We start from the raw sequence: 72,089 nt of genomic DNA, 5'->3' as shown, positions 1-72,089 counted from the left end.
TCTCAGTCTTATCTTCCCTGATTCTGTTGTTTTGCTCTTTGGCTTGTTTTTGTAGGCAGGCTGTCATGGTGTAGCTCTCTTGGCCTGAGAGTCTGTCTGTAGACTGTGGCTTTAAACGTGTGTCAACCTGCTTCCCTCTCCCTCCCATTTGCTGGGATGTCAGAGTGCACCCACCTGAACCAACAAACACATGTCTTTAAATTTTCAATTCCGAATCCTCCCCATGTTAATAAAGCAACAAGGCCCCTTACCCAGCCCCCATGGTGTCTGAGCACTGCCTGAGCTGAGCAGTTTACAGAGACCTGGGCCTGACCTTCCCTGAGCAGGACCTGCCAGCGCTCCCTAATGGCTGAAAATGGTCGAAACAGTTGCAGCTTCTTCATCTCATTCCACACAGCTATGAGCTGTTGCTTGTTCCTGCAGGAGAAACCCTATAAACAAAACAACTGCTTTGCCGTGGGATCCCACAAGAGGTGCAGTGCTTTTCTGACGGGACAAACTCTCCCTCTAGGAGCATGGATCTTTTCCCTAGCACACAGCTCTGCAGAGAGCAGCCTGCCTGCCGCCAAAGCAACCAGGACTACAGACTGCAGCCTCCCAGGCGCATTGTTTATAGCACACAATTGGAAATTCCTCCTTTCCTTTTGTGTGTGATGATAAAACAATTCTATAACTAATAGATTCTGTATTTATAAAACAGTGTTTGCATTTCAATGAACATTATTTTTGAAAATAAGTATAAAAAGCTCTTAGCAGGCCTGGGGCAGTGGAGCCTGGAGAGGCGTGGACAGGAGGAACAGTGGTGCATATCTAAATCAGAACTGAGACTCACTGTAGTGTGGGGGAGTGTTGTCAAGTTTTTGACTTAGTGGACGTGCGTCCAGGTACACTTCATTCTCCAGGTGAGTAATAAATCTCCAAGGACTCAAAAGTCAAAGGCTTCCTCTCTAAATGGTGGCACAGTTCACAGATGATTGGACCTGAGGGCACTGATATCAGTGGAATGATCTTTGGAAACTTGTAGCTGAAAGGGGCTGTGGATGCCTTGTTGAAGGAAGGTGGTTATTGGGCATAGAGGAGGGGCATGTGATGGGTACAGTCTCACTTGGCAAAAAATCTGCAATAAAATGAAAGAAACAACTTTCCTCCCTGGCCTGATCTTCAGCCCACTTCAGCCTTGGATTATCCATCCTCCTGGCTGAGAATCTGGAGTTCCTGAGAATGCCTGGGGCAAAGGTTGTTAACCTTCCCTCTGGAGCTGAGAGGACTGGGAGGGTGGGGAGATGCACCAGAGTCAGCAGGCAGCCACATCTGCAGATCTTCACTGTAAGGGAGTCCTTGCCTGCAGGCAGTTTGTCCAGGCTACACTCACCTGTAGCCCAGGTACTAACTAGGCAAGAGCACAGGCAGCAGGTAGAATCCATGTCCTGGTTTGTACCTCGTGAACACGCTGATCTCCTCCTGGGGTGGATGTGGGGGAGTCCAGGAGGAAACTGATGTCTGCAGAAGAGCTTATCTTGTGTTAAAATAACCACTGCTGATAGCCTAAGGGAGCAGGCTATGCCAGTGAGGGGTGTGGCTGCCTGAGAAACCTGCTCTAGGAGGCAGAGGCTAATGGAATGTTTAGCAGGACAGATCCCCTAGAGGGCACTTTGCAGATCTCTGCAGGCTAAGGGCCACCTGCAATGTAGTGTTAAGTAGCTTTTAGAGATAGAAGAGTTGGGACTGGCAGGGAAGCTGGGCACCGGGTCCTCGGTCCCAAGGCTGCCACCCTTATCACGGTTCCTCATGCCATGGAGACCCAATCCACAACCATAAAATCATTGCTGCTACTCCTTCATACATGAAATTTTGCTAATATTATGAATTGTAATGTCAATGTCTGATGTGCAGGGTTGTTGATATTCCACCTGTGTGAATGGTTCATTTGAGATCATCTGTCCCCAGGGGTCACTACCCACCAGGTTGAGAACTGCTGGTCTAGAGACCAGCCAGCTTGACTCTGTGTGGCATTTACCTTGCAGCTGGCGACTTGAGTAGTTGGCCCCCTGTAGATGCCTAGGACACAGGTTTATGCTGCAAGGGCAAATTCCTAGTTGGGCTTACAGGGGCTTCAAAAAAAAAATCTGTCCCAATTCTGCCTCTCTCTCCATATGTGCAACAACCCCATTGTGTGTCCCCCCTCACAAGGAAATGCTGCTTTGTCTGACTGAGCCCCTCACACATTTTTTGAACCCACTGAGTTTAATTTTGGTGATCCTGATCGTGAATGGCGTCCTTTACTAGAACTTCCCTTTCTTACCAGTTGCTACACTGATTTCCCCAGACTTCTCTAATTACTCCCTGTGGTCTCTCTTGTAAGGACTCCAGTATAGACAGTCCAGTATAGACACTCCAGTATACACAAGTACAGAGGCCAAATTTAATTTCAGTTGACCCTTTTATCTTCTGCTTTGTCTTTTCATTTTGAGAAGCTTGCCACACCATTGGCTATGAATATTTTTCCTGTGATCCTCTAGAATGGAGTGGAATTTTTTTGTTTGTTTTAATCTGTGACTCACCAATATTTTTCTCAATGTGGAATTCATAGATCATGGTGCCAGGTCAGTTGAACAACTGTTAATCTAGTCAAAGGGAGATCATTCAGTGCTTGCTCGGTGGCTTGTTAATGACCTAAGAGCCACAGCCCACAAGTAATCATGATAATATACATCAAAAGACTAAAATACCAGCAGAGATGAAGTTCAGAGAGCAGACTGTGTGCCATGGGTTTTATCCTGATCACAGGGCTGGGTGTGTGTGAGGCTTAACATTTCAGCACTTAGTATGGAAGGCAAAAGGATCAGAAACATCCTTTGCTACAAAAGAAGTTAGAGGTTGCCCTGAGCTACATGAAGCCATGTCTCAGAGAGAGATAGAGATATGGGGGGGATGGAGATGGAGAGAGAAGGAGGGAGAGAGGCAGAGAGTGGGAGAGAGGAAATACAACCAGTTGTCTACAGGAACAAATAAGAAAATCCAGCCTTGCCCATCCCAGCATGACTGCATCTTGGGACCGTTATCATACTTGCAATGCAGTCACATTTTCTTGAGACAGTTCTTTACTGTGTTTGGTGGCAGTGTCTGAACAAATGGCAAATTAAATGCATTTTAACTTCAGTTTTGTGTGGATTATTGGGGAGAAATGAGTTAAGTACCAAATCCTAGTACTCAACTTCAGCAGGAAGATCGAAGGTGGCTGCCTGTCCCTTGAGTGTTTCTGTTGAACAGGAAGGTCACTATCACCACCACCACCCACCACCACCTGCACTTTCTGAAACTAGATCCTTCCCATGTAAATTCCTGGGGAAACTATTCAATAGGGAAGATTCAGACAGAGGAGAGTGAGCCAACATCCCACAGAGACAATATTGTGTCAGTCACTGGGCTGACTGACACTCACATTAGTTCCTATCCTTGTTTAGTAATTGGGTCCGGTGTCTAAGCATAATCAGTCAACCTGGCAGATTCCTGCCCGGAAAGATGAACTCTTATTTCCAGAGACCCTTCATGAGAAGTAGAGTCTGATGCCCCAGGTTTCCTGTTTTCCAAAACCCAGAATCGTTCTGAAGGAATTTTTCAGGAAGCCTCAGTATTACAACCCTAATTTTTGCAGTGGGAATCCCCCTGTTCCAGGCAACAGGGGTCCCTGCAACTGGACTTGCATAAAATTGTAAATGACATATTTATATGTCATGGTAAATGTTTTTATTTCTCCAGGACACCCAGACACTTGAAACATCTAGACTAGTAGAACTCTAGATGAATGTGGGTTGCTAGTCTGTATTCACAGGAGCTAACATGTTCCTCAGTTTCGAAGTCCAGGCCTAAGGGTGGTGGGTGTTAGACCATACTCAACCCCATAGGAAAAAGCACAAGACTCAGGAGGAGGTACAGGGACAGGCAGTAGAAGGCCCAGCACACAATGAAACCTTACTTCCCACAGGCCTGCAATCTGGGAGATAGTCCTTTGGGAGGCAGCATTTGTAGAATTCCACTTTCAGGCCTGGGGGTGGTGGATCCAGGGCAAAGGTCAGCTACCTTCACTGCCATCAGAGTGGAGAGAGTCACCGGACAGTCCTTTCTAGGTTGTCCTTGTCCCCCTCAGACCATCCTTTTGACCCAGATGATATCTTTGGGTTCCAAGAAAGTGAAATGTGGCAGAACTGGAGGTCCCCTGGGTCTCCTGGAAAGCCTGGTGAGAAGCCTTTATGGAGGACTGGAGGGCCTGGAGGGACTTGAGGAAGGAATGGTTAGAGTTCTGCCTACTGCTGCTCTCTGATCCTGGGGAGCAATGAGAGAAGTCTTCCTAACACAATCTCATGGGGTAAATCCCTCCCTAAGTGGGGCTGAGTACACCCCAAGCAAGGCAAGGAAGGTGGTCTATCCAGGCTCTTTGCTGGCCTCTTTGACAGCTTTGTTAGAGTTTTGTTTTTCTACCTTCGCAGAACTTTTTACACACAAGGAAGTTTTCAATTTATATCTAAATGTTTAGCTACTAATTGAGAGGATTTGCTTCTGAAACCTAGGCCATTGCTGGACTCCATTGCTAGGGGGAGCTAAATCAGGAGGAGCTTTGAAATTACAATTTGAGCAGTTTCAGTCTAGGTGCAGAAATCTGCTACCCACCTGGAGAACACATCTCTAAAAAACCAGCAAGTCCATTCAGCCTTCCCAGGTAGGCTGATCTCGATGAGGACAGTTTTCCCCTGGGTTTGCCAGTGTCTTGGGCTGTCATTTGGACCCTGTCCTGGGTACGGGCTCTCTGTTTTGGATTTGTTGGAGCAGTAACCTGGGGTATGGCTGAGCCATCTCACACTGGGCATCCACTCTAAGAATACATACTTAGTCTGAGCCACTGAGAAAGTTTGATGGATACGTAGCCTTCCTCTTCTTCTTCTTCCTCGAGACAGGGTTTCTCTGTGTAATCCTGGCTGTTGTGGAACTCACTCTGTAGACCAGGCTGGCCTTGAACTAGAAATCTGCCTGCCTCTGCCTCCCAATTGCTGGGATTAAAGGAGTGTACCACCGTTGCCCAGAGCATTTCTTCTTTACCGTGGAGTCTTATGTATCAGCAGATAGGAGTATGTCATTAGTTATCACTCAGCCCCACCAGTCTTAGAGTCAATAGCATACTGCCAGCCAGGTCAGTGGTCCAGGAATGGAGGACAGCAATTTGGAGGGGAAGGCAAAAAGCCTCTTGGAGTGACGAGATTGGGGTTTTTTGTTGTTGTTGTTGTTTTGTTTTTTGTTTTTTGTCATGTCCTTTCCCCTAGTAGTTGAGAAACTGTCTTTTTCTAAGCCTCATACCATGGACACGTGTGGTAGTAAATATATAAAATCTGTTCCTGAATACAGTGATAGCCTTTCCTTTCCTCATCTGAGAACCTGGGTCAGATTGATCAATGCTGTCCTTCTTGCTGAAGTACCTGGCATGAAGCCAAATCAAACTTCTACAAACTGGGTTTCACCTTTTTTTTCTTCCTTTTTTACTTTTTTGTCTGCATTTCTTTTTTCTTGTGACACTGTCAGATGAACACCTGAGATTGTTCCTCTGGCAAGGGTTTAGCAGAATTGGTGACTGGGATTTTCAAACCAGTTTCTTGGGTGGCCCAGGAAGGGGGCCTGCTCTTGGGTCACATAGGCAGTGAACAGGCAGGTTCTGGTGGTCTAGGAGAGAGACTCAACCATGCCATAGGGTATTGTGAGCATAAGTTCCTGACTCAGAGTTGCCTGGTTTTTTGTCTTTTTGTCCAGTAGACTAACAGAAGCAGTCACTGCTCTTAGACAGGTGGACATGTCTGTGGCTACATGGTCTAAGCATTTGGACAGGTCTATCACTGGTATTTTCCATGGCCCCAAAGTTTGGGATATATCTCTTTCCTGTCTTGTTTCATGGACATGCAGTTGAAAAGATTTTGAAACATCTGGAACTGATGGGGCTAGAGCCCAAGTCAGAGCTGTTTTGAAAGCTTCAAATGTCTTTTCTTTAAGTCTCAGTCCAGATTAGCAGCTCAGTGTCCCTCTTTGTGCTGGTACAGAGGCTTTGCTATTTCCACAAGCTCTGTTGTGCAGAAGCAGCAGTGCCTAGCTGTGCTGGCCGGTTTTGTGTCCACTTGACACAAGCTGGAGTTATCCAAGAAAAAGGAACCTCTCTTGAGGAAATACCTCCATAAGATCAAGCTGTAAGACATTTTCTCAATTAATGATTAAAGAGGAGGGTCCATTGTGGGTGGTGCCATCCCTGGGCTGGTAGTCCTGGGTTTTATCAGAAAGCAAGCTGAGATAGGCAGGGGAAGTAAGCCAGAAAGTAACATCCATCCATGGCCTCCTCATCAGCTTCTGTCTCCTGATCTGCTTGAGTTCCAGTCCTGACTTGCTTTGTTGAAGAACAGCAATGTGAATATGTAAGCTGAATAAACCCTTTCCTCCCCAGCTTGCCTTTTGGACAGGATGTTTGTGTGGGAATGGAAGCCCTGACTAAGATACTAGCCATCACTTGGTCCTCTCAGTCCTGTCTGTCTCTTAGTGTTAGGAGTTGGACCTGTAGAGGGGCAGCAGTCCTCCTCTGAGAGAGGCTCCTCTTGCTTTCCATGGCTGCTCTCCAGGACAGGGAGCTTCTGAGGTAGAAGGGTGGCCTTTCTAGGTTGAGCTCAGATGCCAAGGTCTGTAAGTCTGGCAGCAGCCCAGCAGTGGCCCCATTACAATCTGTTTTCCCAGGAAATCTCTGAGGCAAGGACAGGAATTCAGCCCTCAGTGTTTCATCCAACAGGGCTGCAGAGTATGTTTAAATCTTTGGGGCAACCTGGCCCACATATGTTGCCCACTTGAACTTCCATTTGTATCTGTCCACTTAAAAGCAAAGACAGGCTGACTCACTTTCCCAGCATGAGCCTGAGGAATTCATTCTTCAGGTTCAAGACCATGCCCTCTGTCTTGAAGAGCAGGAGTCCTGAGTATCAGTGGCCAGGTTCCTTCCTAGGCAGAAAGGCATATTGCTGCATGACTGACAAGGATGCCTGCCTCTTCATCCAGGCACTAGAGACTACAGTCTCTCTTTTTGTTTCTAGGGTCACTGGGTATGTTTAATACGGATGGCTTTAGCTGAACTGGTTAGTTCAACCATTATGAGAGCTTGGTGTTGGGCTATTCCTTACAGGTTGGTTTGTGCTCACCCCTGGGAATCTTTGTTGTCTGTCTGAGACACTGACCAACTGTCTCTTGTGATTGAACGCAGAACACTCAGCTAGGAGGTGCATATTCTTTTCACAGAGGGCAAGGCAACTGAATGTTGCTGGGTATCTGCAATTGGCCATGTGTCTCATAATGAGAAGGTGGGTGTGGTTTTCAGTTTATGGACAAGTTCTTGTCTCCCAAGCAGCTCTGTGTTGTTAAACATCCTTTAAGCAACCTGCAGTATCTAGGACCTACTAGACCCTTAATTTTTTTTAATTTTTATGACTTTTTCCTAATACCTAGGACTGACTGGGTGATAAAGTAAATCCTTTTAGTGGATGACTTCAATATTTCTCTAAAGGAGAAAAGTTGTCTCAAGTGCCCTTTGGACAGAAGGACAAATCTGTTCTATCTCGGCTGTATTGACTGGCATCAATTCCCTCTCCTGCCCAGCCTAGGTTCTCTTCTGTCACTTCTTTCTCATGGGCCTTTGGCCCTCTCTCCTGTCTCTCCCCACCTGACCCTCCTCTTTCACTCCCCACCCAACCAAGTTTCCTCCATCCCTCTGCCTCACATGACTCTTATATTCCCCACATATGTTGTGCCCGACCTCGTCCCGCACGGAAAGACGGGACAGGACCAGGTTCTTCTCTGCTGTGTTTTATTCAGGACCTTGCTTTTCTTCTCCAACACAGGGCCCCGAGCCTGTCTTTTGCTGCCCTTATATAGCCCAGCAGCCCGTGCTTAGGGGCGTGTTGCATTGTGATAGGAGAACTAAGGTGCACCTCATTACCATACCAGTGCTGAGTCACTGTGTTGTTGTGGTGCACATGCACCAGAGTTGTTTACCAGGACTAAAATTTTCCTGAAAGTGCTGTCTTGCAACGGCGCTGGATAAAGTGGCTTCCCACATCTCCCCCTGTTTTATTTTATTGATGCTGTCCCTTGCAGGGGCTAATCCAGTTACCTGGAAGGTGGTAACCAACGACCCCTATCTTAGGTCATCTCAGTCCCCACTTGGTCTTACCCGTCAAAGGGTTACCCTCTCGCCCAGCAGGCCCCATGTCCTAGGTTGGTCCAAGTGTTGAGAAGTTGCCTGTCTTGGGGTGTCGTTGGAAGTTAGTTGGTTTGAGGCATACCCTGGGGCGAAGGCTATCAATTTTTTAGGGAGGCAAGCCAGATAGAAACATCCTCATTAGAGTCCATGGCTACGGGTGCTTGGTAGACCATGGCTTTATGTGCAATTTGTTCTCGTCTGACATGACAGAAGCACCATAAACAAATAAAGGCTGCTAAGCACATAAGGGCGGCCATGGCTAACATCCCTGCCCACTCCTTGACCCAGGAAAAGGCTTTGGACAGGGAGTGGTATGGGCCAGGTTTTTGCTATGGCCCAAAGTGTGAGCTTCTCTGTCATCCCTAGGGGGAGACGAAGTATCAGGATCAATATCCATGAGTACTAAAGTCTCAGCATCTTCTCCACTCTCTTGGAGGTTCACTTTCCTCGTCAGTGGCTCCAGCACCCAAATGGGATCGTTCCTGTCCTGCGGGAAAACACAAACAGCTCCCCTCGATCTCGTTATGATGGGATCTTGGACAAGCCATTGATTGGACAATATATCTTTCCATTTTACCATTTCGGTTGATTGAGGGCACTGAAGCGAATGTTGCTCAGCTGCTGACCGATTTTGTGAGTTTGCCAGCTGTTGCCAATCTGTAGGCGTGAGAGCGGTACGTGCCAGGCTCTCCAATTGGGTAACTGTGTAACCTGCGGTGATACCGTAGGTACGTACCAATTCAGCCATGTCTTTAATATGTTTAAACTCAAGAGCCTGGTGATAACGCATCCCGTCCTCGTGCTCCATGACCGGGAGGGCCAAACTTAATTCTAGGACAGCCAGGACTTCAAAAGTGTCATCAGTGTAATTGTGGTGATTCTGTATTGAGAGAGAGTTGGCCAAGATCCTCAAATGTTTCTCGGGACAACTGTAGTCCCAGGCATCTATGGTCTGCCCCTCTCTTTAGGGTCCTGAGTGGAAAATACTTTCAAAGTACCTCAAATAAATGAGTAAAAGAGACCACACACTGGACTGCACATAGACCTTTAAAGAGAGAAAAATAATTTGTGCTACTCGTAAACTAACTGGAGAGAGCATAGCAAGCCTCAGTGGCCAAGCCGGGGAAAAGACACTGAGATCTCCCCATCCCAAGGATTCCTGTCACACTCTGTAAGACTGGGAATAACCCTCATTCCATTTGTTGGGGACCCCGTGAAATCTATGCTACACAGGTGCCACATCTGTGCTGGCGGTGCAACAGGTCCAGCCCATGTCCTGCTGGAAAAACAAACTAAATTGTTGTCTCAAGTTATTTCTATTTTGGTGATGTAGAGAATGAGATTGTTTGGCTAATTGTTCCTGTGTATGGCCTATAATCTGCCTCATACAGAAATCTGCAGTGGCATTGCCCAAAGGGCACCCAGCAATACAGTTTGAGCTCTTAAATGACCTATAATGTTAAGAAATAGTACCTTCTCTTAGAGTGAGTTGTATTTGCATAATTACAAAATTTGAGAATTAGAAGTATCTAAAATAGGATGTTTCAAGCAATCATAAACCATGAGATATATATTGGATATCAGTATATAAATTAAAAACTTGATTTTTGAACATTTCCAAAACAGTGTCTCTGGCAGATAGTTCACTTATTTGTCCTGAAGTTTGGGGAAACTCCAAGAGAGTGAATATGTGATCCAATCTCACATGCTCCCTTCCCATTAGATGAGGCGTCAATAAATACAGTAAGAAGATTTTCTATGGGGTGCATACATAAATTTACAGAAAACATAAAATCATGCATAGAGGAAAACTGTAACAACTTGTCTTTTGGATAATGATTATCAATTTTGCCTATGAAATTTGTACATGCGATAGGCCAAATATCAGTATTGTGCAATAAACAATTTAATTGCTGTTTGGAGTAAGGAATAAAATATTTCAGCAGTTTCTTTCCCAGTATACGTCTGGGATTCTTTCTTACAATTCTCTATTAACCCAGCAACATCTTCATAATAGGGTAGTAAATATTTACTCGGATACTGAGAAAGATGATTCCACGCTAATGGTCTCTTTTGCCAAAGAACTGCTATGGGCACATGAGAAATTAGCAATGAGGTGAACAGCCAACAGTTGATCACAGTCTATATAATAGATCTGTTGTTGGCTGACAGCTTCCTCTTCTTTCTTCAAAGCTATTCATCCCTCATTAGTTAATTGTCAAGGGGAATTAGGATTTGCATCCCCTTGAGAATATCAGAGGTTTAAGTTCTCCTCTGGTAAGCTTAAGGTAAGGTCTTAGCCAATAAACATCTCCTAAAACTTTTGAAAATCATTTAAAGTAGTCAATTAATATTATTATTATTATCATTATTATTTTATTCAATATATCCTTTATTTACACTTCAAGTGAGTTTCCCTCTCCTGGAATTTTTGTTTGTTTGTTTGTTTGTTTTTTGTTTTTCAAGACAGGGTTTCTCTGTGTAGCCCTGGCTGTTCTGGAACTCACTCTGTAGACCAGGCTGGCCTCCAACTCCGAAATCCACCTCCCAAGTGCTATGATTAAAGGCATGTGCTACCACCACCCGGCTGGTGGCATCGTTTTAGATGCGACTTTAGGTTGTCCTTTCGTGTGTAGGCGTTGGGGCAGAATTCACACTCAAAGGTCAATTGTCTAGTGTGCTTCCTCATGTGGCGGGAGAGCTCATCTGAGCGCTTGAATGCCCATGTGCATTTCGGGAATTTGCAGTTGTAGGGCCTTTTCCCTGTATCGGAGACAAAGAGATGCTCATTACAGTCAGGTGAAGATGGGCCCAGAGTCCAGAGTGTCAGAGCACAAGTTAAACAAGATGGACAGGGAGGACCAGAAGTAAAAGGACAAGCTGGGTAGGAAGAAGAGTTGGAGGGTAAAGGAGAACTTCAAGGATAGGAAGAAAGAGAAAAACAGGAAAAGAGGAGGCAAGGAAGGGATGAAAAAGAAAGCCAATGAAGGAGTGAGTGACAAGGAAGATGGTCCTAGAAGAGAGTCCCCAAAGAGGGAAAGCAGAGTCTGAAATAAACATGGTCAATAGTCCTCTGTCCCTGGAGACTCAGGTGGTAGGATTTCTTGGACCTGGCTGTTCATGACCAGTGAGATGGCATGACAAGCACTCATCTCTGGAAAGGAGGCAGAAACCTCCACAAGGGAACAAATTGATACGCCACTTATCCCATCATGCAAGTGCAAAGGTCACCACAGAGGGCTGGAGCACAGGAGACATTACCCCTACAGCCAGGATTATCAATAAAACCTCTCAATCCACCTTCAAACTTGCCACCCTTCCCAAAAGATTTCTGGAGCGGCAGAGCTCCAGGAAGTAGCAATAATCTCAAATGAGTGTCAAACTTTATAAAGGCAGATGTGTAGCCACTTTCCTCCCAACCACCACGAAAAGACAGATCCCCACTCACCAGTGTGACTGAGTTCATGGCATTTGAGGTAGGTTGAATTTTTAAAAGACTTTCCACATTTAGGGCAGATGTGGGCCTTCCTTTTCTTTTGGTTCTGGGTCCTGAGGTCCTTCTTCCTCTCTGGGAGATTTCCTGGTAGCACAGGAAAGCTTGAAGAGCTTGCTGAGGGCTGTCCTGGGTCCAAGTGTGAGTTTGAATAGTATAAGCTTCTGTCATCATAGGGCATCTGGCTACTGTCAAGGGACATCATCAATCCTGGATTACTGGTATGGTCCCCACTGGGGGTTGTCATCTGCATGTCGTGGAAGGTCTGCTCACCATTGGGGGTTGTTGTCTGGCCCCCACAGAGGGTTAGGTTACCATCCAGGGTTGTCCTATGGTATCCGTAGAAGGTCTGATTATCTCTGGGGGTTGTCCTCGGACTTCCACAGAGATTCTGGACATCAGTTCTCTGAGCCCTGTAGTAAGATACATTGCTGCTGGGAATCATTGGTTGACTCTCATAGAAGGCCTGGTCTCCATTGTGGATTGTCCTTTGACCTCCATAGAGACTTTGGTTACCATCACAGGGTGTCATCGAGTTTCCATCAAAGGTTGGCTCATCACTGGGAGTGGTCTTCTGACTTCTATGGAGAGCCTGGTTACCACTGAGGGACATTTTCTGAAACCCATAGACTGTCTGCTCAACATTGGCAGTTGTCATCTGACTGCCATAGAAAGTTTGGTTACCCTTAGGGAGTGTCATCAGAGTCCCATAGGTGAAGTCATCAGTGGAGATTGTCATTTGATTTCTATAGAGAGACTGGTTAGTATCAAGAGGTATTGTCTGACCCCCATAGAGAGTCTGGTTAGAATCATGTGGCATTTTTTCACCCTCATAGACAGTCTGGGTAGTATCAAAAGGCATTTTCTGACCCCCATAGAGAATCTGGTTAGAATCATGGGGCATTTGTTGACCCCCATAGACAGTGTGGTTAGAATTAAGGGGCATTGGCTGACTCCCATAGAGAGTCTGGTTCGTATCAAAAGGCATTGTCTGACCCCCATAGAGAGTCTGGTTAGAATCATGGGGCACTGGTTGACCCCCATGGAGAGTCTGGATTCCATTGGGAACTGTCATTTGATCATTATAGTAGATCTGATCACCACTCATCTTATCTCTGTAGACATTCTGGTCAGTGTAGGTTGTCATCTGATCCCTAAAGTTTGTCTGGTGACCACTAGCAGTGGTCACCAGACGTCTATAGACATTCTGCTCCCTATTGAAGGCCATATTCTGATGCCCATGGTAAATCTGATCAGCACTGGAAGTCACCATCTGACCCCCGTAGGAGGCTTGGTCATCCCAGGAAATGAATGGACAGTCTTCAAATGAGGTTTGGTCAGCATTGAAGTTCACCATGGAGCCCTCAGCAACAGTTGCTAACTGATTATCATGAAGGGAGTTGTTCTGGCTCTCTTCAATAAAAATGGTCCCCTTGTTTTCCATGGCTGCCGTCATCTGGTATCCAGGGAGTAGGGACTTGGAGCTATCATTGACATCTGTCAGGTGTGAGCTGTCCATGGAGATCATCTGGACAACAGGCATAGCTTCTTGTCCAACAGGACCAGCCTTAGCTGGCTCTGCAAGGGGTATATTAAGGGCTCTTGCAGGCTGTGCTGTTGAGACTGACTGGGGGTTAGTAGAATAGTCAGAGCTCATCACTGTGGAACTGCAGGAAGTCATGACTCTGGACTGACTTGCACTGTGTGTCCTTCACAGGGGCTGTGAGAGGCTCCAATACCTGGAGCTAAGCTGGAGCTTGTAACCTTTCCTTGTGTGTCAGGAAGACTTGGGACAAACTGAAGCACCTCAGATGTTTGGAGGATGGAGTTAAGCTGTTTGTGTGACTGGATTTTCAGTTGTAAATACCTAGGAAGAAAAACCAGAAGGTCAATCGACACCACCTTCAGTCCTGTTCCTTACACTGCTCTCACAGATGGCAAGCTAACCCATCCCACCATCTTTTCTTACTCAAAAGAGGCTCTCTAGACATTTTAGAAGAGTCCCAGTTAAATGAGTAAATTAGCTTTTGAAGGAAGTATGTAACAATTCTACCAGTCACTAGGGACACAGCAGTTATGGCTATTGCTGCTTTAAGGAGAAACTGCTCCTTGTAGGGCACACTCTACTGTATGGCTACAAATGCATTAAAAGCCGGGAAACATGAAACAGCAAGCTCCCGTTATTGACAATTAGGGTCATAGGAATGAAATAAACTCCAAAGTGTTTGGAGGAAGGAAATAAGATTAGAGCAGAGCCAATAGAGAAAAGTCAGCGGAAATAAAAATGGGTAGTTTTTTTTTTTTAAGATCAGCAGATTTGGTGAACGTATTTGTAAATGGAAAGGGAGGAAGGAGGCTGGCAGGATGGCAAGTGGGTAAAGCACTGTCATCCACACCTGAAACCCACAGAGAGACAGAAGGAAACCAGTTCTTGTACGTTGTCCTGTGCCCTACACAGATGCACTGTGGCACACAGTGAAGAAACCACCTCGGGTGACAGTCCTACAGTTCCAGCGACTTGGAAGGTTGAAGCAAGAAGATTGTAGTTTCAAAGTCTACTTGGGATATTTAGAGCAAATGATTGGTTGGAGAGACTGGAGAGATTGTCATGTATTTTTAAAAAAAAAATCCTGGGGAAATATATATGTGTGTCTATACAATCCATATGGGATTTATGGTAGCTGGCAAAAAGATTGTTTTAAAAAAATTGCAAGTGCTACAAGAGAAAGACCAGGTCGTCCACTTGTGAGCTTGCTCATTAACTTTCTAGATTCTCTAAGAAATGGAGGAAAAGTGTAAGGTGACTCAAAGGATGGAAAACACAGGCGGCATTCCTACTTTTGTTACTACGCGTTAGGTATCTCCAAAATGACCCTTCCCACAATGGCAGTTCAGGAAAGCCATCACAGCTTGTTGGTAGAAGCCCTAGGTTCAAACTGCAACAGCTCACACACAGTGGCCAAGGACCCCAAAACATCACTCAAGTTACATGAATTAGTAACAGGGCGGTGAAAAGGGGGCCCAATATCAGCATAGGAAAGGGAAAGGAGAGAGAGCAGATAATTATTGGATGAGTGATTTTTATTTTTTATTAAAAAATGTATTACATGTGAGTATAATATACCTGTCTTCAGATACTAGAATAGGGATTCATATCTCATTATAGATGGTTGTGAGCCACTCTGTGCTGCTGGGATTTGAACTCGGGACATTCAGAAGAACCATCAGTGCTGTTAACCACTGAGCCATCTCTCCAGCCCCAGCTGGGTAGTATTTTCAAAGAGGGGCCCCCAACTAGTAACTAGTGTTGTTGAGCTGTAGAGAGGCAGAATTCTTGCATACCACTAGAGCTGTAAATGAGGGCCAGAATGGTGATGGTGGTTAGTGCTGTTAATCCCAGCATTCAGGAGGCAGAGGGTTGACCTATGAGTTCTAGGCCAGCCTAGTTTACAGAGTTTCAGGAAAGCTGGGCTACAGTGAAACAGTCTTGAAAAACCAAAAGAAACATAGAAATTTAAAATGTCACAACGGCCTTAGAAAACAGGGAATGACACACAGGGGCTTGCTTTACTGTACCAAACTGTGAGATGTATCTAGGAGTCGGTCTATCATCAAATGAATGGGTAATTCAGATTCAGGATTGACAGTGGAAAGAAACACCTGGGTGTGCTGCAGACATGATTCCTGAAGGACTGCAGGGGAAGAGACCATCCTGAGATCTGTCCTCTACAGAGCCACACAGGAGAATGCTGGTCTCCTGAGGTGCTGTGGGAGAGGGGAAGGAGGAAAAGTGATTCCCTAGGATAGTCCTAGCAGAGCCAAACAGGGAGGTCTTGTCTCAAAGGTCAAGAGCAAGCTGAGAGTTGGAGGCGAATGCACTTGGGAGGCAGTGGCCAAAACATTGCTGTGAGTTCCAGGCCATCCTGGTCTATGTGGAGCAAGGAGTTCCAGAGAAGTCAGGACTAAATAGAGAGATCCTATCTCAAAACAAACGAACTAACAAACAGAAAGGCCCAGCAACAGCGGGAGAAAAATTGTCATTACAGCTTATTATTATTTATTATTATAAGTACAATAATAAGAATTATTATTATTGTTCTTATTATTATTACTGGGTTGTTTTGAGACAGGGCTTCACTGTAGAGCCCTAGCTTTCCTGAAACTCATTCTGTCCAAGAGGCTTAACTCAAACTCATAGATCTGTGTGTCTCTGCCTTCGTATGGCTAAGTGAAAGAGTGGACCACCACCCCTGCTATTCATATTCTAAACCACCTTTGTAGTTGTTTTTTTTTTGATGTTGTTGTTTTACTACTTTTAAGTTAATTTATTATTATTATTTATTTCATCTGTTTTGTTTTTCAAGGCAGGGTTTCTCTAGCCCTGGCCATCCTGGAACTGACCTTGTTGATCATGCTGGCCTTGAACTCAGGGATCTGCCTCGCTTGCCTCTGCCTCCCTAGTGCTGGGATTAAAGGAAAACAGCACCACTGTCAACCAAAATTGTTTGAATACATTAAAAAAAATTATGAAAAGCATGAGGGAGGGGCGGCAGTTTGGGGTGGGGCAGGCTGTGTGGCGGATTAAGGTAAAGTGAAGGGTGGTGGCTCAAGCCTTTAACCCCAGCACTCCAGAGGCAGAGCCTGGAGGATCTCTGAGTTCCAGCTAGCCTGGTCTACACAGTGAGTTCCAGGACAGCCAGAGCTACACAAAGAAACCTAGTTCCAAAATAAACAAACAAACAAGCAAACAAACATAAAACCAAACCTGACAACCAAAAAATACAGCATAAATATTCCAAACCAACAGACCTCTATGGCGCAAGGGGCAAATGGCTCAGTGGTTAAGAGCTATTTTGAGGATGTTTTTGTATGTGTGGCTCATAAAAGCCTCCACGCCAAGGGGACCTAACTCTCTTTTGGCAAGAAATGCGGACAAGTATATAATATATAAAATACATATATATTATAAATACATATTACACGCAAAGATAAATATTTTAAAACACATATCAGAAGAGAATCTTTTTTTCGAGACAGGGTTTCTCTCTATAACCCTGGCTGTCCTGGAACTCACTCTGTAGACCAGGCTGGCCTTGAACTCAGAAATCTGCCTGCCTCAGCCTTCCAAGTGCTGGGATTACAGGCGTGTGCCACTGCTGCTTGGCTCCAGAAGTGCATCTTAAACTTCCTGTCCCATGACTCCACAATCATTCCCAGACAGCCATGCTGGAAGCCACTCTAGGGCAATGCCTCTAATTTGTCCAAAGAGAACCTGCCAGAACCGGATCAGTATCTGAGGACACTGGGAAGCCGGGGAGGAATCCTGGTGCATATAAAAGTACTGGCTCTGGTCTCTAACCTACAGGCCCTCAGCAATGCAAATGGGTCTGAACACCTGGACAGGACCATTAAAACTATGACTTTTAGAGGCCAGGCCTGGTGGCACAGATCTCAGCACTGGAAAGGCAGAAGTAGGTGTATTTCTGTGAGTTCTAGGCCAAGGTGGTTTACAGAGTGAATTCTTATAAAAAGAGACCTTATAACCAAAAACAAACAAGCAAAGCAAAAAACAAAACCAATCAACCAAACTCAATCAAACAAAATCCACAAACAAAACCACCTCAACAACCACAACCAACAACAAAAAATCCTGCCAGTTATGTAATTTTGAACTGTTTTTTGAGACAGTGTCTGTCTAGGAGCCCTGGCTGCCCTGAAGTCTACTAGGTGGATCAGGCTGCTCTTGATGCACTTCGCCTCTGACTCCCCTCTGTAGTACAGGGATTAGGGCAAGTGCCACCATGCCTGGCTTCATTTCATTGTTTTAAAATTCTTATTTTGAGAGAGACCTTAACTGGCTGGAAACTCCTTCTATAGACAAGGCTGGGCTTAAAAAATCACAGTTGTCAGGACTGGAGAGAAGGCTCAGGGGTTAGGAGCACTGACTGCTCTTTCAGAAGTCCTGAGTCCAATTCCCAGCAACCACATGGTGGATCACAACCATCTGTAATGGAATCTGATGGCCTCTTCTGGTGTGTCTGAAAACAGCCACAACTCATACATTATATAAATCTTTTTAAAATTAAAGATTTATTTACTCTTTATTAAATTAAAAACGTTTAATTTAAAATTTTACAATAAAATTTAATTTAAATTAAATTTTAATTTAAAAATTTAATTTTTAATTATGGGACTTGAGTTGTAGTCACCATATATACTCTCCTACTGGTGTCCATCTGGCACCTGAGTCCTGGCATTCAGGACACCTTCAAGGCCTGCTTCAGGGCTGAGCTGGAACTGCATCTCATATTGAAACACAGCTGTGATGGTTACAATTGTTTTTATTACAATTCCACCCCACTGGCTCCAGCACAGGCTGTGTTTGTCTCTAAACATAAATACATGCCCCTTATAGAATGTCTTCAGATACTTCTCTCTGACTTAGTACAGCATTTCTGACCTCCCCATCTTGAGAACTTCCAGCCCAGACTGGTAACCTTTCCTACTGAGATTGGAGACTTACCCAAGCAGATGCAGGGGGTGGACTCCGATGGTAACCACTAGCTAATGTGATCTCGGCAGACTGCGAGAAACCCTTTCTGAAGAACAGAAGTACTGGCTTGGACTTTTATGGGGGTCTTTTGTTGACCACACCCCTCCGGGGGAGGAGCCTAGTGAAGTGAATATCTACCTACCAACCCCTTGGGACCGCGGGAATTTTGAATTTGCATGCAAGAAGCCTTGGGGATCTGGCTTTTAATGCGTGTACTGAGACTCTTCCTGAGGATTGAACCGCCCTTTCACAAGGGTCGCATATCAGATTCCTGTATATCTGCTACATTACGATTCATTACAGTAGCAAAAATTATTGTTATGAAGTAGCAACAGAAATAATGTTCTGGTTGGGGGTCACCACTGAGGAACTGTATTAAAGTGTTGAAGCTTTGGGGAGGCAGAGAACTGCCTTGGGGTCTCTTTGCTGGATTTCACCGGATATGTGTAAGGGATAAGTGCACTGGCCCGTTCCCCCCTTACCTTGAGGGTGTTTCCGTGGTCATCTTGAGATGTGAAAGTTGAGAAGGAAGGTCATAAAGAAATACCTAGAGAGCCACGCCTTGTGGTGCACGCCTTTAATTGGAGCACCCCAGAGGCAGAGAGGCAGACAGAAGTCTGTGAGTTCAAGGCCAGCCTGCTGTGCAAGCCGATTTTGGGACATCCAGGGATACTCAGAAAAGCCGTGGCCCAAAAAACAAAAACAGGGCTGGAGAGATGGTTCAGTGGTGAAGAACACTGCCTGTTCTTCCTGCAGGTCCTCATTTAAATTCCCTGCAAACTCATGGTGGATGTAATGGGACCCTATGCCCTCTTCTGGCTTGTCTGAAGAGAAAGACAATGTACTCACATAAAATAAATAAATCTTAAAAAATATTGTACAAATCCTCAATGGTCATGTAAAAAATATTTTTATAAAGTTAAGAAAAAGCCGGGCGGTGGTGGCGGATGCCTGTAATCCCAGCACTCTGGGAGTCAGAGGCAGGCAGATTTCTGAGCTCGAGGCCAGCCTGGTCTACAGAGTGAGTTTCAGGATAGCCAGAGCTATACAGAAAAACCCTCTCTGGAAAAAAAACAAATCCAAAAAACCAAAAACCAAACAAAAAAAGAAAGAAAGAAAAAAAAAGAAAAGAAAAGGAAAGAAAAAAGAAAGAAAGAAAGAAAGAAAGAAAAAGTTAAGTGTCTTAATAAAAACATATTCTTTATAAAAACAGAATAACAAAATCAAACACAAACACAAGTAACCTATAGCTTCTAGATTAGATCCAAGTGACTGTTCTCATGGGTTGAGTTCTGAATGAAACAAATGACCTGAATTTCTAGCTCTCCTTCAGCTGCCTACATTGGATTCCATCTCCTGGAGTGTTGGGATTGTAATCAAAACAATTCCTGCTCAGAAACACTGAAAATCTGGTCAGTCCCTTCATTAACATTGCAGGTTCTTGGTTGTTTGTTAATTGATTTTCTTTTGTTTTTATTTGTTCCTTTGGTTGTTTGATTGGCTGGTTTTTCTAGACAGGGTTTCTTTGGGTAGCTCCTGGCTAGCCTGGAATTCCCTCTTAGAACAGAGTGGAATTGAACTCAAGAGATCCCTTTGCCTCTCCTCTGCCCTGCCCCCCACACTGCCCTGGGATAAAATCCCTACACTTCTGTCACATTGGGTTCCTCTGTTGTTCAAACCCTCTCTTTCCTTGCCTATATGGTTATTTAGAGACAGAATTGAAGGAAAATATTCGTCTCTAACTGCTGTTCCAGACTTGTCTGTTTTTCCCTTCAGTTTTCCCGGGTTTTCTTGAAATGTTTTTCATATATTTTGTCATTTGCTAGATGCACAAATATTTAGAACTGTTGTAGCTTCTGTGGAGAACCTTTCCTATAATCTGTGGGACTCAGGGGTGGTGGCTCCTGGGGTTAAAAGCACTCTTGCTTGCTGAAGACACAGGTGGGATTCCCAGCATCCACGTGCTGGTTCATCCATTCGTCCTTAGTAAGACCTACCCCAGGGTATAGAGCATACTCTGTCCTTTGTCATATACAGACACACTGCCACACATCCACAAACATAAACTAAAAACAAACAAACAAAAAAGAGAACCCATTCAGCTGACTTCTGATTTTGATTTATAGAGTTTAATTCATTTGCATCTTAAAGTCTGTACTGAAAAGAAGAAATGTAATTTTACAATTTGCTACATTTCCTGTGTGCCTATGGCTTCTCTTTCCACATTCCTACTTTCTTTTGTGCTTAGCTGTCTTTTTGTGATGAATAATTTCTTAAGTAGTATGCATTTCATATATATATATATATATAATATGATTTATATCAGATTTCATTACAGATGGTTGTGAGTCAACCTGTGGTTTGTTGGGAATTGAACTCAGGACCTGTAGAAGACCAGTCAGTGCTCTTGACCACTGAGCCATCTCTCCAGCACGTGGTGAAAGATTTTAATCCCATATATGGATAGGTGACATGATCACTCACACTCACACGCGCATGCACTCACAAACTCGCACACAAACTCATACACACAGACACACAAACACACAGAGACACACACAGACATACACACACACTCTATACTCTCTGTGTGTATTCTATAGACGTATTCCTTGGGGAATCCCACTGCCATCCAGGTGTAGTACCAGCTGATTTGAATTCCTGGCATCCTAACAGCACTCGCATAGAGAATCAGCTGCTCTAGGCCCCTCCCAGCAGGTTTTACTTTAAAGTGCTACAAAACTGCAGTTTTATGGGTAGCGTGTCCAACATCGTGGGTTTCTCATTTTCATGAACGACTGCATTCACTGCATGCCTGTTGGATCCAGATCAGGACTTCACTGTTCTAGCTCGCTCCCATCCCCCTCCCTCTCTCCTCATGTTTTGAGGATCAAATACAAAGTTCCATTCCTTTTTTCCCCCTTTTTTTGTTTCTTTCTTTCTTTTTTTTTATTTTTTGGTTTTTTGAGACAGGGTTTCTCTGTATAGCCCTGGCTGTCCTGGAACTCACTGTATAGACCAGGCAGGCCTCGAACTCAGAAATCTAACTGCCTCTGCCTCCCAAGTGCTGGGATTAAAGGCGTGCGACACTGCCGCACCGCCCAGCCAGAATTCCAATCCTAAGCAACTACTCCACCACTGCTATACAGCCACAGACCAAAGAGTTGCTCAGGTTTAATCATTGTTTTTTGTTGTTATTGTTGTTGTTGTTTGTTTGTTTTTTCAAGACAGTGTAGCCTTGGTTGTCCTAGAACTCACTCTGTAGACCAAGCCGGCCTCAATCGCTGAAATCTGCCTGCCTCTGCCTCCCAAGTGCTGGGATCAAAGGCGTTTACCTTCGACTTCGCCGCCGCTGTCCCCTCCACCACCACCACCCAGCTGGTTGATCTTATTTATTCATTTGGAGAATCCAACGTCACCTTTTGTTCTCTTGTGATTGCAGGTACTGAATTGTCCACAGTGCCAACTTGGGATCTCAGACTCCCTCTTAGCCCAGGGAAGACTCCTATTTACAACCTTTGCACTTCTGTGCAGATCAACTCCTGCTTTGTAATTCCTCATTTGGTTGTGTTATATGATGGTCTTTCTCTATTTTCATTATTTTATTTCTACTCTTAAAATCATCAGTTCAAACCAGTTCTGGTGACACACACCTTCATCACAGCACTTGGGAGGCTGAGACAGGCCGAACTGTGTGAGGTTGAGGACAGCCTGGGCTAAGAAGTCGATCCAGAATAGCCAAGGAAGCCATGGAAGTGATGCAGAGGGTCCTGCAATTCCTCTTCCATATGTCAGGTCAAGGGCTCTGAGAATATCACCATCTCTAGGTTAAAAAAATAGTCTGTGACTAGATCTACTGAAATCCAGAACAGAGGCATCTTAAGAGAGAAGCCAATGCTGTCCACACAGCCCCCGTGGGAAACTGCATATCTGCAGGCAAAAAATGATTTGGAAGGGGAGAAAAGGCCTCAGCATCTTGGCTTCTCTCATCCATGAATCCAGAATCAAACTGTCTCTAACTCCCCACCCCTCGGGACCCACGTCCTTGTGTTTGTTTGGTTTTGAGGTAGTCTTAAACCTCAGCCCATGTTCCTCCCCATTCCTAACCCTCCTATCCCATCCTCCTGAATTATATGAATGTGTCACCATATCCACGGCTCACTCTGGTGTTTTGTTTTGTGAGACAGGGTCTCAGCATGCAGTCCAGGCTGGCCTTGAACTTCACAAGGCCTCAGCCTCCATCTTCACCTAGCTCTCAAGATTTTACATTTGTTTATGTGTGTGCGCGTGTGCTATGTACATATAGGTGTCCTTGGAAGTGAGAGGAGGGCATTGGATCTTCTGGAGCAGGGGTTACAGGAGGTTTGAAGCTGTCCTTTCTGGGTGTGCAGGAGTGGGCTCAGGTCCTCTGCAAGGGCAGCAAGTGGACTTAACCACTGAGCACTGCCCCAGCCCTGACACAAGCTTTCTACAAAATGACCCAAGCAAGTGTCACTTAGTCTGCATTTTGTTAAAGAAAGGCTCCCAGGAGACGCAGAACAGAAGCAGAAGTCCAGTTTCGGTGTGAGTGCGGGAGTTCTGGATTCTCCCCGGTCCTGCTGAGGGGCTTGAGGTAAGAAGAGGGGCTGCAGGTGTGAGCAGAAGCTGAGAGTTAGGCACACACCACAGAAAGGAACAGGGCTGCCTCTGACACTGACGCCTGCCTTTGGATCTCTTTCCCCTAACAGGGCTGCCTTGTCTAGCCTCCATAGAAGATGTGCCTCATCTTAACTGCAACTTGATTTGCCAAGGAGGGTTGGTGTCCCTGGGAGGTTTCCCCTCATCTGAGGAACAAGGGAGGACAGGTGGGGATGGATGGAAGGAAGGGACTGCCAAGAGGGAAGGGGGAGCTGTGACTGGGATATAAAGTCCATGAGGTACTTAACATAATAAATGTTGTATGCCATCAAAACACTAAACAAACTGAAACCACACAGAATTTAGAGTGTGTGATCTGACCACTACGTTGCAACTAAATCTCTTCTGAAAACTGTCTCTATGTGCTCTGTTGTAACCATTCTCCAAGTCTCATTCCAAGAGCCTAGTGCCCAGCATTTAAGCACGTAACTGTTCTGAGAGGAAGTGTTCAATACAGTTAACTGAAGTTACCACTGAGAAAATGCCTAGTGCTGGACATGGTAGCCACTCTGGAGACAGAGGCAGGCAGATCTCTGTGAGTATAAGGCCAGCCAGGCCTACACAGTGAGTTCCTGGACAGCCATGGCTACTTAGTGAGACCCTTTCATGACCCCTAACCCCTAAAAAAAAAGAAACAAAGAAAATATGACAATAAGACTGATGTTGTAGGAAGATGAATTTGTGTGTGTCTGTGTGTAGGGCAGGGAGGTTGTGAACACACAGGGAGGAGGTCGGCGTTGATACAGAGCCCCCTGGGAGAGGACAAGGCTGACTTCAGCACCTTGTCCATGAACCTGCCAGCACAACTCTCAGAAATCCAAATCCAGATGTTTAAGCCACCAGCCATCTTACTTTGTTCCGGTGCCTGGGAGGACACTTGGGTTCTTTGGATTTTCATGACGGCCTGTTTTGTATAAGAGCCTCTCCTCTAAAATGAGGTCTCAGTCTTATCTTCCCTGATTCTGTTGTTTTGCTCTTTGGCTTGTTTTTTGTAGGCAGACTGTCATGGTGTAGGTCTCTTGGCCTGAGAGTCTGTCTGTAGACTGGCTTCAAACGTGTGTCAACCTGCTTCCCTCTCCCTCCCATTTGCTGGGATGTCAGAGTGCACCCACCTGAACCAACAAACACATGTCTTTAAATTTTCAATTCCGAATCCTCCCCATGTTAATAAAGCAACAAGGCCCCTTACCCAGCCCCCATGGTGTCTGACCACTGCCTGAGCTGAGCAGTTTACAGAGACCTGGGCCTGACCTTTCCTGAGCAGGACCTGTCAGCGCTCCCTAATGGCTGAAAATGGTCGAAACAGTTGCAGCTTCTTCATCTCATTCCACACAGCTATGAGCTGTTGCTTGTTCCTGCAGGAGAAACCCTATAAACAAAACAACTGCTTTGCCTTGGGGTCCCACAAGAGGTGCAGTGCTTTTCTGAGGGGACAAACTCTCCCTCTAGGAGCATGGATCTTTTCCCTAGCACACAGGTCTGCAGAGAGCAGCCTGCCTGCCGCCAAAGCAACCAGGACTACAGACTGCAGCCTCCCAGGCACATTGTTTATAGCACATGATTGGAAATTCCTCCTTTCCTTTTGTGTGTGATGATAAAACAATCCTATAACTAATAGATTCTGTATTTATATAACAGTGTTTGCATTTCAATGAACATTATTCTTGAGCATTAGTATAAAAAGCTCTTAGCAGGCCTTGGGTAGAGGAGCCTGGAGAGGCGTGGACAGGAGGAACAGAGCGGCGCATATCTAAATCAGAACCCATACTCACTGTAGTGTGGAGGAGTGTTGTCAAGTTTTTGACTTAGTGGACGTGTGTCCAGGTACACTTCATTCTCCCGTTGAGTAATAAATCTCCAAGGACTCAAAAGTCAAAGGCTTCCTCTCTAAATGGTGGCACAGTTCACAGATGATTGGACCTGAGGGCACTGATATCAGTGGAATGATGTTTGGAAACTTGTAGCTGAAAGGGGCTGTGGATGCCTTGTTGAAGGAAGGTGGTGATTGGGCATAGAGGAGGGGCATGTGATGGGTACAGTCTCACTTGGCAAAAAATCTGCAATAAAATGAAAGAAACAACTTTCCTCCCTGGCCTGATCTTCAGCCCATTTCAGCCTTGGATTATCCATCCTCCTGGCTGAGAATCTGGAGTTCCTGAGAATGCCTGGGGCAAAGGTTGTTAACCTTCCCTCTGGAGCTGAGAGGACTGGGAGGGTGGGGAGATGCACCAGACTCAGCAGGCAGCCACATCTGCAGATCTTCACTGTAAGGGAGTCCTTGCCTGCAGGCAGTTTGTCCTGGCTACACTCATCTGTAGCCCAGGTACTAACTAGGCAAGAGCACAGGCAGCAGGTAGACTCCATGTCCTGGTTTGTACCTCGTGAACCCAATGATCTCTTCCTGGGGTGGATGTGGGGGAGTCCAGAAGAAGACTGATGTCTGCAGAAGAGCTTATCTTGTGTTAAGATAACCACTGCTGATAGTCTAAGGTAGCAGGCTGTGCCCGTGAGGGGTGTGGCTGCCTGAGAAACCTGCTCTAGGAGGCAGAGGCTAATGGAATGTTTAGCAGGACAGATCCCCTAGAGGGCACATTGCAGATCTCTTCAGGCTAAGGGCCACCTGCAATGTGGTGTTAAGTAGCTTTAAGAGATATAAGAGATGGGACAGGCAGGGAAGCTGGGCACCAGGTCCTCTGTCCCAAGGCTGCCACCCTTATCACGGTTCCTCATGCCATGGAGACCATACCCACAACCATAAAATCATTGTTGTTACTTCTTCATACATGAAATTTTGCTAACCTTATGAATTGTAATGTCAATGTCTGATGTGCAGGGTTGTTGATATTCCACCTGTGTGAATGGGTCATTTGAGATCATCTGTCCCCAAGGGTCACAACCCACCAGGTTGAGAACTGCTGGACTAGAGACCATCCAGCTTGACTCTGTGTGGCATTTGCCTTGCAGCAGGCGACTTGAGTAGCTGGCCCCCTGTAGATGCCTAGGACACAGGTTTATGCTGCAAGGGCAAACTCCTAGTTGGGTTTACAGGGGCTTCAAAAAAATCTGTCCCAATTCTGCCTCTCTCTCCATATGTGCAACAACACCATTGTGTGTCCTCCCTCACAAGGAAATGCTGCTTTGTCTGACTGAGCCTCTCACACATTTTTTTGAACCCACTGAGTTTAATTTTGGTGATCCTGATGGTGAATGGCGTCCTTTACTAGAACTTCCCTTTCTTACCAGTTGCTACACTGATTTCCCCAGACTTCTCTAATTACTCCCTATGGTCTCTCTTTGTAAGGACTCCAGTATAGACAGTCCAGTATAGACAGTCCAGTATACACAAGTACAGAGGCCAAATTTAATTTCAGTTGACCCGTTTATCTTCTGCTTTGCCTTTTCATTTTGAGAAGCTTGCCACACCATTGGCTATGAATATTTTTCCTGTGATCCTTAGAATGGAGTGGAATTTTTTTTGTTTGTTTTAATCTGTGACTCACCAATATTTTTCTAGTGTGGAATTCATAGATCATGGTGCCAGTTCAGTTGAATAACTGTTAATCTAGTCAAAGGGAGATCATTCAGTGCTTTCCCAGTGGCTTGTTAATGACCTAAGAGCCACAGCCCACAAATAATCATGATAATATACATCTAAAGACTAAAATACAAACTGAGATGAAGTTCAGAGAGCAGACTGCTTGCCATGGGTTTTATCCTGATCGCAGGGCTGGGTGTGTGTGGTGCTTAACCTTTCAGCACTTAGTATGGAATTCAAAAGGATCAGAAACTCATCCTTTGCTACAAAAGAAGTTAGAGGTTGCCCTGAGATACATGAAGCCATGTCTCAGAGAGAGAGAGAGAGAGAGAGAGAGAGAGAGAGAGAGAGAGAGAGAGAGATGGCGGGATGGAGAGGGAGCGAGAAGGAGGGAGAGAGGCAAAGAGTGGGAGAGAAGAAATACAACCAGTTGTCTACAGCAACAAATAAGAAAATCCAGCCTTGCCATCCCAGGATGACTGCACTGGGAGGGCCATCTTGGGACTGTTATCATACTTGCAATGCAATCACATTGTCTTGAGACATTTCTTTAATGTGTTTGGTGGCAGTGACCGAAAAAATGGCAAATTAACTGCATTTTAACTTCAGTTTTCTGTGGATTACTGGGGAGAAATGAGTTCAGTACCAAAACCTAGTACTCAACTTCAGCAGGAAGATCGCAGGTGGCTGCCTGTCCCTTGAGTGTTTCTGTTGAACACGAAGGTCACTATCACCACCACCACCCACCACCACCTGCACTTTCTGAGACTAGGCCCTTCCTATGTGAATTCCTGGGGAAACTATTCAATAGGGAAGATTCAGACAGAGGAGAGTGAGCCAACAACCCACAGAGACAATATTGTGTCAGTCACTGGGCTGACTGACACTCACATTAGTTCCTATCCCTGTTTAGTAGTCGGGTCCGGTGTCTAAGCATAAAGAGTCAACCTGGCAGATTCCTGTCTGGAAATATGAACTCTATTTTCAGAGACCCTTCATGAGAAGTAGAGTCTGATGCCCCAGTTTTCCAGTTTTCCCAAAGCCAGAATCGTTCTGAAGGAATTTTTCAGGAAGCCTCAGTATTACAACCCTAATTTTTGCAGTGGGAATCCCCCTGTTCCAGGCAACAGGGGTCCCTGCAACTGGATATGCATAAAATTGTAAATGACATATTTATATGTCATGGTAAATGTTTATATTTCTCCAGGACACCCAGACACTTGAAACATCTAGACTAGTAGAACTCTAGATGAATGTGGGTTGCTAGTCTGTATTCACAGGAGCTAACATGTTCCTCAGTTTCGAAGTCCAGGCCTAAGGGTGGTGGGTGTTAGACCATACTCAACCCCATAGGAAAAAGCACAAGACTCAGGAGGAGGTACAGGGACAGGCAGTAGAAGGCCCAGCACACAATGAAACCTTACTTCCCACAGGCCTGCAATCTGGGAGATAGTCCATTGGGAGGCAGCATTTGTGGAATTCCACTTTCAGGCCTGGGGGTGGTGGATCCAGGGCAAAGGTCAGTTCCCTTCACTGCCATCAGAGTGGAGAGAGTCACCGGAAGATCCTTTCTAGGTTGTCCTTGTCCCCCTCAGACCATCCTTTTGACCCAGATGATATCTTTGGGTTCCAAGAAAGTGAAATGTGGCAGAACTGGAGGTCCCCTGGGTCTCCTGGAAAGCCTGGTGAGAAGCCTTTATGGAGGACTGGAGGGCCTGGAGGGACTTGAGGAAGGAATGGTTAGAGTTCTGCCTACTGCTGCTCTCTGATCCTGGGGAGCAATGAGAGAAGTCTTCCTAACACAATCTCATGGGGTAAATCCCTCCCTAAGTGGGGCTGAGCACACCCCAAGCAAGGCAAGGAAGGTGGTCTATCCAGGCTCTTTGCTGGCCTCTTTGACAGCTTTGTTAGAGTTTTGTTTTTCTACCTTCGCAGAACTTTTTACACATAAGGAAGTTTTCAATTTATATCTAAATGTTTAGCTACTAATTGAGAGGTTTTGCCTCTGAAACCTAGGCCATTGCTGGACTCCATTGCTAGGGGGAGCTAAATCAGGAGGAGCTTTGAAATTACAATTTGAGCAGTTTCAGTCTAGGTGCAGAAATCTGCTACCCACCTGGAGAACACATCTCTAAAAAACCAGCAAGTCCATTCAGCCTTCCCAGGTAGGCTGATCTCGATGAGGACAGTTTTCCCCTGGGTTTGCCAGTGTCTTGGGCTGTCATTTGGACCCTGTCCTGGGTACGGGCTCTCTGTTTTGGATTTGTTGGAGCAGTAACCTGGGGTATGGCTGAGCCATCTCACACTGGGCATCCACTCTAAGAATACATACTTAGTCTGAGCCACTGAGAAAGTTTGATGGATACGTAGCCTTCCTCTTCTTCTTCTTCCTCGAGACAGGGTTTCTCTGTATAATCCTGGCTGTTGTGGAACTCACTCTGTAGACCAGGCTGGCCTTGAACTAGAAATCTGCCTGCCTCTGCCTCCCAATTGCTGGGATTAAAGGAGTGTACCACCGTTGCCCAGAGCATTTCTTCTTTACCGTGGAGTCTTATGTATCAGCAGATAGGAGTATGTCATTAGTTATCACTCAGCCCCACCAGTCTTAGAGTCAATAGCATACTGCCAGCCAGGTCAGTGGTCCAGGAATGGAGGACAGCAATTTGGAGGGGAAGGCAAAAAGCCTCTTGGAGTGACGAGATTGGGGTTTGTTGTTGTTGTTGTTGTTTTGTTTTTTGTTTTTTGTCATGTCCTTTCCCCTAGTAGTTGAGAAACTGTCTTTTTCTAAGCCTCATACCATGGACACGTGTGGTAGTAAATATATAAAATCTGTTCCTGAATACAGTGATAGCCTTTCCTTTCCTCATCTGAGAACCTGGGTCAGATTGATCAATGCTGTCCTTCTTGCTGAAGTACCTGGCATGAAGCCAAATCAAACTTCTACAAACTGGGTTTCACCTTTTTTTTTCTTCCTTTTTTACTTTTTTGTCTGCGTTTCTTTTTTCTTGTGACACTGTCAGATGAACACCTGAGATTGTTCCTCTGGCAAGGGTTTAGCAGAATTGGTGACTGGGATTTTCAAACCAGTTTCTTGGGTGGCCCAGGAAGGGGGCCTGCTCTTGGGTCACATAGGCAGTGAACAGGCAGTTTCTGGTGGTCTAGGAGAGAGACTCAACCATGCCATAGGGTATTGTGAGCATAAGTTCCTGACTCAGAGTTGCCTGGTTTTTTGTCTTTTTGTCCAGTAGACTAACAGAAGCAGTCACTGCTCTTAGACAGGTGGACATGTCTGTGGCTACATGGTCTAAGCATTTGGACAGGTCTATCACTGGTATTTTCCATGGCCCCAAAGTTTGGGATATATCTCTTCCCTGTCTTGTTTCATGGACATGCAGTTGAAAAGATTTTGAAACATCTGGAACTGATGGGGCTAGAGCCCAAGTCAGAGCTGTTTTGAAAGCTTCAAATGTCTTTTCTTTAAGTCTCAGTCCAGATCAGCAGCTCAGTGTCCCCCTTTGTGCTGGTACAGAGGCTTTGCTATTTCTACAAGCTCTGTTGTGCAGAAGCAGCAGTGCCTAGCTGTGCTGGCTGGTTTTGTGTCCACTTGACACAAGCTGGAGTTATCCAAGAAAAAGGAACCTCTCTTGAGGAAATACCTCCATAAGATCAAGCTGTAAGACATTTTCTCAATTAATGATTAAAGAGGAGGGTCCATTGTGGGTGGTGCCATCCCTGGGCTGGTAGTCCTGGGTTTTATCAGAAAGCAAGCTGAGATAGGCAGGGGAAGTAAGCCAGAAAGTAACATCCATCCATGGTCTCCTCATCAGCTCCTGTCTCCTGATCTGCTTGAGTTCCAGTCCTGACTTGCTTTGTTGAAGAACAGCAATGTGAATATGTAAGCTGAATAAACCCTTTCCTCCCCAGCTTGCCTTTTGGACAGGATGTTTGTGTGGGAATGGAAGCCCTGACTAAGATACTAGCCATCACTTGGTCCTCTCAATCCTGTCTGTCTCTTAGTGTTAGGAATTGGACCTGAAGAGGGGCAGCAGTCCTCCTCTGAGAGAGGCTCCTCTTGCTTTCCTCGGCTGCTCTCCAGGACAGGGAGCTTCTGAGGTACAAGGGTGGCCTTTCTAGGTTGAGCTCAGATGCCAAGGTCTGTAAGTCTGGCAGCAGCCCAGCAGTGGCCCCATTACAATCTGTTTTCCCAGGAAATCTCTGAGGCAAGGACAGGAATTCAGCCCTCAGTGTTTCATCCAACAGGGCTGCAGAGTATGTTTAAATCTTTGGGGCAACCTGGCCCACATATGTTGCCCACTTGAACTTCCGTTTGTATCTGTCCACTTAAAAGCAAAGACAGGCTGACTCACTTTCCCAGCATGAGCCTGAGGAATTCATTCTTCAGGTTCAAGACCATGCCCTCTGTTTGTCTTGAAGAGCAGGAGTCCTGAGTATCAGTGGCCAGGTTCCTTCCTAGGCAGGAAGGCATATTCCTGCATGACTGACAAGGACACCTGCCTCTTCATCCAGGCACTAGAGACTACAGTCTCTCTTTGTTTCCAGGGTCACTGGGTATGTTTAATATGGATGGCTTTAGCTGAACTGGTTAGTTCAACCATTATGAGAGCTTGGTGTTGGGCTATTCCTTACAGGTTGGTTTGTGCTCACCCCTGGGAATCTTTGTTGTCTGTCTGAGACACAGACCAACTGTCTCTTGTGATTGAAGGCAGAACTCTCAGCTAGGAGGTGCATATTCTTTTCACAGAGGGCAAGGCAACTGAATGTTGCTGGGTATCTGCAATTGGCCATGTGTCTCATAATGAGAAGGTGGGTGTGGTTTTCAGTTTATGGACAAGTTCTTGTCTCCCAAGCTGCTCTGTGTTGTTAAACATCCTTTAAGCAACCTGCAGTAGCTAGGACCTACTAGACCCTTAATTTTTTTTAATTTTTATGACTTTTTCCTAATACCTAGGACTGACTGGGTGATAAAGTAAATCCTTTTAGTGGATGACTTTAATATTTCTCTAAAGGAGAAAAGTTGTCTCAAGTGCCCTTTGGACAGAAGGACAAATCTGTTCTATCTCGGCTGTATTGACTGACATCAATTCCCTCTCCTGCCCAGCCCAGGGTCTCTTCTGTCACTTCTTTCTCATGGGCCTTTGGCCCTCTCTCCTCTCCCCACCTGACCCTCCCCTTTCACTCCCCACCCAACCAAGTTTCCTCCATCCCTCTGCCTCCCATGACTCTTATATTCCCCACATATGTTGTGCCCGACCTCGTCCCGCAAGGAAAGACGGGACAGGACCAGGTTCTTCTCTGCTGTGTTTTATTCAGGACCTTGCTTTTCTTCTCCAACACAGGGCCCTGAGCCTGTCTTTTGCTGCCCTTATATAGCCCAGCAGCCCTTGCTTAGGGGCGTGTTGCATTGTGATAGGAGAACTAAGGTGCACCTCATTACCATACCAGTACTGAGTCACTGTGTTGTTGTAGCGCACATGCACCAGAGTTGTTTACCAGGACTAAAATTTTCCTGAAAGCGCCGTCTTGCAATGGTGCTGGATAAAGTGGCTTCCCACATCTCCCCCCATTTTATTTTATTGATGCTGTCCCTTGCCGGGGCTAATCAGGTTGCCTGGAAGGTGGTAACCCACGACCCGTGTCTTAGGTCATCTCAGTCCCCACGTGGTCTTACCCATGGAAGGGTTACCCTCTCGCCCACTAGGCCCCATGTCCTAGGTTGGTCCAAGTGTTGAGAAGTTGCCTGTCTTGGGGTGCCGTTGGAAGTTAGTTGGTTTGAGGCATACCCTGGGGCGAAGGCTATCAATTTTTTAGGGAGGCAAGCCAGATAGAAACATCCTCATTAGAGTCCATGGCTACGAGTGCTTGGTAGACCATGGCTTTATGTGCAATTTGTTCTCGTCTGACATGACAGAAGCACCATAAACAAATAAAGGCTGCTAAGCACATAAGGGCGGCCATGGCTAACATCCCTGCCCACTCCTTGACCCAGGAAAAGGCTTTGGACAGGGAGTGGTATGGGCCAGGTTTTTGCTATGGCCCAAAGTGTGAGCTTCTCTGTCATCCCTAGGGGGAGACGAAGTATCAGGATCAATATCCATGAGTACTGAAGTCTCAGCATCTTCTCCACTCTCTTGGAGGTTCACTTTCCTCGTCAGTGGCTCCAGCACCCAAATGGGATCGTTCCTGTCCTGCGGGAAAACACAAACAGCTCCCCTCGATCTCGTTATGATGGGATCTTGGACAAGCCATTGATTGGACAATATATCTTTCCATTTTACCATTTCTGTCGATTGAGGGCACTGAAGCGAATGTTGCTCAGCTGCTGACCGATTTTGTGAGTTTGCCAGCTGTTGCCAATCTGTAGGCGTGAGAGCGGTACGTGCCAGGCTCTCCAATTGGGTAACTGTGTAAGCTGCGGTGATACCGTAGGTACGTACCAATTCAGCCATGTCTTTAATATGTTTAAACTCAAGAGCCTGGTGATAACGCGTCCCATCCTCGCGCTCCATGACCGGGAGGGCCAAACTTAATTCTCTGCATGTGGTCCTCCATGTATCAGGACAGAATGAGCGTTTAACAGAAGGCTTTTCCTCTCTATATGGAGGTGGAGCGAAGGGTATCAGTTTGCTGCTGCCCTTCCCTTTTTGTGTAGCTAAATTAACTTGTGGGTGGTGGTGCCTGTCATATTCAAAAGCCTCCTCCTCTAATTCTTGTTCTTCCTCCTCATCTAGACTGTCTTGTTCTGACCTATCATCAGAGCTAAAAATTTCCAGGGAGGGATATAAGCGAAACGGGGAGGTTTCCCTTTCCTTGTGCTTCCCTTTCCTTTTAGATCTGTTAGTTTCACTTTCTCTTTCTGACTGGCTTTCCCGATGTTCCTGCAGGGCCTTATTCCCTAGTTTCTTTGCCTCCTCACAGTTTTTGTCTTCTAGACAAGCTCTAACCAGCCTCCAAATGGGCGGCATGTCTGGTTTAAGGTTCTTTTTCTCCCATGCCCTGTCAAGATCTTTACCAAGTTTATCCCATGAGGCAACAGATAGGTTACCAGAAACAGCTGAACCATGGGGCCACCGCTTCACAGGATTCTATGAAACACTGCAGATTCTTTTGGCCAAGCTTAATCCCCCTGGTGTTTAACAACTCTTTTAGCGACACAAATATCGGTGGCTGGTAGAATTTCCCATCCTGTGGCCATGTTTACCTACACACGCGTTAGCACAGGTGTCTCGCACCGCTCTTTTATATGTGCATTCTTCTGGGGTCTCGTGACACTCACAGAGCAGGAACAATATCAGTGCTGCAACTGCCACAGTGGGTGCCAGTATTGCGAGCAACAGATAGTGTTTCATATGCTCTAACTTGTTGCCGGGCCGGCAAACTTTATCACCGCCCCTCTGGCGAACTTTATCATCCCTACTTCCCCAGGGAACATACTGGTACCGCTCCTGAAGCTGAGAGTTCTGAACCTTCCCCGGAAGGGCCACCAAATGTCGCACCCAACATCGTCCCACAAGGAAAGACGTGACAGGACCAGGTTCTTCTCTGCAGTGCTTTATTCAGGACCTTGCTTTTCTTCTCCAACATGGGGCCCCCTGAGCCTGTCTTTTGACTCCCTTATATAGCTCAGCAGCCCTCGCTTAGGGGCGTGTTGCATTGTGATAGGAGAACTAAGGTGCACCTCATTAGCATACCAGTGCTGAGTCACTGTGTGGTCCTACTGTGCTCTGGTCTGGGGCCCTGTTGCCAAAACAAGCCTCGAGTGTTTGGACCCATACCCGGTTATCCAGATGCTGCACTGAGGGCATTCTAGTTATGATCCTGAGCAAGGGGGACAAACAGGATCTGTCCAAGTCCATCAGAGAACTGTCCTGAACTAGCTACCAGCTAGTCCTTTTCATAGATGCTGCTCCCAGGCTGTGTGTTTGTCCACCTGCCTCCTCACCATGCATGGTCAAGCTCTCTTTTCCACATGTCCTAGCTGTCTTCCTTCTCTCCACTCCAGTCTGCTTCTCTTTTTCTCTTCTCATTCCTGGGCAATGAGAGGCTTCCTCCTCTCTGCCTCATTTGGCCTCTGTGGGGGAAAACCCTGGAGGTTGTACTGTGTTTTGGCCTCCTCTCACTGTGTGGAAGGAATCCCAGGATGTTGTTCTGGGTGGCCATCTCCACTCCTGATTGCATGGTCCTGGGCACTGGGATTGTATAGATGTTCATTTTTTAAAAAATATTCACAACATGGTATTAAAAATGCCATTGTGTTTGGGTGTTAGGAAGCAGATGCAGGCAGGTCTCTTGAGTTCAATGCAGACCTGGTTTACGAAGTGAGTTCTAGGACAGCCAGGACTTCAAAAGTGTCATTGGTGTAATTGTGGTGGTTCTGTATTGAGAGTGAGTTGGCCAAGATCCTCAAATGTTTCTCAGGACAACTGTAGTCCCAGGCATCTATGGTCTGCCCCTCTCTTAAGGGTCCTGAGTGGAAAATACTTTCAAAGTACCTCAAATAAATGAGTAAAAGAGACCACACACTGGACTGCACACAGACCTTTAAAGAGAGAAAAATAATTTGTGCTGCTCATGAACTAACTGGAGACAGCATAGCAAGCCTCAGTGGCCAAGCCAGGGAAAAGACACTGAGATCTCCCCATCCCAAGGATTCCTGTCACACTCTGTAAGACTGGGAATAACCCTCACTCCATTTGTTGGGGACCCCGTGAAATCTATGCTACACAGGTGCCACATCTGTGCTGGGGGTGCAACAGGTCCAGCCCATGTCCTGCTGGAAAAACAAACTAAATTGTTGTCTCAAGTTATTTCTATTTTGGTGATGTAGAGAATGAGATTGTTTGGCTAATTGTTCCTGTGTATGGCCTATAATCTGCCTCATACAGAAATCTGCAGTGGCATTGCCCCAAGGGCACCCAGCAATACAGTTTGAGCTCTTAAATGACCTATAATGTTAAGAAATAGTACCTTCTCTTAGAGTGAGTTGTATTTGCATAATTACAAAATTTGAGAATTAGAAGTATCTAAAATAGGAAGTTTCAAGCAATCATAAACCATGAGATATATATTGGCTATCAGTATATAAATTAAAAACTTGATTTTTGAACATTTCCAAAACAGTGTCTCTGGCAGATAGTTCACTTATTTGTCCTGAAGTTGGGGGAAACTCCAAGAGAGTGAATATGTGATCCAATCTCACATGCTCCCTTCCCATTAGATGAGGCGTCAATAAATACAGTAAGAAGATTTTCTATGGAGTGCATACATAAATTTACAGAAAACATAAAATCATGCATAGAGGAAAACTGTAACAACTTGTCTTTTGGATAATGATTATCAATTTTGCCTATGAAATTTGTACATGCGATAGGCCAAATATCAGTACTGTGCAATAAACAATTTAATTGCTGTTTGGAGTAAGGAATAAAATATTTCAGCAGTTTCTTTCCCAATATACGTCTGGGATTCTTTCTTACAATTCTCTATTAACCCAGCAACATCTTCATAATAGGGTAGTAAATATTTACTCGGATACTGACAAAGATGATTCCACGCTAATGGTCTCTTTTGCCAAAGAACTGCTATGGGCACATGAGAAATTAGCAATGAAGTGATCAGACAACAGTTGATCACAGTCTATATAACAGATCTGTTGTTGGCTAACAGCTTCCTCTTCTTTCTTCAAAGCTATTCATCCCTCATCAGTTAATTGTCAAGGGGAATTAGGATTTGCATCCCCCTTGAGAATATCAGAGGTTTAAGTTCTCCTCTGGTAAGCTTAAGGTAAGGTCTTAGCCAATAAACATCTCCTAAAACTTTTGAAAATCATTTAAAGTAGTCAATTAATATTATTATTATTATCATTATTATTTTATTCAATATATTCTTTATTTACACTTCAAGTGAGTTTCCCTCTCCTGGAATTTTTGTTTGTTTGTTTGTTTTTTGGTTTTTCAAGACAGGGTTTCTCTGTGTAGCCCTGGCTGTTCTGGAACTCACTCTGTAGACCAGGCTGGCCTCCAACTCCGAAATCCACCTCCCAAGTGCTATGATTAAAGGCATGTGCTACCACCACCCGGCTGGTGGCATCGTTTTTGATGCGACTTTAAGTTGTCCTTTCGTGTGTAGGCGTTGGGGCAGAATTCACACTCAAAGGTCGATTGTCTAGTGTGCTTCCTCATGTGGCGGGAGAGCTCATCTGAGCGCTTGAATGCCCATGTGCATTTCGGGAATTTGCATTTGTAGGGCTTTTTCCCTGTATCGGAGACAAAGAGATGCTCATTACAGTCAGGTGAAGATGGGCCCAGAGTCCAGAGTGTCAGAGCACAAGTTAAACAACATGGACAGGGAGGACCAGAAGTAAAAGGACAAGCTGGGTAGGAAGAAGAGTTGGAGGGTAAAGGAGAACTTCAAGGATAGGAAGAAAGAGAAAAACAGGAAAAGAGGAGGCAAGGAAGGGATGAACAAGAAAGCCAATGAAGGAGTGAGTGACAAGGAAGATGGTCCTAGAAGAGAGTCCCCAAAGAGGGAAAGCAGAGTCTGAAATAAACATGGTCAATAGTCCTCTGTCCCTGGAGACTCAGGTGGTAGGATTTCTTGGACCTGGCTGTTCATGACCAGTGAGACGGCATGACAAGCACTCATCTCTGGAAAGGAGGCAGAAACCTCCACAAGGGAACAAATTGATATGCCACTTATCCCATCATGCAGTGCAAAGGTCACCACAGAGGGCTGGAGCACAGGAGACACTACCCCTACAGCCAGGATTATCAATAAAACCTCTCAATCCACCTTCAAACTTGCTACCCTTCCCAAAAGATTTCTGGAGCGGCAGAGCTCCAGGAAGTGGCAATAATCTCAAATGAGTGTCAAACTTTATAAAGGCAGATGTGTAGCCACTTTCCTCCCAACCACCACGAAAAGACAGATCCCCACTCACCAGTGTGACTGAGTTCATGGCATTTGAGGTAGGTTGAATTTTTAAAAGACTTTTCACATTTAGGGCAGATGTGGGCCTTCCTTTTCTTTTGGTTCTGGGTCCTGAGGTCCTTCTTCCTCTCTGGGAGATTTCCTGGTAGCACAGGAAAGCTTGAAGAGCTTGCTGAGGGCTGTCCTGGGTCCAAGTGTGAGTTTGAATGGTATAAGCTTCTGTCATCATAGGGCATCTGGCTACTGTCAAGGGACATCATCAATCCTGGATTACTGGTCTGGTCCCCACTGGGGGTTGTCATCTGCATGTCGTGGAAGGTCTGCTCACCATTGGGGGTTGTTGTCTGGCCCCCACAGAGGGTTAGGTTACCATCCAGGGTTGTCCTATGGTATCCGTAGAAGGTCTGATTATCTCTGGGGGTTGTCCTCTGACTTCCACAGAGATTCTGGACATCAGTTCTCTGAGCCCTGTAGTAAGATACATTAGTGCTGGGAATCATTGGTTGACTCTCATAGAAGGCCTGGTCTCCATTGTGGATTGTCCTTTGACCTCCATAGAGACTTTGGTTACCATCACAGGGTGTCATCGAGTTTCCATCAAAGGTTGGCTCATCACTGGGAGTGGTCTTCTGACTTCTATGGAGAGCCTGGTTACCACTGAGGGACATTTTCTGAAACCCATAGACTGTCTGCTCAACATTGGCAGTTGTCATCTGACTGCCATAGAAAGTTTGGTTAACCTTAGGGAGTGTCATCAGAGTCCCATAGGTGAAGTCATCAGTGGAGATTGTCATTTGATTTCTATAGAGAGACTGGTTAGTATCAAGAGGTATTATCTGACCCCCATAGAGAGTCTGGTTAGAATCATGTGGCATTTTTTCACCCTCATAGACAGTCTGGGTAGTATCAAAAGGCATTTTCTGACCCCCATAGAGAATCTGGTTAGAATCATGGGGCATTTGTTGACCCCCATAGACAGTGTGGTTAGAATCAAGGGGCATTGGCTGACTCCCATAGAGAGTCTGGTTCGTATCAAAAGGCATTGTCTGACCCCCATAGAGAGTCTGGTTAGAATCATGGGGCACTGGTTGACCCCCATGGAGAGTCTGGATTCCATTGGGAACTGTCATTTGATCATTATAGTAGATCTGATCACCACTCATCTTATCTCTGTAGACATTCTGGTCAGTGTAGGTTGTCATCTGATCCCTAAAGTTTGTCTGGTGACCACTAGCAGTGGTCACCAGACGTCTATAGACATTCTGCTCCCTATTGAAGGCCATATTCTGATGCCCATGGTAAATCTGATCAGCACTGGAAGTCACCATCTGACCCCCGTAGGAGGCTTGGTCATCCCAGGAAATGAATGGACAGTCTTCAAATGAGGTTTGGTCAGCATTGAAGTTCACCATGGAGCCCTCAGCAACAGTTGCTAGCTGATTATCATGAAGGGAGTTGTTCTGGCTCTCTTCAATAAAAATGGTCCCCTTGTTTTCCATGGCTGCTGTCATCTGGTATCCAGGGAGTAGGGACTTGGAGCTATCATTGACATCTGTCAGGTGTGAGCTGTCCGTGGAGATCATCTGGACAACAGGCATAGCTTCTTGTCCAACAGGACCAGCCTTAGCTGGCTCTGCAAGGGGTATATTAAGGGCTTTTGCAGGCTGTGCTGTTGAGACTGACTGGGGGATAGTAGAATAGTCAGAGGTCATCACTGTGGAACTGCAGGAAGTCATGACTCTGGACTGACTTGCACTGTGTGTCCTTCACAGGGGCTGTGAGAGGCTCCAATACCTGGAGCTAAGCTGGAGCTTGTAACCTTTCCTTGTGTGTCAGGAAGACTTGGGACAAACTGAAGCACCTCAGATGTTTGGAGGATGGAGTTAAGCTGTTTGTGTGACTGGATTTTCAGTTGTTAATACCTAGGAAGAAAAACCAGAAGGTCAATGACCCCACCTTCAGTCCTGTTCCTTACACTGCTCTCACAGATGGCAAGCTAACCCATCCCACCATCTTTTCTTACTCAAAAGAGGCTCTCTAGACATTTTAGAAGAGTCCCAGTTAAATGAGTAAATTAGCTTTTGAAGGAAGTATGTAACAATTCTACCAGTCACTAGGGACACAGCAGTCATGGCTATTGCTGCTTTAAGGAGAAACTGCTCCTTGTAGGGCACACTCTACTGTATGGCTACAAATGCATTAAAAGCCGGGAAACATGAAACAGCAAGCTCCCGTTATTGACAATTAGGGTCATAGGAATGAAATAAACTCCAAAGTGTTTGGAGGAAGGAAATAAGATTAGAGCAGAGCCAATAGAGAAAAGTCAGCGGAAATAAAAATGGGTAGTTTTTTTTTTTTTAAGATCAGCAGATTTGGTGAACGTATTTGTAAATGGAAAGGGAGGAAGGAGGCTGGCAGGATGGCAAGTGGGTAAAGCACTGTCATCCACACCTGAAACCCACAGAGAGACAGAAGGAAACCAGTTCTTGTACGTTGTCCTGTGCCCTACACAGATGCACTGTGGCACACAGTGAAGAAACCACCTCGGGTGACAGTCCTACAGTTCCAGCGACTTGGAAGGTTGAAGCAAGAAGATTGTAGTTTCAAAGTCTACTTGGGATATTTAGAGCAAATGATTGGTTGGAGAGACTGGAGAGATTGTCATGTATTTTTAAAAAAAAAAATCCTGGGGAAATATATATGTGTGTCTATACAATCCATATGGGATTTATGGTAGCTGGCAAAAAGATTGTTTTAAAAAAATTGCAAGTGCTACAAGAGAAAGACCAGGTCGTCCACTTGTGAGCTTGCTCATTAACTTTCTAGATTCTCTAAGAAATGGAGGAAAAGTGTAAGGTGACTCAAAGGATGGAAAACACAGGCGGCATTCCTACTTTTGTTACTACGCGTTAGGTATCTCCAAAATGACCCTTCCCACAATGGCAGTTCAGGAAAGCCATCACAGCTTGTTGGTAGAAGCCCTAGGTTCAAACTGCAACAGCTCACACACAGTGGCCAAGGACCCCAAAACATCACTCAAGTTACATGAATTAGTAACAGGGCGGTGAAAAGGGGGCCCAATATCAGCATAGGAAAGGGAAAGGAGAGAGAGCAGATAATTATTGGATGAGTGATTTTTATTTTTTATTAAAAAATGTATTACATGTGAGTATAATATACCTGTCTTCAGATACTAGAATAGGGATTCATATCTCATTATAGATGGTTGTGAGCCACTCTGTGCTGCTGGGATTTGAACTCGGGACATTCAGAAGAACCATCAGTGCTGTTAACCACTGAGCCATCTCTCCAGCCCCAGCTGGGTAGTATTTTCAAAGAGGGGCCCCCAACTAGTAACTAGTGTTGTTGAGCTGTAGAGAGGCAGAATTCTTGCATACCACTAGAGCTGTAAATGAGGGCCAGAATGGTGATGGTGGTTAGTGCTGTTAATCCCAGCATTCAGGAGGCAGAGGGTTGACCTATGAGTTCTAGGCCAGCCTAGTTTACAGAGTTTCAGGAAAGCTGGGCTACAGTGAAACAGTCTTGAAAAACCAAAAGAAACATAGAAATTTAAAATGTCACAACGGCCTTAGAAAACAGGGAATGACACACAGGGGCTTGCTTTACTGTACCAAACTGTGAGATGTATCTAGGAGTCGGTCTATCATCAAATGAATGGGTAATTCAGATTCAGGATTGACAGTGGAAAGAAACACCTGGGTGTGCTGCAGACATGATTCCTGAAGGACTGCAGGGGAAGAGACCATCCTGAGATCTGTCCTCTACAGAGCCACACAGGAGAATGCTGGTCTCCTGAGGTGCTGTGGGAGAGGGGAAGGAGGAAAAGTGATTCCCTAGGATAGTCCTAGCAGAGCCAAACAGGGAGGTCTTGTCTCAAAGGTCAAGAGCAAGCTGAGAGTTGGAGGCGAATGCACTTGGGAGGCAGTGGCCAAAACATTGCTGTGAGTTCCAGGCCATCCTGGTCTATGTGGAGCAAGGAGTTCCAGAGAAGTCAGGACTAAATAGAGAGATCCTATCTCAAAACAAACGAACTAACAAACAGAAAGGCCCAGCAACAGCGGGAGAAAAATTGTCATTACAGCTTATTATTATTTATTATTATAAGTACAATAATAAGAATTATTATTATTGTTCTTATTATTATTACTGGGTTGTTTTGAGACAGGGCTTCACTGTAGAGCCCTAGCTTTCCTGAAACTCATTCTGTCCAAGAGGCTTAACTCAAACTCATAGATCTGTGTGTCTCTGCCTTCGTATGGCTAAGTGAAAGAGTGGACCACCACCCCTGCTATTCATATTCTAAACCACCTTTGTAGTTGTTTTTTTTTGATGTTGTTGTTTTACTACTTTTAAGTTAATTTATTATTATTATTTATTTCATCTGTTTTGTTTTTCAAGGCAGGGTTTCTCTAGCCCTGGCCATCCTGGAACTGACCTTGTTGATCATGCTGGCCTTGAACTCAGGGATCTGCCTCGCTTGCCTCTGCCTCCCTAGTGCTGGGATTAAAGGAAAACAGCACCACTGTCAACCAAAATTGTTTGAATACATTAAAAAAAAATTATGAAAAGCATGAGGGAGGGGCGGCAGTTTGGGGTGGGGCAGGCTGTGTGGCGGATTAAGGTAAAGTGAAGGGTGGTGGCTCAAGCCTTTAACCCCAGCACTCCAGAGGCAGAGCCTGGAGGATCTCTGAGTTCCAGCTAGCCTGGTCTACACAGTGAGTTCCAGGACAGCCAGAGCTACACAAAGAAACCTAGTTCCAAAATAAACAAACAAACAAGCAAACAAACATAAAACCAAACCTGACAACCAAAAAATACAGCATAAATATTCCAAACCAACAGACCTCTATGGAGCAAGGGGCAAATGGCTCAGTGGTTAAGAGCTATTTTGAGGATGTTTTTGTATGTGTGGCTCATAAAAGCCTCCACGCCAAGGGGACCTAACTCTCTTTTGGCAAGAAATGCGGACAAGTATATAATATATAAAATACATATATATTATAAATACATATTACACGCAAAGATAAATATTTTAAAACACATATCAGAAGAGAATCTTTTTTTCGAGACAGGGTTTCTCTCTATAACCCTGGCTGTCCTGGAACTCACTCTGTAGACCAGGCTGGCCTTGAACTCAGAAATCTGCCTGCCTCAGCCTTCCAAGTGCTGGGATTACAGGCGTGTGCCACTGCTGCTTGGCTCCAGAAGTGCATCTTAAACTTCCTGTCCCATGACTCCACAATCATTCCCAGACAGCCATGCTGGAAGCCACTCTAGGGCAATGCCTCTAATTTGTCCAAAGAGAACCTGCCAGAACCGGATCAGTATCTGAGGACACTGGGAAGCCGGGGAGGAATCCTGGTGCATATAAAAGTACTGGCTCTGGTCTCTAACCTACAGGCCCTCAGCAATGCAAATGGGTCTGAACACCTGGACAGGACCATTAAAACTATGACTTTTAGAGGCCAGGCCTGGTGGCACAGATCTCAGCACTGGAAAGGCAGAAGTAGGTGTATTTCTGTGAGTTCTAGGCCAAGGTGGTTTACAGAGTGAATTCTTATAAAAAGAGACCTTATAACCAAAAACAAACAAGCAAAGCAAAAAACAAAACCAATCAACCAAACTCAATCAAACAAAATCCACAAACAAAACCACCTCAACAACCACAACCAACAACAAAAAATCCTGCCAGTTATGTAATTTTGAACTGTTTTTTGAGACAGTGTCTGTCTAGGAGCCCTGGCTGCCCTGAAGTCTACTAGGTGGATCAGGCTGCTCTTGATGCACTTCGCCTCTGACTCCCCTCTGTAGTACAGGGATTAGGGCAAGTGCCACCATGCCTGGCTTCATTTCATTGTTTTAAAATTCTTATTTTGAGAGAGACCTTAACTGGCTGGAAACTCCTTCTATAGACAAGGCTGGGCTTAAAAAATCACAGTTGTCAGGACTGGAGAGAAGGCTCAGGGGTTAGGAGCACTGACTGCTCTTTCAGAAGTCCTGAGTCCAATTCCCAGCAACCACATGGTGGATCACAACCATCTGTAATGGAATCTGATGGCCTCTTCTGGTGTGTCTGAAAACAGCCACAACTCATACATTATATAAATCTTTTTAAAATTAAAGATTTATTTACTCTTTATTAAATTAAAAATGTTTAATTTAAAATTGTACAATAAAATTTAATTTAAATTAAATTTTAATTTAAAAATTTAATTTTTAATTATGGGACTTGAGTTGTAGTCACCATATATACTCTCCTACTGGTGTCCATCTGGCACCTGAGTCCTGGCATTCAGGACACCTTCAAGGCCTGCTTCAGGGCTGAGCTGGAACTGCATCTCATATTGAAACACAGCTGTGATGGTTACAATTGTTTTTATTACAATTCCACCCCACTGGCTCCAGCACAGGCTGTGTTTGTCTCTAAACATAAATACATGCCCCTTATAGAATGTCTTCAGATACTTCTCTCTGACTTAGTACAGCATTTCTGACCTCCCCATCTTGAGAACTTCCAGCCCAGACTGGTAACCTTTCCTACTGAGATTGGAGACTTACCCAAGCAGATGCAGGGGGTGGACTCCGATGGTAACCACTAGCTAATGTGATCTCGGCAGACTGCGAGAAACCCTTTCTGAAGAACAGAAGTACTGGCTTGGACTTTTATGGGGGTCTTTTGTTGACCACACCCCTCCGGGGGAGGAGCCTAGTGAAGTGAATATCTACCTACCAACCCCTTGGGACCGCGGGAATTTTGAATTTGCATGCAAGAAGCCTTGGGGATCTGGCTTTTAATGCGTGTACTGAGACTCTTCCTGAGGATTGAACCGCCCTTTCACAAGGGTCGCATATCAGATTCCTGTATATCTGCTACATTACGATTCATTACAGTAGCAAAAATTATTGTTATGAAGTAGCAACAGAAATAATGTTCTGGTTGGGGGTCACCACTGAGGAACTATATTAAAGTGTTGAAGCTTTGGGGAGGCAGAGAACTGCCTTGGGGTCTCTTTGCTGGATTTCACCGGATATGTGTAAGGGATAAGTGCACTGGCCCGTTCCCCCCTTACCTTGAGGGTGTTTCCGTGGTCATCTTGAGATGTGAAAGTTGAGAAGGAAGGTCATAAAGAAATACCTAGAGAGCCACGCCTTGTGGTGCACGCCTTTAATTGGAGCATCCCAGAGGCAGAGAGGCAGACAGAAGTCTGTGAGTTCAAGGCCAGCCTGCTGTGCAAGCCGATTTTGGGACATCCAGGGATACTCAGAAAAGCCGTGGCCCAAAAAACAAAAACAGGGCTGGAGAGATGGTTCAGTGGTGAAGAACACTGCCTGTTCTTCCTGCAGGTCCTCATTTAAATTCCCTGCAAACTCATGGTGGATGTAATGGGACCCTATGCCCTCTTCTGGCTTGTCTGAAGAGAAAGACAATGTACTCACATAAAATAAATAAATCTTAAAAAATATTGTACAAATCCTCAATGGTCATGTAAAAAATATTTTTATAAAGTTAAGAAAAAGCCGGGCGGTGGTGGCGGATGCCTGTAATCCCAGCACTCTGGGAGTCAGAGGCAGGCAGATTTCTGAGCTCGAGGCCAGCCTGGTCTACAGAGTGAGTTTCAGGATAGCCAGAGCTATACAGAAAAACCCTCTCTGGAAAAAAAACAAATCCAAAAAACCAAAAACCAAACAAAAAAAGAAAGAAAGAAAAAAAAAAGAAAAGAAAAGGAAAGAAAAAAGAAAGAAAGAAAGAAAGAAAGAAAGAAAAAGTTAAGTGTCTTAATAAAAACATATTCTTTATAAAAACAGAATAAGAAAATCAAACACAAACACAAGTAACCTATAGCTTCTAGATTAGATCCAAGTGACTGTTCTCATGGGTTGAGTTCTGAATGAAACAAATGACCTGAATTTCTAGCTCTCCTTCAGCTGCCTACATTGGATTCCATCTCCTGGAGTGTTGGGATTGTAATCAAAACAATTCCTGCTCAGAAACACTGAAAATCTGGTCAGTCCCTTCATTAACATTGCAGGTTCTTGGTTGTTTGTTAATTGATTTTCTTTTGTTTTTATTTGTTCCTTTGGTTGTTTGATTGGCTGGTTTTTCTAGACAGGGTTTCTTTGGGTAGCTCCTGGCTAGCCTGGAATTCCCTCTTAGAACAGAGTGGAATTGAACTCAAGAGATCCCTTTGCCTCTCCTCTGCCCTGCCCCCCACACTGCCCTGGGATAAAATCCCTACACTTCTGTCACATTGGGTTCCTCTGTTGTTCAAACCCTCTCTTTCCTTGCCTATATGGTTATTTAGAGACAGAATTGAAGGAAAATATTCGTCTCTAACTGCTGTTCCAGACTTGTCTGTTTTTCCCTTCAGTTTTCCCGGGTTTTCTTGAAATGTTTTTCATATATTTTGTCATTTGCTAGATGCACAAATATTTAGAACTGTTGTAGCTTCTGTGGAGAACCTTTCCTATAATCTGTGGGACTCAGGGGTGGTGGCTCCTGGGGTTAAAAGCACTCTTGCTTGCTGAAGACACAGGTGGGATTCCCAGCATCCACGTGCTGGTTCATCCATTCGTCCTTAGTAAGACCTACCCCAGGGTATAGAGCATACTCTGTCCTTTGTCATATACAGACACACTGCCACACATCCACAAACATAAACTAAAAACAAACAAACAAAAAAGAGAACCCATTCAGCTGACTTCTGATTTTGATTTATAGAGTTTAATTCATTTGCATCTTAAAGTCTGTACTGAAAAGAAGAAATGTAATTTTACAATTTGCTACATTTCCTGTGTGCCTATGGCTTCTCTTTCCACATTCCTACTTTCTTTTGTGCTTAGCTGTCTTTTTGTGATGAATAATTTCTTAAGTAGTATGCATTTCATATATATATATATATATAATATGATTTATATCAGATTTCATTACAGATGGTTGTGAGTCAACCTGTGGTTTGTTGGGAATTGAACTCAGGACCTGTAGAAGACCAGTCAGTGCTCTTGACCACTGAGCCATCTCTCCAGCACGTGGTGAAAGATTTTAATCCCATATATGGATAGGTGACATGATCACTCACACTCACACGCGCATGCACTCACAAACTCGCACACAAACTCATACACACAGACACACAAACACACAGAGACACACACAGACATACACACACACTCTATACTCTCTGTGTGTATTCTATAGACGTATTCCTTGGGGAATCCCACTGCCATCCAGGTGTAGTACCAGCTGATTTGAATTCCTGGCATCCTAACAGCACTCGCATAGAGAATCAGCTGCTCTAGGCCCCTCCCAGCAGGTTTTACTTTAAAGTGCTACAAAACTGCAGTTTTATGGGTAGCGTGTCCAACATCGTGGGTTTCTCATTTTCATGAACGACTGCACTCACTGCATGCCTGTTGGATCCAGATCAGGACTTCACTGTTCTAGCTCGCTCCCATCCCCCTCCCTCTCTCCTCATGTTTTGAGGATCAAATACAAAGTTCCATTCCTTTTTTCCCCCTTTTTTTGTTTCTTTCTTTCTTTTTTTTTATTTTTTGGTTTTTTGAGACAGGGTTTCTCTGTATAGCCCTGGCTGTCCTGGAACTCACTGTATAGACCAGGCAGGCCTCGAACTCAGAAATCTAACTGCCTCTGCCTCCCAAGTGCTGGGATTAAAGGCGTGCGACACTGCCGCACCGCCCAGCCAGAATTCCAATCCTAAGCAACTACTCCACCACTGCTATACAGCCACAGACCAAAGAGTTGCTCAGGTTTAATCATTGTTTTTTGTTGTTATTGTTGTTGTTGTTTGTTTGTTTTTTCAAGACAGTGTAGCCTTGGTTGTCCTAGAACTCACTCTGTAGACCAAGCCGGCCTCAATCGCTGAAATCTGCCTGCCTCTGCCTCCCAAGTGCTGGGATCAAAGGCGTTTACCTTCGACTTCGCCGCCACTGTCCCCTCCACCACCACCACCCAGCTGGTTGATCTTATTTATTCATTTGGAGAATCCAACGTCACCTTTTGTTCTCTTGTGATTGCAGGTACTGAATTGTCCACAGTGCCAACTTGGGATCTCAGACTCCCTCTTAGCCCAGGGAAGACTCCTATTTACAACCTTTGCACTTCTGTGCAGATCAACTCCTGCTTTGTAATTCCTCATTTGGTTGTGTTATATGATGGTCTTTCTCTATTTTCATTATTTTATTTCTACTCTTAAAATCATCAGTTCAAACCAGTTCTGGTGACACACACCTTCATCACAGCACTTGGGAGGCTGAGACAGGCCGAACTGTGTGAGGTTGAAGACAGCCTGGGCTAAGAAGTCGATCCAGAATAGCCAAGGAAGCCATGGAAGTGATGCAGAGGGTCCTGCAATTCCTCTTCCATATGTCAGGTCAAGGGCTCTGAGAATATCACCATCTCTAGGTTAAAAAAATAGTCTGTGACTAGATCTACTGAAATCCAGAACAGAGGCATCTTAAGAGAGAAGCCAATGCTGTCCACACAGCCCCCGTGGGAAACTGCATATCTGCAGGCAAAAAATGATTTGGAAGGGGAGAAAAGGCCTCAGCATCTTGGCTTCTCTCATCCATGAATCCAGAATCAAACTGTCTCTAACTCCCCACCCCTCGGGACCCACGTCCTTGTGTTTGTTTGGTTTTGAGGTAGTCTTAAACCTCAGCCCATGTTCCTCCCCATTCCTAACCCTCCTATCCCATCCTCCTGAATTATATGAATGTGTCACCATATCCACGGCTCACTCTGGTGTTTTGTTTTGTGAGACAGGGTCTCAGCATGCAGTCCAGGCTGGCCTTGAACTTCACAAGGCCTCAGCCTCCATCTTCACCTAGCTCTCAAGATTTTACATTTGTTTATGTGTGTGCGCGTGTGCTATGTACATATAGGTGTCCTTGGAAGTGAGAGGAGGGCATTGGATCTTCTGGAGCAGGGGTTACAGGAGGTTTGAAGCTGTCCTTTCTGGGTGTGCAGGAGTGGGCTCAGGTCCTCTGCAAGGGCAGCAAGTGGACTTAACCACTGAGCACTGCCCCAGCCCTGACACAAGCTTTCTACAAAATGACCCAAGCAAGTGTCACTTAGTCTGCATTTTGTTAAAGAAAGGCTCCCAGGAGACGCAGAACAGAAGCAGAAGTCCAGTTTCGGTGTGAGTGCGGGAGTTCTGGATTCTCCCCGGTCCTGCTGAGGGGCTTGAGGTAAGAAGAGGGGCTGCAGGTGTGAGCAGAAGCTGAGAGTTAGGCACACACCACAGAAAGGAACAGGGCTGCCTCTGACACTGACGCCTGCCTTTGGATCTCTTTCCCCTAACAGGGCTGCCTTGTCTAGCCTCCATAGAAGATGTGCCTCATCTTAACTGCAACTTGATTTGCCAAGGAGGGTTGGTGTCCCTGGGAGGTTTCCCCTCATCTGAGGAACAAGGGAGGACAGGTGGGGATGGATGGAAGGAAGGGACTGCCAAGAGGGAAGGGGGAGCTGTGACTGGGATATAAAGTCCATGAGGTACTTAACATAATAAATGTTGTATGCCATCAAAACACTAAACAAACTGAAACCACACAGAATTTAGAGTGTGTGATCTGACCACTACGTTGCAACTAAATCTCTTCTGAAAACTGTCTCTATGTGCTCTGTTGTAACCATTCTCCAAGTCTCATTCCAAGAGCCTAGTGCCCAGCATTTAAGCACGTAACTGTTCTGAGAGGAAGTGTTCAATACAGTTAACTGAAGTTACCACTGAGAAAATGCCTAGTGCTGGACATGGTAGCCACTCTGGAGACAGAGGCAGGCAGATCTCTGTGAGTATAAGGCCAGCCAGGCCTACACAGTGAGTTCCTGGACAGCCATGGCTACTTAGTGAGACCCTTTCATGACCCCTAACCCCTAAAAAAAAAAGAAACAAAGAAAATATGACAATAAGACTGATGTTGTAGGAAGATGAATTTGTGTGTGTCTGTGTGTAGGGCAGGGAGGTTGTGAACACACAGGGAGGAGGTCGGCGTTGATACAGAGCCCCCTGGGAGAGGACAAGGCTGACTTCAGCACCTTGTCCATGAACCTGCCAGCACAACTCTCAGAAATCCAAATCCAGATGTTTAAGCCACCAGCCATCTTACTTTGTTCCGGTGCCTGGGAGGACACTTGGGTTCTTTGGATTTTCATGACGGCCTGTTTTGTATAAGAGCCTCTCCTCTAAAATGAGGTCTCAGTCTTATCTTCCCTGATTCTGTTGTTTTGCTCTTTGGCTTGTTTTTTGTAGGCAGACTGTCATGGTGTAGGTCTCTTGGCCTGAGAGTCTGTCTGTAGACTGGCTTCAAACGTGTGTCAACCTGCTTCCCTCTCCCTCCCATTTGCTGGGATGTCAGAGTGCACCCACCTGAACCAACAAACACATGTCTTTAAATTTTCAATTCCGAATCCTCCCCATGTTAATAAAGCAACAAGGCCCCTTACCCAGCCCCCATGGTGTCTGACCACTGCCTGAGCTGAGCAGTTTACAGAGACCTGGGCCTGACCTTTCCTGAGCAGGACCTGTCAGCGCTCCCTAATGGCTGAAAATGGTCGAAACAGTTGCAGCTTCTTCATCTCATTCCACACAGCTATGAGCTGTTGCTTGTTCCTGCAGGAGAAACCCTATAAACAAAACAACTGCTTTGCCTTGGGGTCCCACAAGAGGTGCAGTGCTTTTCTGAGGGGACAAACTCTCCCTCTAGGAGCATGGATCTTTTCCCTAGCACACAGGTCTGCAGAGAGCAGCCTGCCTGCCGCCAAAGCAACCAGGACTACAGACTGCAGCCTCCCAGGCACATTGTTTATAGCACATGATTGGAAATTCCTCCTTTCCTTTTGTGTGTGATGATAAAACAATCCTATAACTAATAGATTCTGTATTTATATAACAGTGTTTGCATTTCAATGAACATTATTCTTGAGCATTAGTATAAAAAGCTCTTAGCAGGCCTTGGGTAGTGGAGCCTGGAGAGGCGTGGACAGGAGGAACAGAGCGGCGCATATCTAAATCAGAACCCATACTCACTGTAGTGTGGAGGAGTGTTGTCAAGTTTTTGACTTAGTGGACGTGTGTCCAGGTACACTTCATTCTCCCGTTGAGTAATAAATCTCCAAGGACTCAAAAGTCAAAGGCTTCCTCTCTAAATGGTGGCACAGTTCACAGATGATTGGACCTGAGGGCACTGATATCAGTGGAATGATGTTTGGAAACTTGTAGCTGAAAGGGGCTGTGGATGCCTTGTTGAAGGAAGGTGGTGATTGGGCATAGAGGAGGGGCATGTGATGGGTACAGTCTCACTTGGCAAAAAATCTGCAATAAAATGAAAGAAACAACTTTCCTCCCTGGCCTGATCTTCAGCCCATTTCAGCCTTGGATTATCCATCCTCCTGGCTGAGAATCTGGAGTTCCTGAGAATGCCTGGGGCAAAGGTTGTTAACCTTCCCTCTGGAGCTGAGAGGACTGGGAGGGTGGGGAGATGCACCAGACTCAGCAGGCAGCCACATCTGCAGATCTTCACTGTAAGGGAGTCCTTGCCTGCAGGCAGTTTGTCCTGGCTACACTCATCTGTAGCCCAGGTACTAACTAGGCAAGAGCACAGGCAGCAGGTAGACTCCATGTCCTGGTTTGTACCTCGTGAACCCAATGATCTCTTCCTGGGGTGGATGTGGGGGAGTCCAGAAGAAGACTGATGTCTGCAGAAGAGCTTATCTTGTGTTAAGATAACCACTGCTGATAGTCTAAGGTAGCAGGCTGTGCCCTTGAGGGGTGTGGCTGCCTGAGAAACCTGCTCTAGGAGGCAGAGGCTAATGGAATGTTTAGCAGGACAGATCCCCTAGAGGGCACATTGCAGATCTCTTCAGGCTAAGGGCCACCTGCAATGTGGTGTTAAGTAGCTTTAAGAGATATAAGAGATGGGACAGGCAGGGAAGCTGGGCACCAGGTCCTCTGTCCCAAGGCTGCCACCCTTATCACGGTTCCTCATGCCATGGAGACCATACCCACAACCATAAAATCATTGTTGTTACTTCTTCATACATGAAATTTTGCTAACCTTATGAATTGTAATGTCAATGTCTGATGTGCAGGGTTGTTGATATTCCACCTGTGTGAATGGGTCATTTGAGATCATCTGTCCCCAAGGGTCACAACCCACCAGGTTGAGAACTGCTGGACTAGAGACCATCCAGCTTGACTCTGTGTGGCATTTGCCTTGCAGCAGGCGACTTGAGTAGCTGGCCCCCTGTAGATGCCTAGGACACAGGTTTATGCTGCAAGGGCAAACTCCTAGTTGGGCTTACAGGGGCTTCAAAAAAATCTGTCCCAATTCTGCCTCTCTCTCCATATGTGCAACAACACCATTGTGTGTCCTCCCTCACAAGGAAATGCTGCTTTGTCTGACTGAGCCTCTCACACATTTTTTTGAACCCACTGAGTTTAATTTTGGTGATCCTGATGGTGAATGGCGTCCTTTACTAGAACTTCCCTTTCTTACCAGTTGCTACACTGATTTCCCCAGACTTCTCTAATTACTCCCTATGGTCTCTCTTTGTAAGGACTCCAGTATAGACAGTCCAGTATAGACAGTCCAGTATACACAAGTACAGAGGCCAAATTTAATTTCAGTTGACCCGTTTATCTTCTGCTTTGCCTTTTCATTTTGAGAAGCTTGCCACACCATTGGCTATGAATATTTTTCCTGTGATCCTTAGAATGGAGTGGAATTTTTTTTGTTTGTTTTAATCTGTGACTCACCAATATTTTTCTAGTGTGGAATTCATTGATCATGGTGCCAGTTCATTGAATAACTGTTAATCGAGTCAAGGGGAGATCATTCAGTGCTTGCTCGGTGGCTTGTTAATGACCTAAGAGCCACAGCCCACAAATAATCATGATAATATACATCTAAAGACTAAAATACCAACAGAGCAGACTGCTTGCCATGGGTTTTATCCTGATCACAGGGCTGGGTGTGTGTGGTGCTTAACCTTTCAGCACTTAGTATGGAATTCAAAAGGATCAGAAACTCATCCTTTGCTACAAAAGAAGTTAGAGGTTGCCCTGAGCTACATGAAGCCATGTCTCAGAGAGAGAGAGAGAGAGAGAGAGAGAGAGAGAGAGAGATGGCAGGATGGAGAGGGAGCGAGAAGGAGGGAGAGAGGCAAAGAGTGGGAGAGAAGAAATACAACCAGTTGTCTACAGCAACAAACAAGAAAATCCAGCCTTTCCATCCCAGGATGACTGCACTGGGAGGGCCATCTTGGGACTGTTATCATACTTGCAATGCAATCACATTGTCTTGAGACATTTCTTTAATGTGTTTGGTGGCAGTGACCGAACAAATGGCAAATTAACTGCATTTTAACTTCAGTTTTCTGTGGATTATTGGGGAGAAATGAGTTCACTACCAAATCCTAGTACTCAACTTCAGCAGTAAGATCGCAGGTGGCTGCCTGTCCCTTGAGTGTTTCTGTTGAACACAAAGGTCACTATCACCACCACCACCCACCACCACCTGCACTTTCTGAGACTAGATCCTTCCTATGTGAATTCCTGGGGAAGCTATTCAATAGGGAAGATTCAGACAGAGGAGAGTGAGCCAACAACCCACAGAGACAATATTTTGTCAGTCACTGGGCTGACACTCACATTAGTTCCTATCCCTGTTTAGTAGTCGGGTCTGGTGTCTAAGCATAAAGAGTCACCCTGGCAGATTCCTGTCCGGAAATATGAACTCTATTTTCAGAGACCCTTCATGAGAAGTAGAGTCTGATGCCCCAGGTTTCCTGTTTTCCCAAAGCCAGAATCGTTCTGAAGGAATTTTTCAGGAAGCCTCAGTATTACAACCCTAATTTTTGCAGTGGGAATCCCTCTGTTCCAGGCAACAGGGGTCCCTGCAACTGGACATGCATAAAATTGTAAATGACATATTTATGTGTCATGGTAAATGTTTATATTTCTCCAGGACACCCAGACACTTGAAACATCGAGACTAGTAGAACTCTAGATGAATGTGGGTTGCTAGTCTGTATTCACAGGAGCTAACATGTTCCTCAGTTTCGAAGTCCAGGCCTAAGGGTGGTGGGTGTTAGACCATACTCAACCCCATAGGAAAAAGCACAAGACTCAGGAGGAGGTACAGGGACAGGCAGTAGAAGGCCCAGCACACAATGAAACCTTACTTCCCGCAGGCCTGCAATCTGGGAGATAGTCCATTGGGAGGCAGCATTTGTGGAATTCCACTTTCAGGCCTGGGGGTGGTGGATCCGTGGCAAAGGTCAGCTACCTTCACTGCCATCAGAGTGGAGAGAGTCACCGGACAGTCCTTTCTAGGTTGTCCTTTTCCCCCTCAGACCATCCTTTTGACCCAGATGACATCATTGGGTTCCAAGAAAGTGAAATGTGGCAGAACTGGAGGTCCCCTGGGTCTCCTGGAAAGCCTGGTGAGAAGCCTTTATGGAGGACTGGAGGGCCTGGAGGGACTTGAGGAAGGAATGGTTAGAGTTCTGCCTACTGCTGCTCTCTGATCCTGGGGAGCAATGAGAGAAATCTTCCTAACACAATGTCCTGGGGTAAATCCCTCCCTAAGTGGGGCTGAGCACACCCCAAGCAAGGCAAGGAAGGTGGTCTATCCAGGCTCTTTGCTGGCCTCTTTGACAGCTTTGTTAGAGTTTTGTTTTTCTACCTTCGCAGAACTTTTTTACACATAAGGAAGTTTTCAATTTATATCTAAATGTTTAGCTACTAATTGAGAGGTTTTGCCTCTGAAACCTAGGCCATTGCTGGACTCCATTGCTAAGGGGAGCTAAATCAGGAGGAGCTTTGAAATTACAATTTGAGCAGTTTCAGTCTAGGTGCAGAAATCTGCTACCCACCTGGAGAACACATCTCTAAAAAACCAGCAAGTCATTCAGCCTTCCCGGGTAGGCTGATCTCGATGACGTCAGTTTTCCCCTGGGTTTGCCAGTGTCTTGGGCTGTCATTTGGACCCTGTCCTGGGTACGGGCTCTCTGTTTTGGATTTGTTGGAGCAGTAACCTGGGGTATGGCTGAGCCATCTCACACTGGGCATCCACTCTAGGAATACATACTTAGTCTGAGCTACTGAGAAAGTTTGATGGATACTTAGCCTTCCTCTTCTTCCTCTTCTTCCTCGAGACAGGGTTTCTCTGTGTAGCCCTGGCTGTTGTGGAACTCACTCTGTAGACCAGGCTGGCCTTGAACTAGAAATCTGCCTGCCTCTGCCTCCCAATTGCTGGGATTAAAGGAGTGTACCACCGTTGCCCAGAGCATTTCTTCTTTACCGTGGAGTCTTATGTATCAGCAGATAGGAGTATGTCATTAGTTATCACTCAGCCCCACCAGTCTTAGAGTCAATAGCATACTGCCAGCCAGGTCAGTGGTCCAGGAATGGAGGACAGCAATTTGGAGGGGAAGGCAAAAAGCCTCTTGGAGTGACGAGATTGGGGTTTTTTTTTGTTGTTGTTGTTGTTTTGTTTTTTGTTTTTTGTCATGTCCTTTCCCCTAGTAGTTGAGAAACTGTCTTTTTCTAAGCCTCATACCATGGACACGTGTGGTAGTAAATATATAAAATCTGTTCCTGAATACAGTGATAGCCTTTCCTTTCCTCATCTGAGAACCTGGGTCAGATTGATCAATGCTGTCCTTCTTGATGAAGTACCTGGCATGAAGCCAAATCAAACTTCTACAAACTGGGTTTCACCTTTTCTTTTCTTCCTTTTTTACTTTTTTGTCTGCGTTTCTTTTTTCTTGTGACACTGTTGGATGAACACCTGAGATTGTTCCTCTGGCAAGGGTTTAGCAGAATTGGTGACTGGGATTTTCAAACCAGTTTCTTGGGTGGCCCAGGAAGGGGGCCTGCTCTTGGGTCACATAGGCAGTGAACAGGCAGGTTCTGGTGGTCTAGGAGAGAGACTCAACCATGCCATAGGGTATTGTGAGCATGAGTTTCTGACTCAGAGTTGCCTGGTTTTTTTGTCTTTTTGTCCAGTAGACTAACAGAAGCAGTCACTGCTCTTAGACAGGTGGACATGTCTGTGGCTACATGGTCTAAGCATTTGGACAGGTCTATCACTGGTATTTTCCATGGCCCCAAAGTTTGGGATATATCTCTTCCCTGTCTTGTTTCATGGACATGCAGTTGAAAAGATTTTGAAACATCTGGAACTGATGGGGCTAGAGCCCAAGTCAGAGCTGTTTTGAAACCTTCAAATGTCTTTTCTTTAAGTCTCAGTCCAGATCAGCAGCTCAGTGTCCCCCTTTGTGCTGGTACAGAGGCTTTGCTATTTCCACAAGCTCTGTTGTGCAGAAGCAGCAGTGCCTAGCTGTGCTGGCCGGTTTTGTGTCCACTTGACACAAGCTGGAGTTATCCAAGAAAAAGGAACCTCTCTTGAGGAAATACCTCCATAAGATCAAGCTGTAAGACATTTTCTAAATTAATGATTAAAGAGGAGGGTCCATTGTGGGTGGTGCCATCCCTGGGCTGGTAGTCCTGGGTTTTATCAGAAAGCAAGCTGAGATAGGCAGGGGAAGTAAGCCAGAAAGTAACATCCATCCATGGCCTCCTCATCAGCTCCTGATCTGTTTGAGTTCCAGTCCTGACTTGCTTTGTTGAAGAACAGCAATGTGAATATGTAAGCTGAATAAACCCTTTCCTCCCCAGCTTGCCTTTTGGACAGGATGTTTGTGTGGGAATGGAAGCCCTGACTAAGACACTAGCCATCACTTGGTCCTCTCAATCCTGTCTGTCTCTTAGTGTTAGGAGTTGGACCTGAAGAGGGGCAGCAGTCCTCCTCTGAGAGAGGCTCCTCTTGCTTTCCTCGGCTGCTCTCCAGGACAGGGAGCTTCTGAGGTACAAGGGTGGCCTTTCTAGGTTGAGCTCAGATGCCAAGGTCTGTAAGTCTGGCAGCAGCCCAGCAGTGGCCCCATTACAATCTGTTTTCCCAGGAAATCTCTGAGGCAAGGACAGGAATTCAGCCCTCAGTGTTTCATCCAACAGGGCTGCAGAGTATGTTTAAATCTTTGGGGCAACCTGGCCCACATATGTTGCCCACTTGAACTTCCATTTGTATCTGTCCACTTAAAAGCAAAGACAGGCTGACTCACTTTCCCAGCATGAGCCTGAGGAATTCATTCTTCAGGTTCAAGACCATGCCCTCTGTTTGTCTTGAAGAGCAGGAGTCCTGAGTATCAGTGGCCAGGTTCCTTCCTAGGCAGGAAGGCATATTCCTGCATGACTGACAAGGACACCTGCCTCTTCATCCAGGCAGTAGAGACTAAAGTTTCTCTTTTTGTTTCCAGGGTCACTGGGTATGTTTAATATGGATGGCTTTAGCTGAACTGGTTAGTTCAACCATTATGAGAGCTTGGTTTTGGGCTATTCCTTACAGGTTGGTTTGTGCTCACCCCTGGGAATCTTTGTTGTCTGTCTGAGACACAGACCAACTGTCTCTTGTGATTGAAGGCAGAACTCTCAGCTAGGAGGTGCATATTCTTTTCACAGAGGGCAAGGCAACTGAATGTTGCTGGGTATCTGCAATTGGCCATGTGTCTCATAATGAGAAGGTGGGTGTGGTTTTCAGTTTATGGACAAGTTCTTGTCTCCCAAGCTGCTCTGTGTTGTTAAACATCCTTTAAGCAACCTGCAGTAGCTAGGACCTACTAGACCCTTAATTTTTTTAAATTTTTATGACTTTTTCCTAATACCTAGGACTGACTGGGTGATAAAGTAAATCCTTTTAGTGGATGACTTCAATATTTCTCTAAAGGAGAAAAGTTGTCTCAAGTGCCCTTTGGACAGAAGGACAAATCTGTTCTATCTCGGCTGTATTGACTGGCATCAATTCCCTCTCCTGCCCAGCCCAGGGTCTCTTCTGTCACTTCTTTCTCATGGGCCTTTGGCCCTCTCTCCTCTCCCCACCTGACCCTCCCCTTTCACTCCCCACCCAACCAAGTTTCCTCGATCCCTCTGCCTTCCATGACTCTTATATTCCCCACATATGTTGTGCCCGACCTCGTCCCGCAAGGAAAGACGGGACAGGACCAGGTTCTTCTCTGCTGTGTTTTATTCAGGACCTTGCTTTTCTTCTCCAACACAGGGCCCCGAGCCTGTCTTTTGCTGCCCTTATATAGCCCAGCAGCCCTTGCTTAGGGGCGTGTTGCATTGTGATAGGAGAACTAAGGTGCACCTCATTACCATACCAGTACTGAGTCACTGTGTTGTTGTAGCGCACATGCACCAGAGTTGTTTACCAGGACTAAAATTTTCCTGAAAGCGCCGTCTTGCAATGGTGCTGGATAAAGTGGCTTCCCACATCTCCCCCCATTTTATTTTATTGATGCTGTCCCTTGCCGGGGCTAATCAGGTTGCCTGGAAGGTGGTAACCCACGACCCGTGTCTTAGGTCATCTCAGTCCCCACGTGGTCTTACCCATGGAAGGGTTACCCTCTCGCCCACTAGGCCCCATGTCCTAGGTTGGTCCAAGTGTTGAGAAGTTGCCTGTCTTGGGGTGTCGTTGGAAGTTAGTTGGTTTGAGGCATACCCTGGGGCGAAGGCTATCAATTTTTTAGGGAGGCAAGCCAGATAGAAACATCCTCATTAGAGTCCATGGCTACGGGTGCTTGGTAGACCATGGCTTTATGTGCAATTTGTTCTCGTCTGACATGACAGAAGCACCATAAACAAATAACGGCTGCTAAGCACATAAGGGCGGCCATGGCTAACATCCCTGCCCACTCCTTGACCCAGGAAAAGGCTTTGGACAGGGAGTGGTATGGGCCAGGTTTTTGCTATGGCCCAAAGTGTGAGCTTCTCTGTCATCCCTAGGGGGAGACGAAGTATCAGGATCAATATCCATGAGTACTAAAGTCTCAGCATCTTCTCCACTCTCTTGGAGGTTCACTTTCCTCGTCAGTGGCTCCAGCACCCAAATGGGATCGTTCCTGTCCTGCGGGAAAACACAAACAGCTCCCCTCGATCTCGTTATGATGGGATCTTGGACAAGCCATTGATTGGACAATATATCTTTCCATTTTACCATTTCTGTCGATTGAGGGCACTGAAGCGAATGTTGCTCAGCTGCTGACCGATTTTGTGAGTTTGCCAGCTGCTGCCAATCTGTAGGCGTGAGAGCGGTACGTGCCAGGCTCTCCAATTGGGTAACTGTGTAAGCTGCAGTGATACCGTAGGTACGTACCAATTCAGCCATGTCTTTAATATGTTTAAACTCAAGAGCGGTGATAACGCGTCCCGTCCTCGCGCTCCATGACCGGGAGGGCCAAACTTAATTCTCTGCATGTGGTCCTCCATGTATCAGGACAGAATAAGCGTTTAACAGAAGGCTTTTCCTCTCTATATGGAGGTGGAGCGAAGGGTATCAGTTTGCTGCTGCCCTTCCCTTTTTGTGTAGCTAAATTAACTTGTGGGTGGTGGTGCCTGTCGTATTCAAAAGCCTCCTCCTCTAATTCTTGTTCTTCCTCCTCATCTAGACTGTCTTGTTCTGACCTATCATCAGAGCTAAAAATTTCCAGGGAGGGATATAAGCGAAACGGGGAGGTTTCCCTTTCCTTGTGCTTCCCTTTCCTTTTAGATCTGTTAGTTTCACTTTCTCTTTCTGACTGGCTTTCCCGATGTTCCTGCAGGGCCTTATTCCCTAGTTTCTTTGCCTCCTCACAGTTTTTGTCTTCTAGACAAGCTCTAACCAGCCTCCAAATGGGCGGCATGTCTGGTTTAAGGTTCTTTTTCTCCCATGCCCTGTCAAGATCTTTACCAAGTTTATCCCATGAGGCAACAGATAGGTTACCAGAAACAGCGAACCATGGGGCCACCGTTTCACAGGATTCTATGAAACACTGCAGATTCTTTTGGCCAAGCTTAATCCCCCTGGTGTTTAACAACTCTTTTAGCGACACAAATATCGGTGGCTGGTAGAATTTCCCATCCTGTGGCCATGTTTACCTACACACGCGTTAGCACAGGTGTCTCGCACCGCTCTTTTATATGTGCATTCTTCTGGGGTCTCGTGACACTCACAGAGCAGGAACAATATCAGTGCTGCAACTGCCACAGTGGGTGCCAGTATTGCGAGCAACAGATAGTGTTGCATATGCTCTAACTTGTTGCCAGGCCGGCAAACTTTATCACCGCCCCTCTGGCGAACTTTATCATCCCTACTTCCCCAGGGAACATACTGGTACCGCTCCTGAAGCTGAGAGTTCTGAACCTTCCCCGGAAGGGCCACCAAATGTCGCACCCAACATCGTCCCACAAGGAAAGACGTGACAGGACCAGGTTCTTCTCTGCAGTGCTTTATTCAGGACCTTGCTTTTCTTCTCCAACATGGGGCCCCCTGAGCCTGTCTTTTGACTCCCTTATATAGCTCAGCAGCCCTCGCTTAGGGGCGTGTTGCATTGTGATAGGAGAACTAAGGTGCACCTCATTAGCATACCAGTGCTGAGTCACTGTGTGGTCCTACTGTGCTCTGGTCTGGGGCCCTGTTGCCAAAACAAGCCTCGAGTGTTTGGACCCATACCCGGTTATCCAGATGCTGCACTGAGGGCATTCTAGTTATGATCCTGAGCAAGGGGGACAAACAGGATCTGTCCAAGTCCATCAGAGAACTGTCCTGAACTAGCTACCAGCTAGTCCTTTTCATAGATGCTGCTCCCAGGCTGTGTGTTTGTCCACCTGCCTCCTCACCATGCATGGTCAAGCTCTCTTTTCCACATGTCCTAGCTGTCTTCCTTCTCTCCACTCCAGTCTGCTTCTCTTTTTCTCTTCTCATTCCTGGGCAATGAGAGGCTTCCTCCTCTCTGCCTCATTTGGCCTCTGTGGGGGAAAACCCTGGAGGTTGTACTGTGTTTTGGCCTCCTCTCACTGTGTGGAAGGAATCCCAGGATGTTGTTCTGGGTGGCCATCTCCACTCCTGATTGCATGGTCCTGGGCACTGGGATTGTATAGATGTTCATTTTTTAAAAAATATTCACAACATGGTATTAAAAATGCCATTGTGTTTGGGTGTTAGGAAGCAGATGCAGGCAGGTCTCTTGAGTTCAATGCAGACCTGGTTTACGAAGTGAGTTCTAGGACAGCCAGGACTTCAAAAGTGTCATTGGTGTAATTGTGGTGGTTCTGTATTGAGAGTGAGTTGGCCAAGATCCTCAAATGTTTCTCAGGACAACTGTAGTCCCAGGCATCTATGGTCTGCCCCTCTCTTAAGGGTCCTGAGTGGAAAATACTTTCAAAGTACCTCAAATAAATGAGTAAAAGAGACCACACACTGGACTGCACACAGACCTTTAAAGAGAGAAAAATAATTTGTGCTGCTCATGAACTAACTGGAGACAGCATAGCAAGCCTCAGTGGCCAAGCCAGGGAAAAGACACTGAGATCTCCCCATCCCAAGGATTCCTGTCACACTCTGTAAGACTGGGAATAACCCTCACTCCATTTGTTGGGGACCCCGTGAAATCTATGCTACACAGGTGCCACATCTGTGCTGGGGGCACAACAGGTCCAGCCCATGTCCTGCTGGAAAAACAAACTCAATTGTTGTCTCAAGCTATTTCTATTTTGGTGATGTAGAGATTGAGATTGTTTGGCTAATTGTTCCTGTGTATGGCCTATAATCTGCCTCATACAGAAATCTGCAGTGGCATTGCCCCAAGGGTACCCAGCAATACAGTTTGAGCTCTTAAATGACCTATAATGTTAAGAAATAGTACCTTCTCTTAGAGTGAGTTGTATTTGCATAATTACAAAATTTGAGAATTAGAAGTATCTAAAATAGGAAGTTTCAAGCAATCATAAACCATGAGATATATATTGGCTATCAGTATATAAATTAAAAACTTGATTTTTGAACATTTCCAAAACAGTGTCTCTGGCAGATAGTTCACTTATTTGTCCTGAAGTTGGGGGAAACTCCAAGAGAGTGAATATGTGATCCAATCTCACATGCTCCCTTCCCATTAGATGAGGCGTCAATAAATACAGTAAGAAGATTTTCTATGGGGTGCATACATAAATTTACAGAAAACATAAAATCATGCATAGAGGAAAACTGTAACAACTTGTCTTTTGGATAATGATTATCAATTTTGCCTAAGAAATTTGTACATGCGATAGGCCAACTATCAGTATTCTACAATAAACAATTTAATTGCTGTTTGGAGTAAGGAATAAAATATTTCAGCAGTTTCTTTCCCAATATACGTCTGGGATTCTTTCTTACAATTCTCTATTAACCCAGCAACATCTTCATAATAGGGTAGTAAATATTTACTCGGATACTAAGAAAGATGATTCCACGCTAATGGTCTCTTTTGCCAAAGAACTGCTATGGGCACATGAGAAATTAGCAATGAAGTGAACAGCCAACAATTGATCACAGTCTATATAACAGATCTGTTGTTGGCTAACAGCTTCCTCTTCTTTCTTCAAAGCTATTCATCCCTCATCAGTTAATTGTCAAGGGGAATTAGGATTTGCATCCCCCTTGAAAATATCAGAGGTTTAAGTTCTCCTCTGGTAAGCTTAAGGTAAGGTCTTAGCCAATAAACATCTCCTAAAACTTTTGAAAATCATTTAAAGTAGTCAATTAATATTATTATTATTATCATTGTTATTTTATTCAATATATTCTTTATTTACACTTCAAGTGAGTTTCCCTCTCCTGAAATTTTTGTTTGTTTGTTTGTTTGTTTTTTGTTTTTCAAGACAGGGTTTCTCTGTGTAGCCCTGGCTGTTCTGGAACTCACTCTGTAGACCAGGCTGGCCTCCAACTCCGAAATCCACCTCCCAAGTGCTATGATTAAAGGCATGTGCTACCACCACCCGGCTGGTGGCATCGTTTTTGATGCGACTTTAAGTTGTCCTTTCGTGTGTAGGCGTTGGGGCAGAATTCACACTCAAAGGTCAATTGTCTAGTGTGCTTCCTCATGTGGCGGGAGAGCTCATCTGAGCGCTTGAATGCCCATGTGCATTTCGGGAATTTGCAGTTGTAGGGCTTTTCCCCTGTATCGGAGACAAAGAGATGCTCATTACAGTCAGGTGAAGATGGGCCCAGACTCCAGAGTGTCAGAGCACAAGTTAAACAAGATGGACAGGGAGGACCAGAAGTAAAAGGACAAGCTGGGTAGGAAGAAGAGTTGGAGGGTAAAGGAGAACTTCAAGGATAGGAAGAAAGAGAAAAACAGGAAAAGAGGAGGCAAGGAAGGGATGAAAAAGAAAGCCAATGAAAGAGTGAGTGACAAGGAAGATGGTCCTAGAAGAGAGTCCCCAAAGAGGGAAAGCAGAGTCTGAAATAAACATGGTCAATAGTCCTCTGTCCCTGGAGACTCAGGTGGTAGGATTTCTTGGACCTGGCTGTTCATGACCAGGGAGATGGCATGGCAAGCACTCATCTATGGAAAGGAGGCCAGAAACCTCCACAAGGGAACAAATTGATACACCACTTATCCCATCATGCAGTGCAAAGGTCACCACAGAAGGCTGGAGCACATGAGACACTACCCCTACAGCCAGGATTATCAATAAAACCTCTCAATCCACCTTCAAACTTGCCACCCTTCCCAAAAGATTTCTGGAGATGCAGAGTTCCAGGAAGTGGCAATAATCTCAAATAAGTGTCAAACTTTTATAAAGGCAGATGTGTAGCCACTTTCCTCCCAACCACCACGAACAGACAGATCCTCACTCACCAGTGTGAATGCGCTCATGGCATTTGAGATGGCAAGATTTTGAAAAAGACTTTCTACATTTAGGGCAGATGTGGGCCTTCCCTTTCTTTTGGTTCTGAGTCCTGAGGCTCTTCTTCCTCTCTGGGAGATTTCCTGGTAGCACAGGAAAGTTTGAAGAGCTTGCTGAGGGCTGTCCTGGGTCCAAGTGTGAGTTTGAATGGTATAAGCTTCTGTCATCATAGGGCATCTGGCTACTGTCAAGGGACATCATCAATCCTGGATTACTGGTCTGGTCCCCACTGGAGGTTGTCATCTGCATTTCGTAGAAGGTCTGCTCACCATTGGGGGTTGTTGTCTGGCCCCCACAGAGGGTTAGGTTACCATCCACGGTTGTCCTATGGTATCCGTAGAAGGTCTGATTATCTCTGGGGGTTGTCCTCGGACTTCCACAGAGATTCTGGACATCAGTTCTCTGAGCCCTGTAGTAAGATACATTAGTGCTGGGAATCATTGGTTGACTCTCATAGAAGGCCTGGTCTCCATTGTGGATTGTCCTTTGACCTCCATAGAGATTTTGGTTACCATCACATGGTGTCATCGAGTTTCCATCAAAGGTTGGCTCATCACTGGGAGTGGTCTTCTGACTTCTATGGAGAGCCTGGTTACCACTGAGGGACATTTTCTGAAACCCATAGACTATCTGCTCAACATTGGCAGTTGTCATCTGACTGCCATAGAAAGTTTGGTTACCCTTAGGGAGTGTCATCAGAGTCCCATAGGTGAAGTCATCAGTGGAGATTGTCATTTGATTTCTATAGAGAGACTGGTTAGCATCAAGAGGTATTGTCTGACCCCCATAGAGAGTCTGGTTAGAATCATGTGGCATTTTTTCACCCCCATAGACAGTCTGGGAAGTATCAAAAGGCATTTTCTGACCCCCATAGAGAATCTGGTTAGAATCATGGGGCATTTGTTGGCCTCCATAGACAGTGTGGTTAGAATCAAGGGGCATTGGCTGACTCCCATAGAGAGTCTGGTTCGTATCAAAAGGCATTGTCTGACCCCCATAGAGAGTCTGGTTAGAATCATGGGGCACTGGTTGACCCCCATGGAGAGTCTGGATTCCATTGGGAACTGTCATTTGATCATTATAGTAGATCTGATCACCACTCATCTTATCTCTGTAGACATTCTGGTCAGTGTAGGTTGTCATCTGATCCCTAAAGTTTGTCTGGTGACCACTGCCAATGGTCACCAGACTTCTATAGACATTCTGCTCCCTATTGAAGGCCACATTCTGATGCCCATGGTAAATCTGATCAGCACTGGACATCACCATTTGACCCCCGTAGGAGGCTTGGTCATCCCAGGAAATGAATGGACAGTCTTCAAATGAGGTTTGGTCAGCATTGAAGTTCACCATGGAGCCCTCAGTAACAGTTGCTAGCTGATTATCATGAAGGGAGTTGTTCTGGTTCTCTTCAATAGAAATGGTCCCCTTGTTTTCCATGGCTGCTGTCATCTGGTATCCAGTGAGTAAGGACTTGGAGCTATCATTGACATCTGTCAGGTGTGAGCCCTCCGTGGAGATCATCTGGACAACAGGCATAGCTTCTTGTCCAACAGGACCAGCCTTAGCTGGCTCTGCAAGGGGTATATTAAGGGCTCTTGCAGGCTGTGCTGTTGAGACTGACTGGGGGATAGTAGAATAGTCAGAGGTCATCACTGTGGAACTGCAGGAAGTCATGACTCTGGACTGACTTGCACTGTGTGTCCTTCACGGGGGCTGTGAGAGGCTCTAAAACCTGAAGCTAAGCTGGAGCTTGTAACCTTTCCTTGTGTGTCAGGAAGACTTGGGACAAACTGAAGCACCTCAGATGTTTGGAGGATGGAGTTAAACTTTTTGTGTGACTGGATTTTCAGTTGTAATCACCTAGGAAGAAAAACCAGAAGGTCAATGACACCACCTTCAGTCCTGTTCCTTACACTGCCCCTCACAGATGGCAAGCTAACCCATCCCACCATCTTTTCTTACTCAAAAGAGGCTCTCTAAACATTTCAGAAGAGTCCCAGTTAAATGAGTAAATTAGCTTTTGAAGGAAGTATGTAACAATTCTACCAGTCACTAGGGACACAGGAGTCATGGCTATTGCTGCTTTAAGGAGAAACTGCTCCCTGTAGGGCACACTTTACTGTATGGCTACAAATGCATTAAAAGCCCAGAAACATGAAACAGCAAGCTCCCGATATTGACAATTGGGGTCATAGGAATAAAATAAACTCCAAAGTGTTTGGAGGAAGGAAATAAGATTAGAGCAGAGCCAATAGAGAAAAGTCAGTGGAAATAAAAATGGATAGTTTTTTTTTTTAAAGATCAGCAGACTTGGTGAACTTATTTGTAAATGGAAAGGGAGGAAGGAGGCTGGCAGGATGGCAAGTGGGTAAAGCATTGTCATCCAAACCTGAAACCCACAGAGAGACAGAAGGAAACCAGTTCTTGTACGTTGTCCTGTGCCCTACACAGATGCACTGTGGCACACAGTGAAGAAACCACCTCAGGTGACAGTCCTACAGTTCCAGCGACTTGGAAGGTTGAAGCAAGAAGATTGTAGGTTCAAAGTCTACTTGTGCTATTTAGAACAAAAGATTGGTTGGAGAGACTGGAGAGATTGTCATGTATTTTTAAAAAAAAAATCCTGGGGAAATATATATGTGTGTCTATACAATCCATATGGGATTTATGGTAGCTGGCAAAAAGATTGTTTTAAAAAAATTTGCAAGTGCTACAAGAGAAAGACCAGGTCGTCCACTTGTGAGCTTGCTCATTAACTTTCTAGATTCTCTAAGAAATGGAGGAAAAGCCTAACGTGACCCAAAGGATGGAAAACAGAGGTGCCACTCCTACTTTTGTTACTACGTGTTAGGTATCTCCAAAATGACCGTTTCCACAATGGCAGTTCAGGTCTGTGACTAGTTCACCCTCCTAAGAATGTCTTCACATCATTCAAGCATTATTCCAGGGTTTTCCCAGATACAAAGGAATGGGATACCTGAATTTGACACCAGTGTGTTCTATGGAGCTAGTTCCAGGACAGACAGGGCAACTGAGAAACCCTTTTTAAAAACCAACGAAAAAACCAACAAACAATAAGAACATTCAAAAGATTGTGATTAAAAATAAATAGATGCTGGCTGGTGGTGGCACTCAACTCTAATCTCAGCATTCTGGGAGGCAGAGGCAGGCAGATTTCTGAGTTCGAAGCCAGCCTGGTCTATAGAGTGAGTTTCAGGATAGCCAGGGCTACACAGATAAACCCTGTCTCAAAAAAAAAAAAAAAAAAAAAAAAAGAAAGAAAGAAAGAAAGAAAGAAAAGAAAAAGAAAAAGAAAAAAAGAAAAGAAAAAGCAAAACAAATCCAAATAAATAAATAAATAAATAAATAAATAGCCGTGCAGTGGTGTCACATGCCACATGGTCCCAACACTCAGGAGGCAGATAGATGCACCTGAGATTGGTTTCTGCAATGTCTGTTCCAGGGTAGCCAGGACCACACAGAGAACTCCTCTGGAAAATTCAAATAATAACAACAACCATAAACGAATAAATTAAAAGGTTGGAGACTGTCGCTCAGTGGTAGGCCAGCATTGCCTACATCACACTGAAGCCCTGTATTCAACCCCAGCATCTCACCAAAGGACGGAAGGCTAGGGAATCCATCACAGCTTGTTGGTAGAAGCCCTAGGTTCAAAATGCAACAGCTCACACACACAGCGGCCAAGGACCCCAAAACATTACTCAAGTTACATGAATTAATAACAGGGCGGTGAAAGGGGGCCCAATATCAGCATAGGAAAGGGAAAGGAGAGAGAGCAGATAATTATTGGATGAGTGTTTTTTATTTTTTATTAAAAAATGTATTACATGTGAGTATAATATACCTGTCTTCAGATACTAGAATAGGGAGTCATATCTCATTATAGATGGTTGTGAGCCACCCTGTGTTGCTGGGATTTGAACTCGGGACTTTCAGAAGAACCAACAGTGCTCTTAACCACTGAGCCATCTCTCCAGACCCAGCTGGGTAGTATTTACAAAGAGGGGCCCCCAACTAGTAACTAGTGTTGTTGAGCTGTAGAGAGGCAGAATTCTTGCATACCACTAGAGCTGTAAATGAGGGCCAGAATGGTGATGGTGGTTAGCGCTATTAATCCCAGCACTCAGGAGGCAGAGGGAGGACCTATGAGTTCTAGGCCAGCCTAGTTTACAGAGTTTCAGGAAAGCTGGGCTACAGTGAAACAGTCTTGAAAAACCAAAAGAAACATAGAAATTTAAAATGTCACAAATGCCTTAGAAAACAGGGATGACACACAGGGGCTTGCTTTACTGTACCAAACTGTGAGATGTATCTAGGAGTCGGTCTATCATCAAATGAATGGGTAATTCAGATTCAGGATTGACAGTGGAAAGAAACACCTGGGTGTGCTGCAGACATGATTCCTGAAGGACTGCAGGGGAAGAGTCCATCCTGAGATCTGTCCTCTACAGAGCCACACAGGAGAATGCTGGTCTCCTGAGGTGCTGTGGGAGAGGGGAAGGAGGAAAAGTGATTCCCTAGGATAGTCCTAGCAGAGCCACACAGGGAGGTCTTGTCTCAAAGGTCAAGAGCAAGCTGAGAGTTGGAGGCTAATGCACTTGGGAGGCAGAGGCCAAAACATTGCTGTGAGTTCCAGGCCATTCTGGTCTATGTGGAGCAAGGAGTTCCAGAGCAGTCAGGACTAAATAGAGAGATCCTATCTCAAAACAAACGAACTAACAAACAGAAAGGCCCAGCAACAGCAGGAGAAAAATTGTCATTACAGCTTATTATTATTTATTATTATAAGTACAATAATAAGAATTATTATTATTGTTCTTCTTATTATTACTGGGGTTTTTTTTTTTTGAGACAGAGCTTCACTGTAGAGCCCTAGCTGTCCTGAAACTCATTCTGCCCAAGAGGCTTAACTCAAACTCATAGATCTGTGTGTCTCTGCCTCCAGATGGCTGAGTTAAAGAGTGGACCACCACCCCTGCTATTCATATTCTAAACCACCTTTGTAGTTGTTTTTTTTTTATGTTGTTGTTTTTACTACTTTTAAGTTAATTTGTTATTATTATTTATTTCATCTGTTTTGTTTTTCAAGGCAGGGTTTCTCTAGCCCTGGCCATCCTGGAACTAAACCTGTTGATCATGCTGGCCTTGAACTCAGGGATCTGCCTCGCTTGCCTCTGCCTCCCTAGTGCTGGGATTAAAGGAAAACAGCACCACTGTCAACCAAAATTGTTTGAATACATTAAAAAAAAAATTATGAGAAGCATGGGGGAGGGGCGGCAGTTTGCAGGGGTGGGGCAGGCTGTGTGGGGGATTAAAGTAAAGCAAAGGGTTGTGGCTCAAGCCTTTAATCCCAGCACTCAGGATGCAGATCCTGGAGGATCTCTGAGTTCCAGCTAGCCTGGTCTACACAGTGAGTTCCAGGACAGCCAGAGCTACACAAAGAAACCTAGTTCCAAAATAAACAAGCAAACAAGCAAACAAACATAAAACCAAACTTGACAACCAAAAAATACAGCATAAATATTCCAAACCAACAGACCTCTATGGCGCAAGGGGCAAATGGCTCAGTGGTTAAGAGCTATTTTGAGGATGTTTTTGTATGTGTGGCTCATAAAAGTCTCCACGCCAAGGGGACCTAACTCTCTTTTGGCCTTCAGAGACACATACAGTCATCTTCACATAGCAAGAAACTTTGACAATTATATAATATATATAATATATATAATATAAATACATATTACAAGCAAAGATAAATATTTTCAAACACAGATCAGAAGAGAATCTTTTGGTTTTTTTTGTGTGTGTGTTTTGGATTTGGCTCTTTCGAGAGAGGGTATCTCTCTATAACCCTGGCTGTCCTGGAACTCACTCTGTAGACCAGGCTGGCCTGGAACTCAGAAATCTGCCTGCCTCAGCCTCCCAAGTGCTGGGAACACAGGCGTGCGCCACCGCTGCTTGGCTCCAGAAGTGCATCTTAAACTTCCTGTCCCATGACTCCACAGTCATTCCCAGACAGCCATGCTGGAAGCCACTCTAGGGCAAGCCACTCTAGAGCCATGCCTCTAATTTGTCCAAAGAGAACCTGCCAGAACCGGATCAGTATCTGAGGACGCAGAGAAGCCTGGAAGGAATCCAGGTGCACATAAAAGTACTGGCTCTGGTCTCTAACCTACAGGCCCTCAGCAATGCAAATGGGTCTGAACACCTGGACAGGACCATTAAAACTATGACTTTTAGAGGCCAGGCGTGGTAGCACAGATCTCAGCATTGGAAAGGCAGAAGTAGGTGTATTTCTGTGAGTTCTAGGCCAAACTGGTTTACGGAGTGAATTCTTATAAAGAGAGGCCTTATAACCAAAAACAAACAAACAAACAAAACAAAAAACAAAACCAATCATCCAAACCAAACCAAACAAAACCCACAAACAAAACCACCTCAACAACCACCACCAACAACAAAAAATGCTGCCAGTTATGTAATTTTGAAGTGTTTTTTGAGCCAGTGTCTGTCTAGGAGCCCTGGCTGCCCTGAAGTCTACTAGGTGGATCAGGCTGCTCTTGATGCACTTCGCCTCTGACTCCCCTCTGTAGTACAGGGAGTAGGGCAAGTGCCACCATGCCTGGCTTCATTTTATTGTTTTAAATTTCTTATTTTGAGACAGACCTTAACTGGCTGGAAACTCCTTCTATAGACAAGGCTGGGCTTAAAAAATCACAGTTGTTAGGACTGGAGAGAAGGCTCAGGGGTTAGGAGCACTGACTGCTCTTTCAGAAGTCCTGAGTCCAATTCCCAGCAACCACATGGTGGATCACAACCATCTGTAATGGAATCTGATGGCCTCTTCTGGTGTGTCTGAAAACAGCCACACCACATACAATATATAAATCTTTTTAAAATTAAAGATTTATTTAATCTTTACTAAATTAAAAAAATTTTAATTTAAAATTGTATAATAAAATTTAATTTAAATTAAGTTTTAATTTAAAAATTTAATTTTTAATTATGGGACTTGAGTTGTAGTCACCATATATACTCTCCTACTGGTTTCCATCTGGCTCCTGAGTCCTGGCATTCAGGACACCTTCAAGGCCTGCTTCAGGGCTGAGCTGGAACTGCATCCTATATTGAAACACAGCTGTGATGGTTACAATTGTTTTTATTACAATTCCACCCCACTGGCTCCAGCACAGGGTGTGTTTGTCTCTCAACATAAATACATGTGCCTTATAGAATGTCTTCAGATACTTCTCTCTGCCTTAGTACAGAATTTCTGACCTCCCCATCTTGAGATCCAGTCCAGGCTGGTAACCTTTCCCACTGAGACTGGAGACTTACCCAAGAGGATGCAGGAGGTGGACTCCGATGGTAACCACTAGCTAATGTGATCTCGGCAGACTGCGAGAACCCTTTCTGAAGAACAGAAGTACTGGCTTGGACTTTTATGGGGGTCTTTCGTTGACCACACCCCTCCGGGGGAGGAGCCTAGTGAAGTGAGTATCTACCTACCAACCCGGTGGGACCCCGGGAGTTTTGAATTTGCATGCAAGAAGCCTTGGGGATCTGGCTTTTAATGCGTTTTTTGAGACTCTTCCCGAGGATTGAACCGCCCTTTCACAAGGGTCCCATATCAGATTCCTGTATATCTGCTACATTACGATTCATTACAGTAGCAAAAATTATAGTTATGAAGTAGTAACAGAAATAATGTTATGGTTGGTGGTCACCACTGAGGAACTGTATAAAGTGTTGAAGCTTTGGGGAGGCAGAGAACTGCCTTGGGGTCTCTTTCCTGAATTTCACCGGATATGTGTAAGGGATAAGTGCACTGGCGTGTTCCCCCCTTACCTTGAGGGTGTTTCCGTGGTCTTCTTGAGATGTGAAAGTTGAGAAGGAAGGTCTTAAAGATTTATCTAGAGAGCCATGCCTTGTGGTGCACGCCTTTAATTGGAGCACCCCAGAGGTGGAGAGGCAGACAGAAGTCTGTGAGTTCAAGGCCATCCTGCCCTGCAATCTGAGTTCAGGACAGCCAGGGATACTCAGAAAAGCCGTGGCCCAAAAAACAAAAACAGGGCTCGAGAGATGGCTCAGTGGTTAAGAACACTGCCTGTTCTTCCTGCAGGTCCTCATTTCAATTCCCTGCAACTTCATGGTGGCTGTAATGGAACCCTATGCCCTCTTCTGGCATGTCTGAAGAGAAAGACAATGTACTCACATAAAATAAATAAATCTTAAAAAAATATTGTACAAAATTCTCAATGGTCTAATAAAAAATATTTTTAAAAAGTTAAGAAAAAGCCGGGCGGTGGTGGCGCATGCCTGTAATCCCAGCAGTCTGGGAGGCAGAGGCAGGCAGATTTCTGAGTTTGAGGCCAGCCTGGTCTACAGAGTGAGTTTCAGGATAGCCAGGGCTATACAGAAAAACCCTCTCTCGAAAAAACCAAATCCAAAAACCCCCCAAAAAAATGAAAAACCAAAAATAAAAAAAGAAAAAGAAAAAGAAAAAAGAGAAAGAAAGAAAAGGAAAGAAAAAAGAAAGAAACAATGAAAAAGTTAAGTGTCTTAATAAAAACGTATCCTTTATAAAAACAGAATAACAAAATCAAACACAAACACAAGTAACCTATAGCTTCTAGATTTGATCCAAGTGACTCTGTTCTCATGGGTTTATAAAAACAGAATAACAAAATCAAACACAAACACAAGTAACCTATAGCTTCTAGATTTGATCACAGTGACTCTGTTCTCATGGGTTGAGTTCTGAAGTAAACAAATGACCTGAATTT

Source organism: Apodemus sylvaticus, chromosome 3 (genome assembly GCF_947179515.1).
Source record: "Apodemus sylvaticus chromosome 3, mApoSyl1.1, whole genome shotgun sequence".
Lineage (NCBI taxonomy): Eukaryota > Metazoa > Chordata > Mammalia > Rodentia > Muridae > Apodemus > Apodemus sylvaticus.
The sequence above is the reverse complement of the archived record's forward strand: the minus strand, read 5'-3'. Positions refer to the sequence as shown.